This window comes from Sander vitreus, chromosome 17 (genome assembly GCF_031162955.1).
Source record: "Sander vitreus isolate 19-12246 chromosome 17, sanVit1, whole genome shotgun sequence".
In the NCBI taxonomy this organism is placed as follows: domain Eukaryota; kingdom Metazoa; phylum Chordata; class Actinopteri; order Perciformes; family Percidae; genus Sander; species Sander vitreus.
Genome location: NC_135871.1, coordinates 11,568,155 through 11,633,602, shown reverse-complemented (window position 1 = coordinate 11,633,602; position 65,448 = coordinate 11,568,155). Strand labels below are relative to the sequence as shown.

At 41.3% G+C, this 65,448-nt stretch overlaps 3 protein-coding genes across 8 annotated transcripts in view; 1 reads left to right on the top strand and 2 right to left on the bottom strand.

The window, feature by feature from the left end:
- Nucleotides 1-4,135, top strand: part of tasp1 (taspase, threonine aspartase, 1) — a 34,391-nt gene extending 30,256 nt beyond the window's left edge. For all 3 annotated transcript variants that reach the window (XM_078272974.1, XM_078272973.1, XM_078272971.1), the window contains one exon: nucleotides 2,755-4,135. In XM_078272974.1, the coding sequence (XP_078129100.1) occupies nucleotides 2,755-2,847 (93 nt within the window). In that variant the 3' untranslated portion in view covers nucleotides 2,848-4,135. The remainder of the gene's footprint in view (nucleotides 1-2,754) is intronic.
- Nucleotides 4,136-7,914: 3,779 nt separating this feature from the next.
- ism1 (isthmin 1) lies at nucleotides 7,915-20,405 on the bottom strand. Of its 2 annotated transcripts, none has more exons than XM_078273415.1 (6): nucleotides 19,473-20,405; nucleotides 12,764-12,982; nucleotides 11,663-11,930; nucleotides 10,011-10,154; nucleotides 9,777-9,866; nucleotides 7,915-9,452 (listed from the first exon to the last, which is right to left on the bottom strand). In XM_078273415.1, exons 1-6 carry the CDS (start codon nucleotides 19,608-19,610, stop codon nucleotides 8,935-8,937), a joined length of 1,377 nt encoding a protein of 458 aa, XP_078129541.1. In that variant the 5' UTR covers nucleotides 19,611-20,405; the 3' UTR covers nucleotides 7,915-8,934. The 2 variants fall into 2 exon arrangements, with proteins under 2 accessions (XP_078129541.1, XP_078129543.1); XM_078273417.1 differs by having other exon boundaries at nucleotides 12,764-12,979.
- A 3,520-nt stretch (nucleotides 20,406-23,925) lies between these two features.
- sptlc3 (serine palmitoyltransferase, long chain base subunit 3) lies at nucleotides 23,926-51,147 on the bottom strand. Of its 3 annotated transcripts, none has more exons than XM_078272536.1 (12): nucleotides 50,923-51,146; nucleotides 44,978-45,169; nucleotides 43,514-43,668; nucleotides 42,379-42,527; nucleotides 37,430-37,554; nucleotides 35,850-35,943; nucleotides 33,717-33,822; nucleotides 31,748-31,967; nucleotides 28,923-29,049; nucleotides 26,829-26,964; nucleotides 24,841-24,970; nucleotides 23,926-24,687 (listed from the first exon to the last, which is right to left on the bottom strand). In XM_078272536.1, exons 1-12 carry the CDS (start codon nucleotides 51,022-51,024, stop codon nucleotides 24,574-24,576), a joined length of 1,650 nt encoding a protein of 549 aa, XP_078128662.1. In that variant the 5' UTR covers nucleotides 51,025-51,146; the 3' UTR covers nucleotides 23,926-24,573. The 3 variants fall into 3 exon arrangements, with proteins under 3 accessions (XP_078128662.1, XP_078128663.1, XP_078128664.1); XM_078272537.1 differs by having other exon boundaries at nucleotides 44,978-45,198; nucleotides 50,923-51,003; XM_078272538.1 differs by lacking the exon at nucleotides 44,978-45,169 and having other exon boundaries at nucleotides 50,923-51,147.
- Nucleotides 51,148-65,448: the final 14,301 nt, after the last annotated feature.

Here is a 65,448-nt window from a genome sequence, read left to right as displayed (position 1 = left end):
CTGAATGTGTCCTGCCTTCAGTCTCCGGGTGAGCTGTTCAAAATCTGCACGGTTTTCTAAGTCACTAACCGAGACGAGGGGCCTGCTAGCATGCTAGCTTGTTCTCAATGGCAAAACACTGCTACAACAAACACAAATTCACCCTAATCTACAAAATAAATTGTATAGAACTACTTACATGTCCCTGTTCTGCAGGTATTCCACTCAAAGTTGGAAGTACGCCCTCGTTTAGAAGAAGTCTCCCAGCTAATCCTGCCTTGTACAGGCCGAAGTTGGAGAAACAGCTAGCTAGCTCATGTAATCCTTACCTAGCTATTGTGCATGTGCGACTGACAACAAAGATGTTACAGAAGTTGAGAGGTCTCACTCTGTAGCTAAAACAGAGACCTGACACAGGGTAAAAAGAGGAGCTGCAGCCATGTGCAGTACAACAAAAATATGGTGTTTTTTGAAAATTAAACCATGTAAACCTATTCTGATACAATCTCAAATTACAATTATGAACCTGAAAATTGGCATAATATGGCCACTTTAATGAGGAATTTAGTTTAGGTTTGTAAGTTTATTTGATTAGGACAATGCACATTAATCAACATTTCTGTAAATGCGCCAGTGTTGGCGCAATTGTTCGGCTAATTTTCAACCTAATTACCTAGCATGCATGTCTTTATGGTGGGAAGAAACTGGAGCACCCAGAGGAAACCCACGCAAACACGGGGAGAACATTGGCTGTCAAAGAAGTGTTCAGACATCTGTTGTGTGACCTCTGAGCCCGAAGCACTACTCATCCTCACTACTGTATCCCTGTAACCTTAGGCTGAATCTCATTTCTCTGTCTTACCCCTTCCCCTTACCCTACCCCTTCGTCTTACCCCTAGTCTATATCCTCGATGTTCCACTTCCGGGATTGCTCCGGTGCCGCAGGAAATTCCGCCAGATGCATGTATTTTCGCCGATGTCCGTTACCTTTTGCTTTCTTTGTGTTGTAATTTTAAACTCCGGTGGATTTATGAGGACTAGGGTTAACTGCTCCTCAGATCTCTGCAGGGTAAATCCAGACAGCTAGCTAGACTATCTGTCCAATCTGAGTTTTGTCTCGTGCGACTATATAGCTTAGTGCTACCCAAGACGATTGTAATTGGTTTAAAGAAATGCCAATAAACCAGAGCACGTTTTTCTCCCATCCCGGAATGCTGTGTGGACTAGCCAGACCCTCCTCCGCTCCGCAGAGTATGGATGGTCTGGCAAAGTGGGACTACTGTAACCTGGACTTCTGAACTAGTGCCGCAGCTTGTGAAAGGCACACAATGTTCTTAGCGATGTGCTGGTGTAATTACTCACTTGTTTGGTTTAGTAAGCCTTTTACTCTTCCTGCTTACTCACTCAAATTGTCCATTCTGTCAGATGGAAATAAAAAGTGAAGCTCTTAACAAATGCTGTAAGGTTGCGTGTAGGGGTGAGGGTTAGGGCACACAGTTTTCCTGCAAAAGCTAGGCGCTAATTGTGCCCAGTAGTGTTTTCAGCTGTGTATTCAATGTGGTTGGAATAATAAAAAAATAAAAAAAACATTGCAAATGTCTCTGCTATGGACCTTCAGTCAAAACAGTTTAAACAAGGCCTTTCTTTAACCTCATCTTTAGAAGATGAAGGGGAGAGGATGAACTCAGAAAGGGGTACTGGAGGCATAATAGCCCTTAAGAGTGTTGCCATGTGTGCATGGCCTTGTCTGGCTGTTGTCTCATTGTAGTGACAGTTGCCCTCGCGGTGCAAATGGGGCCATAGTCCAAGCTTACACAAGAAGAAAAATCCGAGAGAGAGAGAGAGAGAGACTTTATCCAATTACTCTGTCTCTAAAAATACTCACTTGGCATCTTCAGACTTCAGGGGTACATGCTCATGATGCAACAGTAGGAATCCTATGTGGGTTCTTGATCGCTGAAATTGCTGATTGCGTTGCATTTATCCCCCTCCTCTTTGATATTATTTTATTTAAATTGTTTTAACCCTAAACCTACGTGTATTAAGCAAGCAACTAAGGTTTGGGTTCCCCAATAACCCCCTCCATGTCCATTTCAATGAGACCACCATATTGGCATAGCAAGGGTCCCAATGCAGAGATCTGTAGCAGAACTAGAAAGCTAAACCTGGCTTGACTTAGGCTGCAATGTAATATCACGTCATAATTGAAGTCATGATAACTTTTCAGAGTTCTAAAATCCTTTTCTAAACCATTGTGCAATACATCTGATGCATGTATTTCTGAAACTGGACTTCCTGGGCCATATTTTATCTTTTCTTTGGTACCTGTAGCAACCATTGCTGCTCCGTTATACATATTGCTATGCTAACAAAGGTAATAATACTTAATAATAAAAACCACATTTCATCATCATCCATTTTTTTTGTTTTTTTTAAATGGTATACAGATCACACAGTCACATACTGACAGTACAAAAACATTAAACAAAAAATTAAAGACTTAAGTAATAAAGATGAAACAATGAAAATAAAAATGAATTACTAAGAATAAGTAAGACGATAATAAAAAAAAACTTCTATTGTATAGCTTTAATCACAACACTAGTATATAAAAGGCTGACATATTTTATAGAAAACATTGATCTTATTCTAGAGATATGCAACTGTTCACTTCTGAGAGCCACAGAGATGTTAGCGTTTCCTTTTCCCGATGTAGCCCTGCCTCTGCATGTACGTCTTTCTCATTGTGTGCGTGTCTTCTTTTGTTACCTGCAGACACACATATCCAGATTACCCCCTGGGACCGTTCCTGGACAGTGCTTGGCCATCGAAGGAGGTGTGTGTCGACTGATGAGCGTAGTGGAGTGAGCCACATTTGCCCTCCTTCTGGGCTTCTTCAGCAATACTCCAATACAAACCCTTACACACACACACACACACACACACACACACACACACACACACACACACACTTCCCCACCACCTTTGTGATGTAGTAATAAGCCTAGCTGTTTTAACAGGTGCCCAGGAAGGGAGGGAGAGATGTTAGCTTCTACTTAGTGCACTTACAGGACTTCCCTTTGCCACTGTCTGCCTCTAGCATGTCTCTATTCTATACCAATTTACCCCCCCAAGCTCTCCAGTGTCACCTGGATTAGACGTAATGCCTTGATGCACCATTTTTTCTTTGTTGCTCTTCCTCCTTTCCTACTCTTATCCTTTTGTATATAAGCTATGATTTAGGAAAACAGGGTGGATGCTCAGACGTGACTATTTTCAAGCATTTAGGAATTTCAAATGCAAGACATTATTTTGTTCTCAAAATACTTTTCAAGTTTAAAAAGATGTCCGATTGTCCCTTGTGGAATGCCTGCTACTCAAGATAATTGTTATGAGTGAAGCATTTACAGCTGTGAGAGTTGAACAGTAATGATGCAGTTTACAGTGTCAACACGTACAGATCAACTTCCACATACTCGTACACACATATTGTTATTAAACTTCCAGTTTACTGTATAATGTAGCATACTGTGCATCTTAGATCACGATGATGATTTTATAACCATTTCAGCCATACAATGCTTTGCTTTGATTGTTTTTGAAATGTGAATACATAGCTATTGCATGTGCAAAATCTACAGTAAGCCACTTTGTGTTCTCTGACAAGCATAGAGTTGATCAAGAAGCAGGAAGCTATGCACTTCCAGAGTGATGTTGATACATACATTTATATAGATATATATGTGTATATATATATAATGCTCAGGTAGCAGCATTTTACCCCACATGACTGTTAGTCATCATTTAAAAATCACAATTTATATTTGTATAGTGACATTGACAGAGACATGTATTTTCTTGCTTAAAAAAAGGGCCTCGGAAAACTAATTTATGTATCAAGCCCATGAATTGGTGCTGTTGAGCGTTGTACTTGAAAGAAGTAAGGGTCTAAATTTCTGTTGAGATAATCAGTTCCTCTGGTGTTGCTGTTTCATTCAGTTACTAAGAATTCCAGTCTCAACAAAACTATAATAGAGCTTGTTTATTCTTTACTTGAAAATGCAACTATTATAAAATGGTATAAGCTATGGAAATGGTAATAATGTGCACAGCTCTCTAAGGTGCTTTTAAAGTAAATAAAATCTATGTTGCTACATTTCTGCGTCTATCTTAAGTCTTTTAAACTTTATGACATGAGACACATTCTTCCAACTGTACTTTTTGTAGAAAAGAAAAGGAGTTTGTGTAAGCCCTAACAAACCGCATACATATCATGATCTAAACTGTGGACTGCCAAAAATGTATAGTCTGGGAATAAATTACATGCTGGACAGTAAGTGGAGTGGAAAAAGGAATTCTGCAGAAGGACTTGTGAGCATGCTGAAACATTTCAACTTGAAAGAGGAAAAATTGAAGTCTGTTTGTTGAGGAACCTTGTGACTGTTAAAATTGTGTGCTGTGCGTTTCTCTCACAGACGGACACACACACACACACACACACACACACACACACTAGATGTTCCTTGAGCCAGTTTTCTTTTCACATATAAGGGGTTTTTTTTTCACATTGAAAATTGTGGATTAAATGACCAAAATCTTCCATTCTACACAGTTTCTCAAAATGCTATTTTCTTCTGAGTTGTGTTGATTTAATTTGTCATAAAGGCTCTTATTAGAGAGGGCAGTTATTTATATCAATTGTTTCAGTCTCTAGCACAAGATTTTGTCCAGCTGCTGGCTTTGGATCGTGGCCACTGTAGTGTCTGAGAGGAATGTGCAATAGAGATGTTCAAGAAGATAAATATATGCAGCGTTTGAAGAGAGAGATGCCTCCCTGTCAGTGCACCATGCCAGGTTGTTGGATAGGACCATACATTGATGGTATTCAGCCGATTTTGCCTCTCAGGTGTAACATGTCACAGTCTGTTGACATCGCTGGCGTGCAAAATGTATATGACAGGTCAGGAGGAGCAGCAGAAGGTTGGTTTGGAAGCTGCTGTGAATGATTGTTTTTGTTCCACAGCCTCCTGACCCCGGGTTGATCTTGAGGGTCCATCTAAAAGGAGATGTATGTTACCTTGCCCCTCGCCCACACACATATCATTAGATCGTGTGTTATTATAGATCAACCTCTTTTCATCGGGGGGTAATCTGTGTTGCTGGGAGACCCTCTGCCCTATTCAGCACAGAACCTTCCACTTCAAACATCATCCCTCTCTGTCCTGGATCTCCTTAGCTTTGAAAAAGGATCCTGGGTCCTGAGCCATTCAAGGTGTATCCAATGCCTCGTGCTCAGCAAGGCTCTTAAATGCAAAACAGACGGTGGAGCAAATAAAGATCAAAGGCAGCAGCCTTGCCCGTCTGGCCTGCTGTCCTCACATGCCAGGCGGTGCTGTCACAGTGAATCACGGCCATGCCGCTTCCATGCTCATGCTGACCCCCCCTCCCTCACCACCTAAGGGCCACCAACAGCCCTCGACACGTTACAGCCCCACTGTGCCAGTGTCTAACATCAACACTCACACACAGGGTTATAAGCAGACAGTGTGTTAGGGGCTGTCTTTGTCAGACCAAGCCTGAATTTACCCTGAGGAATTGGAAGAGCCAGACATCTCTCACCTTTGTACACATCAGGATCACCCTTTTTCATTTGAGGGGAAACTGATTTTCACTCACTTCTACTAGCGCATGAGCATATAAAACGTGCTGGTTCATTTGTAATGTGTTTAGCTCAATGAAAAGCATGACTTAATATAATAACTCTTTATTTTTTTATAACGCGGCAAAGCAGATTTTTGCCCGTTTGTCTCATAAATTTATGAGTGGGTGCATGTCATTTTAGCCTTTGTTTCAACTGGTATAGAAGATGAGCCGGGGGCAGGTGCCAATCAAGCCACAACACCCATCTAACAAGATGATGTTCATTGTTTGGTGATACTATACAGTATGGCCAAGTGGATTAGAGTTATGTGCTCTGTCATTGTTCTCCCATAGATGGTGCAGCATGTCAGCAATGTCCTAGCAGCAGGGGTTAGGTAAGGCACCCTTCCCTCTCAGATGCTCCACAGCTACTTGACCTGTTTGTTCAGCTGTACACCCAGGCGCATGTTTGCACCCCACCACCCACTCCTCCGCTGACTTGCTGTGCCAAAGAAACAAGTCTATGGCAGGCAGGCAGAGTGCCAGCAGCTCCACTCCTGTTTTGGCGGTAGGATATTCAGGGTGAAGGTTGAGAGGGAGGGATAGAGCGGCTAGATAAGCAACCTCCTGGTCCAGGTCAGCTATTCCAGATTAGAAGACCAAAGAAAAAACCTTTTAATTAGGTTTGCCGTGCAGTTAGGGGCCTGCGGTATTGCGGCCCAGACACTTCCTGCATTGTGCTACACCACCCAAAAAGTAGCAGTGCGAGGGAGTGAAAGTGAGGGAGAGAGACTAAAAATGGCTTGGCCACATCTGCACCACACCACAAAACAAGAGATGCCTGATTGCCACCATGCTTCACGGTTACTGACCTACTAGAAGCCCCACAGTGAGCTCCAGCATGGACAACAAACCACCTGGACTTGTTTTAATGGGAGATATTTCTACAGAAAAGAGTTGGAGAACAGCTGAGCTTTTTCTTCATGTATTACAACATTGACCCATCCAAGTTTCTACTGCTTTCTTCTTCTTTTAACTCCTCTTGTTTTCTCATTCCCGCAGTTAGCTCTTGTGTGGAGATCTACTGAGAAATCTCAGAGCCAGTCCTGTCAAACTTGATCTAAAACAGTGCACGTTGGGACATAACTGTCTGCTCATAACAAAAATAGAGGCAAAATACCAACAATCATATCTTGGTGATGCTTAATGAGCCCTTTCGGATCCCTGACAATATACCACTAATATGGTGCTTTGCATCCTTTGAAACATACCAGAGTAGAGTCCTGGAAATAGTAACACAAAAGCGAGGCCTTGCTGACACCCCACAGCCAACGCAACAAGTTTTCTCTGCACTCGCTTGTCTGCATTATGTCTGCCCTCTCATACATTTTCACACCAATTGCACTCAGCTTCGAAATCTGTATTGTATCTGTATTCCTACCTACATTACGCCTTGGCACAGGAATCACCGTGCAAGTGTTTGTAGGGGAGGGGAGAAGAAATGAGAGCTCAAAAGTGAGGAAGGTGTACAAATACTTGCCTGCTCTTGAGGGGGGTGGTGGTGGAGGTATGTCATCAATTTTGCGCTTGCCCCTAATGTTTCAAAATAAAAATCTCCATGGCCTGTTCTGCAGACGGTCCGCTAAGATAACAATCCACGCCGGTCACTGTAATCTTAGCCTCAAACCATGCTTTTACTGAAGAGAGGGACAAAAGAGACCTTTACACACTATGAGTCTGATAGTACAGGGGGGAGAAGTATTTCTACGTTTTAAATGAATGTATCTGTGCGATTTACAGTGAGGATTTGAGGGTGGGTTGTTGATAAAAAAAAAAGTTGTGTTTGGGATAAATTGGTCGAAGGACTCGCGTGGAGGAATCTTGTATGAATAGTGAAGCAACTAGGCGGTTGCAAGTAGTGCCTTAGGGGTGTGGAACGTGCTGGGGCCTGCTGCATTATAAAGACAAGCCCTGCACCCGGCCAGCTGTGGCATACACAAGACTGCAGGAATGAGGGCACCATGAATGGCTTTCTCTGTGCGACAATGACTGCAGCACTCAGCGGAGAGGGAATGGTCAGAGGTCCTTGCTATGGACAGGCAACATTGTGTGTGTGTGTACGTACGTACATACGTGTGTACATGTACATGTGTATATGTGTGTGTGTACTGAGAAATTACTCAGGAATGTGAGGATACATGCCAAAGACAAAGAATTTGTGTCCCATTCACGGGAACCTTACCCTCTTCCCCCCTCCGAAGAAATATCACATAGCTGATGAAACTTTACTTGAAATTGTGTTAAGATTTATTTGCCATGAAGATCATACACACAAAGATAGTTTTTTTTTTTTTCTAGCAACACATTCATTAGCCTTTTAAAAATGTATTTATAGATTTATATCTCAAAAATCTTTCCGTATAGTTGAATTCACACATTCTTTATGCTCTATTATGGTTTAATCTTAACTTGAGACACAAATGCGCACATTGATGCCAAAGTTTCAGCTCGAGCATAATCTCAAGTTGGCATTCAGCCATATGTGAATCAGAATCATAGACACCCAACTCAGACACAGCTACAACTTAATAAATACTTTACAAAAATAATGCAGGCTTTTTACAATAAAGATCTGCCTCAGAGACACAAGGGACACGGTTGTAAATGTTTGGTGAAAAAAATGTGCATGCTAAATAAACTCACAAGTTTACATGAGAACCTGGATATTGTGAATGACAAAACGAGAGAAAATTTGAAAACCCTGTTCTCTGCCCCCCCACCCCCCACCCAAAACATTCCTGAAGGATCTCATTATTCTATTACCACAGGCCTCTCAGATTCACCAAACATAAACAATCTATGGAGACAAACATGGACACAATCTAAACGAACATTCCTAGAATAATAAATTTCCCTTTTTAAGAATACAAACTCAGTTCTCCCTTTAGTGACCAGAAGTGAAGAAGAAAAATACAATTGGTGACACAATTACTGGCAAAAATGTCATTATTTTTTTTTTTTTTTTTAAGAGGCATATTTTATAAAAAGAAAGTGTTCAAATGTTTTAAAAAAACAGCAACGTTGTGTGCCTGGTTTTGGTGAAGTCAAGAAAAATTCCTTGTGAGCAAGTACTGTAAGTGTTCTGATTTTTATTCCTCTTGGTTCATAACAGCAGTAAGTATGGTTCCTCAGAGCCTAAAAGTTCTTTTGTGATTTGATCTAAGACGGAATTAAAAAAAAAAGTTTTTTCATTTTTGAGGTTTAGCTTAACATTTACGCAGTGTTTGTTTTTTCTTCCTTTTACTTTACAGTCGGCTAGAATTCCCTTGCTTCTTCAAACTGTTTGTAGTAGTCCTCGTCCTGAGGGTTGTCGGGACACTTCTGTCCGTTGTTTGGCGGCCTGGCCTGGTTGTAGCGGCTCCAGTCTCCTTTGCAGATGATCCAGGGCAGGATGTCCACCTTATAGTGCAGGTCGGCTGAGAACTCTGTGCTGATGAGGTTGGGCGTGCCGGCCCCTTTGCCGCGAGTGATGAGCTTCATGTTGTCGTTGTAGCAACAGTGCTGTGCTGCCAGCGTGGTGGACTCCAGCGTCAGCATGGAGCGGATACAGTAACGGGCCGTGGGCTTGTAGATCTGCAGCTTCTCTTTCGGCCCGCTGGCGTCTTTCCAACGAAAATCTCGGCGTGTGGGAGCATCGTGTACATCTGCTGTGCTGTACGCCACCTCAGTTGGGTAAGAGCAAGGGCAGCTGGGAAGGTCGTTTGCCACCTTGGTCATGTACTTCTTCAAGAAGTCGCTCTTGCAGTTCATCCATCGCTCGCAGCTGTCTGTGTCTGCAATAAATCAAGACACTATTAAATGCTACATCTCCTTCCCAACATTAGAGAATGAAAGTGTGAGAAGGTGTTATATTTAATGAAGTTGTGTTTTCACCGGGTTAACAGACTATGAGAGTGTGGGCATGCAGCGGCATACTGTGCTCTTCCTGCCCTGCTGCAGATTTTCATCACTGCGCAGTAATGGAGCACAGCCCGAGCATGAGGAATGCTAAGTGTGTGCAGGAACACTGCTGCCAGATGGATAAACTGTCTTTGATAGTGTAAGAACATCTGAATGACGGATAGTCTGAAATAAAACAAGAGTAGGCAGAATCTTACCAACACCAAAGAGCTCCGTGGCATTGAACTCATCTGTTCCAGCTAACAGGCTCACTTCAGTAGCTGCTGTCTTGAAGGCATCTTCGATACCTTTAGAGAGATGAATGCACAGCGAAAGGTGGATAAAAAGATGAAAGACTACTAAATCAACTCATGCACTTACAAACTATCCTGTAATATCCATCGATGCCATTTTTACTGTTGGATTTCTTTTTAAAAAGAATCAAGACTTACCTGGGCAGTTGGGCATATCACAAGTTCTGGACTCAGTGGCTGTACAGGCGTAACCGCATGACCTGGTTCTCTTCTGGTTGCCATTTCCACAGGTGACACTGCACACTGTCCAGTTACTCCAGTCCCCCTCTCCGTCCATATAGTCTGGATCAGAGAGAGAGAGAGAGATCCTTAGCTCTAATGCAGGCCACATGCTGAACTTACTCAGGCCTGTTAGCATGCCTCACTAATAATAAGTGGGGGGAGGACATGAAAGGGGAAGTGGGGGGGCTCAAAGTTCTCTTTGACTTCGGCCCTCAAAGCAGATACCACGCAAGCCTGTCTACACACATGCACTATGTTGTATATGGCATAGGGCACAGTGTGTGTGTTGAGTTAGTGAGGTAACAGGGAAGTGTTTTGCTAATTCCAACAAAGTTGCAGGGGATCTGACAATAGACATGTTCTGCGCTGCCTGAGTATCCCTGGCACAGTGGCACTGGACACCATTCAGTTGCTCTATCTGTGATTCATTGGTTTGGAAATAGGAAGTGAAATGGCAAGAAATCTTCTTTAACTCCAATTATCATTGAGCAGATCACTGTAATGGGTATACATGGAAACAGTTACAATCGGCTATACGACTGCCTCACCCCACCACCACCCTCCCTACCGCACGCACGCACACACACGCACACACACGTACGTAACGCACGCACGCACACGCACTTCACACATCTTGAAAGCAGTATTCCATCAATGAGGAGAATTAATGTAGGCATGTTGAGATGGAAGTAATTGTGGCCGGGGTCCAAACCTTCCTATACACCCCCGCTGCCATCTGCCCCTCATTAAGAACATTTTGTATGAATACGGGCCAGATAGTCATCAAGCGCTGCTCCCCTCATCCTTCTATAACTTACTACGGCCAGCTAGTGGCAGCTCAGACAAAACTCAGAATTTAGAAAACTTAATAATAACCTGTCCTCAGCCCACAGATGAGACGACAGAAATGATGATAATGTATTTTCTTGTCCATTATGTGGTATGAAATGAAGGATGAATGAGCGCTGACCGCAGCGATAAGCCAGAAACATTAAACAAGGGCTATGGTTTGAAACAAAAAGATTATAAAATCGCCTCCCTAACCACTGTTGGGCAAGTGCAAGTGGATAAAATGACATATTCCACAGCATGCGCATTCCTGTTCGACCATGTTGGTTTGGGCATGCTACAACACAGGCCGGACGCTTACTGTATGACAGTGAGTGTAAATTCTTCCACGGCAGATTTATCAGTGGGGTTACTTTTGGAGAGTGTTGTGAGGATGCTGTGGCAGCCTAACAGTGCTTCTGGCCCCAGTCCTGCTGCTGAACTTTGATGTAGCGGAGGCGTTTAAACTGTCACGTAGCTAGCTCCGCACCACAGAGGAATCCATCTCATAAAAACGTGTTCAATCAGGGGCTCCCAAAGGCTCGCCTGGGATGACTGCACTTATTATGGTGACAGCTTAAATCAGCAAATCTGCAAATTACAGATTCCAAATCAGACCATGGCCATCTGTGGAACCCTGGAGACCAGTGCTCAAAAGAGAGTATGGACCCAGCTAAATATTCTGCCATGTGCATTTGTGCACTAATTTCTTTGCAAACACACCCTCTTGTCATTCTCACCATATTCAGTTTGAGCTTTGCTTCCTCCCCCGGTGCCTCCTCTTCTGTCCCAATCTGCCGGGGGCCTGAGGAAGTTGCTGTCCTTGCTGTTGCTCCCGTAGGTGCGATCGTGCTCCTCTGTCTGATGAGTGGTGGAAGAGGAGGAAGGTGAAGAAGAATGAGGCCACCAGTTTCTCCAGTTAGGAGAAGCCCAGCTGGGTTTGCTCTCCTTACGGAAGCCTTTTTCTGGCTCATGACCCTGTAGTCCATCCACCACTTCAATAGTCACCTGTATTAAAGAGCAGAAGTCAATATAAAGTCAATATTCAACATGAATTCATCAAAGAAGTAAATACTTGTATAGCATTTTGGGATAGAATGAGTAGATTGGGTGCCATGAGGTGACACTTTCTGATAGTCCCATGCACAATACTACCCCCACTCACATGTGCCTCCCAGATGAGGGGGGACCACCACCCCTGCCCCACAGTCACCCTCCCACCTCTTGGGCTCTCTCCACCTAAACACAAAGTTCAAAGGGCTACTCAGCCTCCTCCAGACCATGAAAGCCAGATGAATCCCAGGATCAAAGACACCCCCCTCCTCCTCCTCCTCCTCCCCGTTCTCCCACAGCCTCACGCCCTTGCTCAATTGGTTGCTCCGCTCTCTTCCCACATCTTGAGATGTTAATACACTTTGTTCGTGCTAGGATTTAGCAGTGATGTTCTCAGAAATGGAAAGACCCCCTCGCTGGATTAGACAGGAGAATGATTTAAACATGGCAGCAGTTACTTGGCCATCTGCACCACTAAGGGACACATTAACATAAGCTGCTGTCTGTCTTCCTGCACATGAGTTAGTAGGAGTGAGGCATTGCTGGTTGGTGTCTGCCATTCAGATGTCATGATGATGGACGTGAGACCTCAGTGTCTATCTAAAGCTTGACCACGAGTCAGGAAGTGTGACAGGGGGAGAAAAAAAGGGGTAGTGATGTGCACCAAACTATTCTCCTCCTTGCTGTTTGCTCTTCCTGTCCTATGTGGTTGAGTAGCCATGTCTTACAAGAGAGTGAAAGCATCAAAGCACACTGGCACTGGCAGGTGCACAGACACACATGATCACCTGTATGTTGGGATTCTGTCCATTGATATCGGCTTTGGAGAGGTCGGGGAAGTTGTGCAGATCGAGGAGGAAAGCTCCAGGGCCGTCCCTGTGTACGTTGCTGCCTTGTGCCCAGGGGAGGGTGGCAGGCCGGTGGGCCAACCGGTGTTCTGGACCAGACCTCCGGTCTTCAGGAGCCAGTTGGGCTGAGGAGCTGCTTTTTGCATTTATATTGTTCTGCTGAGGAGAGAAAGGAACATAATATTGATTTATCATTGTTTATGCATTAACAATATAAGATTAGTAAAATATTTGCCTGTCAGGGCCCTGTCACTTGGCATCTACAAAGTCTGCACACTCAGCAACATTAGATTGATGTTGACAGAGGTTCATGTGGCCATGACGTCTGTCATATATCCTGTGGACAGTGGACTCGGAGCCCAGAAAGAAGGAGCCCCTGAAACAGTGGGGGAAACACTGAGTGCTATGCGTCTGTCTGCTTCCACCAAAATATGCATTCAGAGCCAATGCTACAGCTACAGACTGTATATTTTCCATTTTTAACTGACAGAGTATGCTGCTGCTTTACGGTATTTATATGATGTGGACATTTTTAGCATGTTCTGGTTCTGGCTGGGAGAAAAGAGCATGTAAGACTTATGGGTTTCCTGCACTGGGGCTATACTGAAAGCCAGAAAGAAAACATTGCAAAATAATTACAGAAAAAACATTTGGTCTCCTGATGGAGTTGTAAATTCATCCCAAAACGACAGTTGAGGACATATGTCTTCTGTCAGGTATGCACAGAAGGAACAATTATTTCTCAATTGGACAGACAGCCATAAGTAGTCTGCAATCATCCTTTCTGGACTGGCAGAAAATAAGATCAAAGAAAACCATCAATCATGTTCCTTGTTTTCTTTTTTCATGTCCCATTTTTTTCCTCCCCAGTGCTTTTGTGGCCAGGCGGAGGCCTGAGAATATGGCAGCAGTGCTGTACTGTTGCGGTGGGCAGTCACAGACAAAGTGTCAGTTCAGCCACATTGTGGTGGGCATAAAAGCCCCCAGTGGAGCTGTTTGTGTCCAGCCAAGGTGCACTCTGGGACAATATAGACGCTGTAAATGGAGCTGCACAGCAAGGGAGAAAGGATTATAAATGTACATGTAACTTGAATTCAACCGCAGAGGGGACATCGGCTGCACAGAAAGATATTCTATTTAGCGTTACTTCACTTGATGGAGAGATTCTACATTCACAGATGGAGTTAATAGGATAATATGATGCAGTTCAAAGAATTAAAAAACGTTCACATCACATACTTAATGTGAGCTACTGTGATAATTACAATGATTATACTATTGCCCATAATTTTGAGGAGGAAGAGTAGATGGTTGTGCATTTTGCCTGTAGCCACCAATTAAAAAGAGATAAGAGGACGAGTTTTTATGAGAATTTATGTTCGAAATCATAAAATCTGAAGAATATGATTCTGAACAAGCAGATTTAAATTAAAACCACAAATGTCTTGTATCATAACCAAACAATTACGGCTGAGCGCTCAGTACAGAAAAAAGGTCATTTCAACAACATAGTTTGTGCATCTGCTATCAACCCTTTTATGTGAACATCACATGACCCTCTTTGGTTATATCACAAGTACTTGGGCTTTGAGATGCCCACGTGATAACCCTGTCTTTCAAGTTCCCAGGCTTCAGAAGTCACTGGCTGTAATTGAGCTCCGCTCAGGGAGCAGGCCCAACACAGCACTTACAGGTTCAATCCCAATGTAAAAACATACACACAACTGTAAATGGTTAATGCATTTAACTGCAGACCACACAAGTTGCTCTTCAGTCCAGACATTACTGTTTCATAATACTAATACTACAAACAGTCATTTCCTTGTCGCTGAAAACAAGACAATTCCCTTTGTTTTCCCACCATAAGACCGTGAGGTGCTTTCATTCACAACACATGCTGTCATTTAAGGAAATCCATCCAAAAATGCTCTGGCTACCTACTAACACACATAATTAAATGATAACTCTATTAAAAGAAAGCAGATGCCACCACAAATGTTTCAGAATACACAAACTGTTGGGTCGTAAAAACCCAGTCACAGTGTTTGCAGGGAAATTAATCCATTATCCAGTCTAATCCTGTCTGAATCTTCTGTTGTCATATTATGCCGTATTACACATGGCAGGCGGATTATCTAATCAAACTTTAAAAGCATTCGGATTAATCCCAGGGCAACACTTGTGATGTTTCACTCAGTATGTGAGGCCATTGAGCTGACGCCTGCTTGTAGTTTGTCAGTTTATACGAAAATATTATTACTATTTTTGTTTTGGCCATAGTTTATATTGCAGATAGTACAGTACTAAGAATGCTCCATATGGGAGAATTACTAATTGGTGTGCTGCAAGTTTAGATGAAACTATTGTTAATAATTTGCTACCAAACTACTACTGTAACCACCTAAAATTACCACCCAGTTTCATGTTTAAGTAATTTGTTAAACTGTTTTAATCACATGTCGCTGGACTCTGATATGGAAAGATATTTTCTGATGTGTTACATTGACAACGGGTTGGTTCATTGTACATGTCTGTTTTATGACCATGGACAGATTTGTAGTTTGTAGGGCATGTGTTATCTGTCAGCTGTAAAAAGCCACAACATTTACAAACCGTGCCATGGTGAGGCTAGGTAATGTCTGAAGACATGCATGAAGGTGTACAAAAAAAGACAATGCAATCACCAGCTGTCATTTCGTAATATGCTGTATTGCTCTTCCACCTTCATTTATACAGAAGCTACATCAGAAACACTTTAATGTGAGAGCTGCTCAGTATTGAACAGTCAAACCTAGATGCTACTGGAATGTGAACACAGGGTTGACATACAGTTTATTGTCTCTTTCTTTGGTGCCAACAGGACAGATGCTGATTTTCTCATTGTAAATAGTTGCCAAAACATAGAAAAGTATCAGCCTTAAAGCTATAGTGCGTAGTTTCTGTCGCCCCCATAAGGAATTCTAAGTAATGACAACAACACTGTTACAACATGATACAAGCCTTCCGTAATCGCGCACCGCCCCCACCCCTCCCCTACGCAGTTGCTAGTAGCCAAGGAGGACACGGAGGATTAAAAAAAACATGATGGACTCTTCAGATGAAGTAATTATCTTCACTCGAGTTTCTGCGCGCAAAAGTCACCGAACAACAACAATTTCTAAACACAGCCATGCTGAGAAATACAGAGAGTGTTTTGTGGAGCTGATAGTCTTAACTATCTTTGTATTAACTCATTTGGCAATGGCTTGAATGTAACGGACGTTCATTAAAGGTCCCATGACATGGTGCTCTTTGGATGCTTTTATATAGACCTTAGTGGTCCCCTAATACTGAATCTGAAGTCTCTTTCCTGAAATTCAGCCTTGGTGCAGAATTACAGCCACTAGAGCCAGTCCCACAATGAGCTTTACTTAGTATGTGCCATTTCTGTGTCTGTAGCTATTGAGGAGGAGAGAGGGGTGGGGGGGCAAGGTGGAGAGTGGGGGTGTGGCCTTGACCAACTGCCACTTTGCTCGTTTGAAAGCCATGATGTCTCTTTCTCATGGGTCGGCCAAATTCTCTGGGCGGGCAAAGCAGAGAAAGGGGCGGTAACCTTGCTCCTTATGACCTCATAAGGAGCAAGATTCCAGATTGGCCCATCTGAGCTGTCTTTTTCTCAAAGGCAGAGCAGGATACCCAGGGCTCGGTTTACACCTATCACCATTTCTAGCCACTGGGGGACCATAGGCAGGCTGGGGGAACGCATATTAATGTAAAAAAACCTTATAAAGTGAAATTTTCATGCCATGGGACCTTTAATATAAAAAAGTTACACTCTAAAGCTTTAAATATAATGCTGTTGATTAAAGCCTTGAGCTGAATTGGAAATTGGAAAATTGTGAGATTGTATTGAAAACAGTCCATCATTTGGACAGAAACGGAGAAATCTAAAGTGCTTTTCCCCATAAACTCTGAGATTTCACTTAATCTTCCATCTGGGAATTCAGCAGTGTGAAGGACAAACTATGAAATTGTATATACGCCCTAATAGATTTTTTTCAGTCTCAATCAGTATTTTAGCAGAATGATTGAGGGGAATTAGTAGAGTTGAAAATAATGGAAAGACTGCCCAACATGGAAATTAGTCATCTGAAAGGAATGGCAGTTGTGTATCAGTTGTGTGTAAAGTCGGTAAATTCCTGATAATGTCGACATAAACACCTCTCTCTGTCTTTTCCAAGTGGCGCTTTTTAACAAACATAATGAGAAAAACATGCTGTTTTCTCATGTTTCTCTAATACAGCCCAGGGTGTAACAGTGCACACAGGACTAACTCATTTAAATGTTAAAAAAAAAATCAGCAGTGTTGCCCTTTGATGGCGGAAAAGCTTTACAGTCCCTATCACTCATCTGAGATCTTCCTTAACGAGGAACATGCTTTAATTTGGAGATCAAAAGTGACACCACCATTCCTCAGTTCATCTGGGGCCTCCCAGGATGTCACCCCCCACTCTCAAAAGCTATGAATGAACATTTGCACACACAAGCCACCCCCTCTCCCTCCTCACAGTTATCTCCTCTTCTTTTCCCGCTTCCCCCTTTTTCACTTTGTGAGGGCTGCTTAAAGGGGCATGACTCAATTTTCAATTGGGAGCAACTCAGGGGTCCTTCCCCCAGGGAGGCTGGCAGGAAATGAAGGCAGTGCACATTGTGCCAGATGCTTTTCAGCACTACACTTACGTAGGTGGAAGAGGAACTATCCTTTCCCTGTCACACGCCTCATACTGGGCATACGTATGTGTTTATTTACAGGATCAAACTGAGTTGCTATGAAGGAGTGAACTGTTTAGAGATTACTTCTTGAAGAAATTAACAAACGATAATAAGCTCAATGGTAGAAAACCATGATTCATAATTTAGTACAATATTCATAGTTGTGTGTTCTTAGCTGACAAATAAGTTGTTTTTTTTAATTATAAAATCAGACACCAGAATCTTTACACCGCCACAGTGGATGAATCTGCCTTCCTGAGTCAGTGAAGATAAAGTGCCTTGGATAGAAGCGTTTTCTCTCTCCACTACAGGTGCATGGAGCCACATCCTGTCATTTGTGTTCCTGTGAATGGCATTTTAAATATGACACCTTGGAATCACAATACACCCCCTGGGCCGTGACAAGCCTGGCTGAAAGATGACATCACCGTCTTCAGTGGCGGACCAGTGAAGCATATCTGCACATAGTCTGAGCTTTCATGGGCAAAAGAAAAACAACACATTCAGCGCTTTTCTCTACATGTGGCATGAGTGGCAATGTTGGGCTCTTTCATCACAAGCCAGAATCTCTATGTAAATGTCAACTAGTGACAAAAGGGATATTGGAGTTGGAATGGGTGGCATGTGTTTAGTATTTTTGCTGCATGTCCTCAGGAGAAACTCCCTCCTGGTCCTCATCCTGTTCGTCCAATTCAACATTTGGCTGTGTGACAAATATTCGATAAATTCCTGGAATATTTCTTCGGCTTTGCATGCCCTAATATCCAACCGAACACAGGCTTGCTCTTGCATATACACAGGCAGGTCTGCAGTGATAGTGGAGATAAGAGAAATTACCCTCACCATCCTCTTGTTGAAGTACAAATTATTTCCGTTCATTTCCCCCAAAGCCCTTATAAAGAATTTATGAAGGGACACCATTCCAGTGGGCATAAATATCCATTTATCACTGGGACATGACAAAAATATTTCAGCAGCATGCTAAATATACATCAAAAAGCAGCTGAATGATGCTTAACACTCTCTAAAAAAGCCTGTTGATCCCAAACTTGTCTTAACCCTCGCGTCAGGATTTGAGGCGCTCCTGCAGTCAGTGTGCTTCATGCTGATGTTAAAATGGGCAGTTAAACTGTAAAACCTGTCTTAAGTGGTGTCATGTTGACAAATGTCTCCCTCTTGAAATGTTGTTGATCTATGTTCTAAACTGGACCACAACCCAAAAAGGTGTCATTAAAAACTGTATTTTGACCAGACATCAATGTCAAAAAGATTTCAAAAACTTCCTATTATTTTATTAGTTTATATTATTCGATTTCTTGTCTTTTCCACAACAAACAACACAACATTCATATCTGATCTTGGTGTCTATGTGGCCTTGCCTACACATGTGAGTAGGATCAAATAAAGCTACTTGGTAGACTTGATCTGGAGTAGTCTGATGCCAGACTCTTCTCCTAACATTGGGGGGGCTTCATGGGTTCAGCTCTGACCCTCTGCCTCATCAACTGAAAGCTTGGATGACAGTGATGAGCCCATGATGACAGAGAAGTGCCTGCAGCTAGCATTTAACCCCCAACAATAGGGTGGTGCGTCTGGTGCAGGGGGCTGATCTATGACCCTGCCTCATCTTCCATCCCTCTGCTGGCTCCCTGCCATTCCCGGGGGACACCCTGGGGAGACCCTGTCCCGGTGTATGTCAACAAACGCTAAAGACTGACAGAGTTCCTGGGGAATATAGGCTTTATTTTGCCTGGGCCATTGGCTGAAATCAGCATTTTTATCAAACCCATCTGTGACCAAATAAGATTAGATATCGCCTTTCGCATCAAATTTCCCCCAAGAAATCCCTTTCTCCCTTCTGGAAAGCACCTCGCTACTAATAGATTTCCCAACTCACCTCTGTAAGTGCTGTGTCCTGATCCAGGCTCAGAGTTTCATTTCCCTGGGGCAGCGGACTGCTCCGTAGTAGCGTGATGTGCAAGGTAAGGAGAAGGAGTCCCAGGAGCAGCAGCAGTTCCGCCGCCAGTCGCACCATCCTTTTGACGCGGCCGCTCTTGGGAGCCTGCGGTGTGGCCGGAGCTCCGACTCCGCCTCCTCCCGGTGCAGAGACTCCAATCTCCGGATCCGCCGGGGACGAGGAGCCGCAACACCACTTCGGAGCCACTTCGGGAATCAAAATTGCAAAAATGAAGGGAAGAAAAGGATCGGAGTCGAAAATTTGGACAAAGTGTTGTGAATTGATTTGGATCCAGTGGGGGTTCGTTGTAAACTGTGTGCTAAATTACGACTGGTCCTCTTTTACTGATTGTTCATATCTTCAGATTTTTGAGCAAAATATGATATGCGTTAGTGCGCAGATCTGCCAATTATTACAGTGTATTCAATACTGCAGGACTGATCCAGCGCGCAGCATTACCACTTTCCCCTGTTGTTGCGCCCTCGTCAAATCTCCAAGCTCAGGAAACTTGCAGCCCAGTTTCCCCTTGGTGTCATTCTCAGCCTCACACTTCACTTTTCCTCACTTCCACTTGAGCCCTTTTACGCATTTCTTGTTTTGTCCACATTCTGCACCAACCAACGTTATTCGACGAGACTACCTTTGGAGAAAAGAGTACAGGTAGTTAAAAAATAGACCTTCCTAGACTTCACGGTGGAGTTCTGTCTTCTTCAAAAACAGTTTTCATCCTTTAACTATAAAAAATAAATGAATGAAGACGTGGGCTGGCGTGCGTCTCTAACGAGTCCTGTTGCAAGAAAACAAGTGAAACCATATAAAACTACGGCTTTTACCAAAACTCACGCTGTTCTTGATGTGCGCTCTTGAGGTGGTTTTATACTATACGCCCCTGTGCAGGCTCCCTCCCCCTGGTTAACTCTTTCGTCCCTCCCAACCCTCCACAAACTGGTGTCCGGCCGGTTGCAGATCAGATACATTCTGATGATATAAGTCCTGTATAGTCACAGGACCAAAATGACAAATGCAATCTTTAAAAACTACTTAGATAATATTATGGCAGATTTCATGAAGTTTCCCAATTCCAATAGACATTCAATCACGGCTATGTATGCCGATCAAGTCATCTCAACACAGTTTAATATTGAAAGAAATGCCACTATACAGCACAATAAGGACTCCCTGAAACAACCTCAAGAAACCTTGGCGGTCCCCGGAGGCGCATTGGGCACACAGACGCGTCGTAGCGCAGAGGAAGACACCCGGCCGGAGGCTCTTTACAGGAGGTCTGCCTCTCCTGTTGGCATGTGTGCAGCAGCAGCCTTGTCTCAGTCTTTGATTAAAACGCTCCTACGGAAGGTGCTGTAACACTTCACTTCAGCGAGACAAATGGTGCGTAATGTGATTAGCCCTCGTGAGACTTTTTATTGTCCGCTTCAAAGGCCAGGTCGCTGTGTCAAATTATGCACCAAGCGGGGATGCTGCTGCTTCAGCATGGGTGACAGTTCACTGAGCCCCGAGGCATGGAGAAGAGCGCGCATCTTATAGCGTGTGTCACCTTTGAAGTCGATACATTCAGTTTGGCCACAAGTGGAACAATAATGTTACTGACAATGACAAACAAGATCTCATTGTTGTCATGGATTATTTGTCAGTGTCATAACAGCTCGCATAAAACCATTTGGTTGTGCGCATGCATAATCCTTGATGTGGTGGCCAAATGACCGCGTAAAGCACAGCTCCGGCAGGAGATGACAGTGGAACAGAAGCAGAGCCAAAGCATCAAATTAGACTACTGTAGCCTATTTACATTCGAAATAAATAAACTTTAAAATGTTTTTTTTCTGTATCACTTTCTATATCAGCCGACCAGTGTTTCAAATGTGTTGAATCCAAGCCAAAGAAAAACCCACAAAGGGTAATCAGTCATTTCATTTTACAGCTATGTATTTCATGAGTCCTGCGAGTAATGAGATGTTTGGTAAACTCAGGCCCTGACCTTAACTTCAATGTACCCATCTGATGCGCGTGTGCCAAAAAGCAGGGTGAGTAAATCTGGTCTGAGTGACAGCTTACTTATTATTCTAAAGAATGCCAGTAGAGTAACTGGCAGCAGACAGTGATGAGCAGGATGGAGTAATTCAACACCTTTGATGAACGATATAACCAATATCATATTTCATTCAGTCATTTATACCCCTTTATCCTGAACAAAGCTTCCCAAATGATCTCACAAATATCTGATAAGAGCATATGCCTCAATTAAAATATACAAGATAATGCTCCTCTTCTGTGCTTATGAAATACATCGCACTGGCCTACTTCATTATGCTCTCTGTTAACAAGTGGTTCCCAGTATACTGCAGTCTTCAGTTAAAGTCTTACTTACTCCAGGCACAGCCTAACTGTCTAAACCATGCAAATCTGGTCTTTGTCTGCTTCACTTCAAAAATCCCTCTCCAGAATAGAAAAATCTCTTGTCTAAATGGAAAACAGAGAGCCGAGAGAATGGTTTGCCTGCTTTGGACACAGTGGTGGACATCAAAGGCGTAGCAGAGGATCCCCCTTCAGAATTGCAGCTACATGCCATTCCAATAAGTGCAGTGTATTTGGATCTGCAGTTCAAAAGGGGCTGGTGGAGGCAGGCAGGCAGGCAGGTCTCTGGGGCCTTGCCACCAGTAGTCAGGCTGCACAGATGTTTTGAATGCCAGCACACACCATTTGCCACTTCTGCTGAAACTGAGGGCAGTTAGAAGTGACTGGAGGGAAGTTTGGCAAGACATGTGCTTCCCACCTTGAGTCAAAGTTTATTACCATACTTTGTCACTTTGCTACATAGGCCAGTTTGAAATAGATTGATGAAAACTGTATCTTTTGTGATTTCCTTTCCTAAAAAATAGCAGTTATACACACAGGTTAAGGAAAAGGCTTTCTATCCACACGTTAAGTCTGACTAAAGCAAAAAGCAGTTAATAAAAGCCACCAGTATGGTAATCTTCTTCAAATGTAATTTCATTCTCAAATACGAGATTTGTAGAACAAGCATTCTTTCTGCTGTGCATCTATACAAAAATGTTGCAAGTTCGAGTTTGCCTTCCTGCATAATCACAGTGGAGCTTAGTATTTGAGCACTCTGTGTCACATCTGAGTTATGTCTGAGAATGAATTCAAGCTTTCGAGGTTCTCTTTACCCACATCTGTCTTCTGCTGTAAACCCTGCAATGAATTTCAGAATGTTCACATTTAGACTAAAGGTGAAAGTAAACACAAATTAATAACAGACAACCCTGAGGACATCAATGCAACATTTGAGGCCACCTTTTCCCTTCTCCTCCAGATCTTCATGGAACAGTACATTGGTATGACATCACATATTAACAAAACTGTTTTCTATTGTTTCTGGCTATAGGAGCCAGATGTGAATATGCACTTACAGAACAAAATGATCAAGTATGGAGCATAGATTGTACAGTTTGCAGTCCATTCAGCATATGTTTTCCCTAGGATAGCTTATTTCATTTTAATTCCATCTTGTAAAATGTCAACACTATGCTGTTTAGGGGAGGAAAAAACCCACGTCCCGAGGGCAAACAAGTGTTGACTAGACCCAATCTGACACATTGTGAAAACACATTTATCATCAATCTATAATCCTTCCTGTGTTAATCAAATGATTACCCCATACCACGAGAATTTAGAGTTCAGCGCTAATTGCTAGGTTAGATTTGTGTTGGCTCAGGTGCTGCATACTCTGCATGCTTACCTTCACAACTGTTACGCAGTCTGTGTGTGAAAGAGAACAGCAGGTCTTTAAAACATCAACAATTAAGCCGTTAAGACTTGGTGAATATGAGCAGTCTCGCCACAAAACTTGCCATAACACCTTTTTTTGTTCTGCACAGAGGTTGTTGAGATTTAACTCGGTAGTTAAGTAATTGCAGTATGATCTGTTATTTACAGGAAGGTTATCATTTACTGTAGAGATGAAAGTGGTGTTAGACTGAGGAAAGTTTTATAAAAAACAGTTCACAATGGAATGCAACAAAAGGCATCTTCCTCATCTTTTGTCCACACGTACCAAAACAATATTTTTTTCCCCCCGTCTTGTCTGGCATTGTTTCAAGAATATTAGCGTCCAAACGATCCATTTGTAAATGATTCAACACGCTACTTCATATTCCAGGCCTATAGGTGGCGCCGTTTCTGCTACAGAAATTACAAAAAACGGAGACGAGGCGGAGCATGCACACATGTTCAGCCTTGAGTAGTGTAAATAAACGTGTGTCAGGAAATTAAACACAGTTCCAAAGAGAAGGTGTGGCACTTTAAGAAGCCTGTCATCTGGATAATTAATCTACCTTTCTATTCCAAAATGCTTTCAGGAAGTTTTCATGTGCAGTTTTTGTATTTTATTGGAAAAAAAATAAAAAACAACCTCAACATTTTAGCAATGCAGCAGTACACCACGGGGAACAACTTCAAAGTACAAATGCCTTTTCCATTACTTCTATCACTTAATGTTCAGGAAATAAATGGGACTCCTTGCATCAACTTCTTAGAGCGTGTGCATCATACACTAATAATAACCACAACCAGCATTTGTAATAAATGGTGGCTGATATTAAATTATGAGAAGCAAAAACCTCCTCCATAAAACATTTTCAATGTCCAATACATAGACATGAGTAAATAGAATACCTGTGTAAAAAAGGCCTCTCAACAACTGAACTAACAGTATGTGACTCAAGATATTTTACTGTACACCGTACTTGAGTTTCAGACAAATCCAGCATTGTTTGTGCAATAATTTGTGTTTTATATTTATATTCGCATATAAAATGTATTCAGAAGTAAAGCATTTAAATTGTTCATATAGGATCTCGTTAAGATGTACAGGTAATCACAATGTTTTACAAACGTATAAAAAGCAGCTGCTAAACATTTGGCCCCTCTTCTTGCTTTGAGTTGTGCATTTATGTGTCTGCTGTGGCATGGACACTAGACTTCATTTTGACACTGTGAGATGAAGGTGTCAAGGGTCATATCAACTGCCCAGCTCAAAGTCCATCTCATCATGGAGGTTTGGACAAGAGGAATATTTCAGTCGTGAGAACTTCAGACAGAGATGGTCCCCCACCTCGTTCATATGGTGCAGCACCTGAGGACAAAGGAAAAGTCTCAGAACACATGTTTATATGTTTGATTTAGGTGAAAAATACCCTTTAAAGCCTCAGAAAGGAATTCCATGTGGGTAAATCTTTGTGTGTGTGTGTGTGTGTGTGTGTGTGTGTGTGTGTGTGTGTGTGTGTACCTGATTTAGCATGGGTCTGGTGTGTGCCGCAGACAGACAGAAGCGAGCTCGGGCCTCTGTAATCGGCGTTGCTGGAAAGCCGACTACCACTACACCAATTTTCCTCTCCAGCATTTCTCGAGCGAAAGCCCTGGTCAGCAACACAAAAAGAAACAACTATCAGTTTTTATTTATTCTAGTACACCAGACTGATCTCATGAAGTGGCGTATGTATGACACGCCAATTCGTATGGCATTATTGGCGTGTTATCAAGACGCATACTCGCTTTTTAGCGTGTTTCTAAACGCCGTTTGGCCTCCGTTGACTTACATTACATTGCGATTGCGTGTGAATTTACGCCGTAGCGAGTAGTATGAAAGGGTGAAAATCCGCGTAGGGGAGGTTGGTTGGGGTGGTGGATGGGTCAAACACAGGACTTTCACCCAGGACAGCGGGGATCGTGTCCCGCGTGTGACGTTTCCTTCGTGTTCCGCGTGTGACGTTTCCTTTGTGTCCCACGTGTGACGTTTCCACGTTTGTTCTTTTCCCATCTCCGTTCTTTTCCTAAACCCAACCCGCGTGTGACATTTCCTAAACTCAACCGTAACCTCACGATAACAAGTAGCCTCGCGATAACACGCCACGTGGCGTGTATGTGTACGCTGTGGCGTTGCAGACTGCCGTCCGCTGTATACAGCGTAGACATACACGTGGATAGCTCAAAATGCGTACAGATAACACGCCACTTGGCTTTAGGAAAGTGGCGTGTATGTTTACGCAAAGTCATGATGTCATGTTGAATACACAGATGACTGCAGAGAAAAAGTACACCACACCTAAACTGATTGTTTACAAGGTGTAAGTAAGAAAATAAAACTTCTGCATTCATCATTTTCTGAACATCACATTTCACTTTACTAATGCTAAACATACAGCACAACAACCTATTTCACATTTTTCAGGTCTGAAGTCTCCAAAATGTGCAGTGACCCCACAAGCCACCTCAGAATGAGGAAGCATTTGCCGCTTTGCCTCATCACATTCAAAGTCATGAGGAATGTTGCTCCTTCTAGGCCCTCCAAATCCTCAATTATGTAGTTGGGATGTGTGGTATCAATAAATTAAAAAGAACACATACTTAACAATTTTGAAGGGCTAGAACTTGACTTTAATAACTCCAACAGTGAATACCTCTTTATTTTGTGGCAAAGTGGACAGTTTGGAGAATTCAAACCTTAAAATGTGCTCTGAAAATGGTTACGTGAATCTGACACCGCAAACTTTGACAGTCCTGTATATTTTAGATGATCGTTGATGTGTATGCAGTGCTTTGTATGGATGCTAGAGCAGAACCGCAATCAAACACCAGCATCTTTAGGATGTACTATATGTCATTAGGACAATGGCAATCCAAAAAGGATATCAAATAAATGGCCAGAAGTAAATTTAATATGTAGTAGAGTAGCTACAGATACATTATTTTTATAAAAATGCCTAAGAAATGCAATTCGTGATCTTGAAAACTCTTTAGCGCAAAAAAACATTGTTATTGTTTTAAAGTTTCAAAAATATTATTTAAGGACAATAATGTATTTATTTTCCCAATCATCATTAATGCCCATGACAACAGAGCAATGTAAAATCAGAAGCTACTGATTATAGCAGTTACTGGGTGGGATCGGCCTTTTCATCTATATTAATGGTGACTGGCATTGAAAGACACTTTATACCCAATTGATTATACCAGAGTGGCTCAAACTATCCTGGGTTATACCTAATCAATACCTGATGTTGCCTCTTATGTGGTAACAGAAACCCAGTCTACACAGAAACAGTGTACACTACTGCTGCTTCATGGAAACTCTGTGTGAAATATGGCAGCCATCCAAACCACTTAGAGATGATACACACTGAGCTGACCTGAAAATGCTGGTGACAACAAGGGATAGTGAAGGTGAAATTTATTGTTTGAAAATAAGTGTTTTTCTGAGAGTTCAAGTGTACTTACACCACTTTGCCTGGCATGTAGAGCAGGATTGGAACCACAGGTGAGTCATCATTCCCGTAGATGATGAAGCCCATCTCCTTCAGTCTGGCCCTGAAGTATCTGGTGTTCTCTGCCAGTTTGTGGATCCGTCTAATGCCTACAATTAAAACAAGGACACCACCAGATGCACATGAGTAAAACGACAACTCATTGCTTTTTTTATGCATATTTCTCCTGTCCCATGCAGGGAGGGACAATACCTGTCAGTAGTAGCTAATGTAGTAGGAGTTCTCTTTCCAAGTCCTGCACCTCCAGCTGGGCCATTGCAGGCTCCATTATGAACTTCCTCATGATTACAACTCAGCTGTGGCAGCAGATGGTTCAGTTTTGTCTGTCTGACGGCATGGTATACGCACTTGCACGTTGCCAAAATGAGGGTTTGTAAATTGGATACGATGGATTTCGCACAAAATAAGTGACTGTGGACTGCCACTGGAGCGTAGCCATAACTGAAACGGAATACAAATAATGCTTAAGTATCATCATGTATTTCAGATAAATGTATTAGAAAACAAATCAAAGACAGAAGAGGCGGCCTGCCCTGCTAACCCCCTGTGTTTCCCAAGTGATGTGAGTCACTGGGGAGCCTGGTGCTCTGTGGCTGAAGCAGAGTTTGGCATGGCTCAGCCTTGGAACAGGGCTCTGTTTCCCGCTGATTACCTGGGAACAGATTGGCAGTTCGTTTATGGGGATGTAAGAGAGCACGTTAAATCCCCTTATCTCAGCAGAGAAAGAGAAAGGGAGGAAAAAACATAACATTCAGGCATCTGCCAAAAAGCACGGGCCCCATTTAGTAAATTGTTCCTCTCTGCTAAGATAGAGGGCATAGAGGTCAAAAACCTGCTGCCAGACTCAGAAATCATATGAGTAGGTGAGAATGTGTGGATGTTGCTGTCTGTCAGAGTTTCCCTGTTTCAGAGCTGTTGCCACCAGTTTGCTTTAAAGTGCGAAATTCAACATCGACGAGAAAGATGAGGGGGCAGAGGAGGATTGGGATAAGGAAGGAATAAGAACCTACCAGGCATTTAAAGCAAAGAATATATGACGTTTCTTGTCACAGTGGGCTTTTCTAGAGATAGATTTTAGAAATGTTGTTTTGAAAGACTGCGCTGTTTGCTGTGTTACCTGCCCTCTATAAGACAGGTCAAAACTAATTTTTTAACAGCTATTTTGCTGGGCTACGTCTGATGCAAAGCGCGCCTGGTTCAGGGCCAGATGAGGAAGTTACTCATCTCTGCATGAAACTGCAATACAGTACAGGAGTGATTAACCCATTACAGCACCCTACCACAGACATGTTGTGTATTTTTCCCCTATGGTGAACACTTCTGTTATCGCGAGGTTACGGTTGGGTTTAGGAAACGTCACACACGGGTTGGGTTTAGGAAAAGAACAAACGTGGAAAGGAAACGTCACACGCGTGACATGATCCCCGCTGTCCTGGGTGAAAGTCCTGTATTTTACCCATCCTCCAACCAACCTCCTGTCCTGTAGGTTTGGGTATAACTATCTAGCATTTACTTACCACTACCACATGTACTAACTCCCACTTATACTCCTTCTATTACAACTACTACTACAATGACTCAAGAAGAACTGCTGTGGAAGTATTGCAACTGGTCTGGTAATGACTACTTCCCTGCCCGAGTGTCTGATGCTATTAAAGCAAACTTTTCAGAGGTACAGTGTTCCTCACAACACACACATGAAAATGATTTCCTCCACATTAGGGTCACGTGTGCTCAGGGACTGCACGTCCCCCCCTCTTCCTACCACTGCAGACCCCTGTAATTGTTACCACATTTTCTGACCAAGCAGCTGTTTGTCTTTTCCTGCAGGTCTGGATTTACTCTTAATGTTAACGTTGGTACTGTCCTCTGGATTTGGTTTGCTATTGTTTCCATAAAAAAGGATATTAAGGTGTAAAAATCTTTACAAGCCAGACATAATATTTGTCCGTGTAAAGAACATCAGGATTGACGAGCATTTGGCTAATAAGACTGAAATTGAGGGTGACGTTCACTGGAGGGAGCCGCAATGAGCTCAGACACTCACCCTCTGTGCTCCCGTCTTTTCCCATGATGCACTTCATGGCACGTATGATCTGCTCGGTGACAGGAGGGGACATGGCCGTGGCGTATACTGCACTGTGAGAATGACTGCGCAGGTAGTCCACCAGCTCCTGCAACATAGGACACAGCGTCACACAGACCATCAGCAGAGATACCATACAGTTGGTTTATAATACATTTTTGTTAGAAAATCTGATTGTATATTATTTACGGATATTCATTTCAGATATTCTATAAAACACAAGTGTGGCCCTGCACTTTTATTAAAGCACCACTAGAGCATGCTCATGTATAGTCAACACCTGAGAATCAATTAAAATACCTCAAGTCATGTCTCTGTCATTATGACTATCTTGGCATTGACTGTAAAGTAGCTCTGGAGCCTTTCCTGCTCTCCACTGTGAGGTAGCCAGCGCACTAATTTGAGAAAGAACCGATGCTGAAATGAGCCAGAATGAGGACTGCCATGCTCATTATTCCTAAATGTCAGCAGGAGATTCATTCTGCTAGTGGTTGTCAAGAGAAGAGCAGGATTTCAGGAAACTCATTTGGTCATGGGTCCCAAGAGCACTTGTGTGTAAGTGGTCTGAGGTTGGGAGCCTGGCCTGGAGCTGTGATGGGCTGCTGCTCAGTGGCTGCGCGGTGGCCAGCGGGTGCGGGGTGATGACACGTTGCCGGAGATGCCGCCTGGCCACCATTTCCACTCACCGCCATCTGTCCCCGTTGGGCGGCGACTGTGGCTTACACACACACACACACACACACACACGGAGGGGATTTCAGGGGAAATGCTCAAATGTAGGATGAGAACCCTGAAACAACCTGACATCTGTTTTCATTCAAGGCAGGGGCTTTTCACTGCTTTAGGGCCCCCGCAGGATTTTGGTGTAACCAAGATAAACCAGTTAAGAGAACATGTCCGAAATCCATCTCACGTCTGCGGCGTGGAGTGACAGCTCAGAGTGTTTCCTCAGCCACAAGGTGGCCTCAATACTGATGTGGTGATACATGTCCACAATGCCACAGGGTAGGAGTGGTGCCAGAAAAATACACACACACACACACACACTATCTTTGTGGGGACCTGTCATTGACATAATGCATTCCCTAGCCCCTTACCCTAACCATCACAACTAAATGCCTAACCTTACCCTAACCTAATTCTAACCCTAAAACCAAGTCTTAACCCTCAAACAGCCCTTTAAAGTTGTGGGGTTGAGCATTTTGGCCCCCACAAAGCTGTCCAGACCCCACAAGTATACTGTATTCCCGGTTTACACACACACACACACACACACACACACACACACACACACACACACACACCTTTTAACGGATGTATTTAATAAGTACAATCCAGGTTTTGAGTAAAGGGTTAATGAATAAAGCCTTGTATGTATGCAAGGTTGAAGTGAATTAGAAGGAGCATGAAGGGTATTTATTTTTGGTACTCTCATAAAATAGCTATAGCATGACTGTTTTCCAGAACACGTCTGCAGTCTTTGGTCGGTCAACCCGAATCCACTTAATGTAGGATTTGAGGGATTTCACCACAACAACAAATACGTCAAATCTAAAGGATTTCTCTCTCTTTTCCTGCCTGTTTCTTTCAGGAGTTTACTACAGCCAGCTGTCAAACCAGGCAGAGTGTGCTTACTTCAAACATTATCATGCTTGTTAAAAGTCATCCTGTTAAATCTGGAGCACAGTTCCGACGCCTGCCACAAGAAGGGGCTGGCACTCGGCCAGCTTTACCTTCTTATTATGGCAGAGAAGGGCTGAACCAACATAAAGGCAACGGCAGGAAGGGTCCCTCTCTGAATACCTAATTCAAGCAACATGGTCGTTTCCTCTGTTGCTATCTAATCAACTGCCCCAAAACCAGTGTGGTTATGTACTAAAGTGTACTTTTTAAATGGAGTAAAACAGAATTACAAAGGCCTGGAGTAACAGCCTGGGGAACATTTGTTGGACACATGAGAGCTACGAGAAAGGGGGGCGTGTGATGGAGTGTGTATGATTGAGTCCCACACGTCTTAAAAAAACCCGGATCTGGGTAAAATAATATTAGAAAATATTGTGTATGATGTGTTTTAACCTGCTTTGTAGCCAAATGGGTTAATGTTGTTACTGTACAGAGATAATTGTACCAACCTGCGGTTGCCAGGTTGTTAAAAACAATGTCAGGAAAGTATCCGCACGTCAGCTCAGTTATTTGGTTTTCTAAGAATGGCAACTTACTTAAGGCTATTGGAACTTTGATAAATCTCACCTACGCACATATATTCTGAAATGTATCTTGATCCTGTTTGGGCCCAGGAGGATTATTTTTGCATAGCAACCAGACTAGTTTCTGCCTGACTGGAGAATCAGCAGGTCTACTGCAGTGTTTACAGGTGTGCTATGGACTAGCGATAAGGATATCACTGAAAACAGTGATGATAAATATATATATATATATATATATATATATATATATATATATATATATATATATATATATATATATATATATATATATATATATATAAAAAACATTGGCTTCCCTTGCTTCTCTCTCCTCATGTTGTCATTTTCAGAAAATGAAGAATAGAATGAAATTCTGTGAACAAAAATTCTCAGGTATGAAATTATCAAATGTATACACATAATAGATCAAATTAAAACAATAATTGTTTTTATAAAAAGAAAATATTTTTTATAAAAGAAAATTACATTCATAATGACTGTGATACAAGTATATACACATATTGACAACAAATGATGAAATGAAAGCAGGGAAAGCTGAAACAGAAAACCCACAGTTACCTTTTTCCCTGCGATATAGCCTCCAGCAGCTCCAAAGCTCTTGGTGAAGGTGCCCATCATCACGTCCACATCGGACGGGTTCACATTAAACAGCTCGGTCACGCCCCTCCCTGTTGGTCCCACTGCTCCGATACTGTGGGCCTCGTCCAGGTACAGATACGCTTTATACTTCTTCTTCAGAGCGACGATCTCAGGAAGTCGCACCAACGAGCCCTCCATGCTAATGACATGAGAATCACATCAGTTACAAAAGGTACGACATGGGGCCCACACATTTGATCAATTATAAACAAAACTCTTAAAAAAGTGCCCTGCCACACGTATTTCATTACTTTGTGGTAACGTCTGAAGTTCTACCATGGACTCTAACATTTGTTATGAAAAAAAATGCCTTGGTTATCTTGTTTCAAGCCATTCTAGCGTGGTATAGAAAGCCTGCAGGAAGACTTGATTTGTGCCAGTTAAGTTCTCATTAATATTCAACGAGCTAAGCTGCTTGACTCTGATTGGCTAACAGCTAGCCAATGAGAGCGTGGCTATCAGCATCCTTTACCCAGCGCAACTGGGCGAGCTCATGAATAGTAATGAGCTCAGACAACACCACGTCAGACTGACCAGCTTTTCTAACTGGCCTGATTTCTCCGCTTATTTCTTTTCAGTGGCTAGAGCTGACAGAGGTGGTAGCAGTTCATTTTCACATTCACGACCTAACGTATTTCAAAAAATGCAAGTAAAAACGGTTTTGTGTGGGAGGGCACCTTTAAAGTGATTAGGTTTTAAAAGGGAAAGAATCTGACCCCAACCTCACTTTATCACCTGCAGAGCATCTGTAAATGCATATTACATAATTTGACATGCTCCAATCTTCCAAGAATCTTTCTGCTGGCCTCTTTCACGTTGCTCCCACCTCTCTCCCATATCTTCTTCCCCTTGGATGCAAGCCTTTTAAGGCTACACACAGACAGCATGAGTGAGTATATGGCTGGTAAAAAATAGAGCAATCCCAGACCTGCTATCCTTTCTATGGCTGAGAACGTCTGCAGCCCAAATGACACAAGACAGGGTTTCACCAGGGCCGATGTGGACATCAAAGGCGGGTCCAGGATATAGCTAAGCATGCTTACTCTTTATCTGAGCCTTTTGATGTTACAGGGAGGCGATAGATGGAGCATTAGTTCTTTCAGTGCCATACCGAAAGGCGCCATTATTTTAATGTATGAGCCTGACATGAGACATTATTGTCAGATAAAGCCAGTCTGATTACATGCAATTAAGTTGTCTCTTAAATTACCAGGATTGTTGGAACTAATAGTTATATTGATACCAACTGATGGCCATGTTCAAAATGTTCCTCTTTATTTCAAAAGAGGATTGTCATAAAAGTAAACTTCACAGCTGACTGACTGAGTAATGCGTTGTGTAAATGCGTTGAGGAAAAAGTAACATCTTGCGTGTTTTTGTTCAGAAGGGCTGCAAAGGGTAAAAAGAGGAAAGAAAGGAGAAAAGAAAATGGCCATGATAAACAGTTGGAGCTGGGGGTGTAGCCAAGTCAATCTCTGTGGCTCCATTTGGCCTTGATTTTGAGCTAATGAGCAGATGGAGAGGGTCACTAAGATTCAGGATTGCTTACTGCCGGGAGAGAGACACGCACACACACCACCTTTCTCTTCAGTAATGAATCGGTACCCAACCGTACACACACACACACACACACACACACACACACACACACACACACACACACACAATTATTCAAGGGTAGAGAGGGAAGCAATTGGAAAAGAGACCATTTCAGGGACTGCTAAACACAGGCTGAAAGCTCTCCTCAGGTTACAATTTAAGACTTCGCAAAAGACCCCCTGGAAGCCTATACTTACAAAGATTGATACAACAGCTCAACTGACCCAAAATATGCATCTGTGAGAGAGCGACTACACTAATGTGTGTGCGCGGTATAAAAAAGGCTGACCTATAGATGCCTTCCACCATGATGAGGATCTTCTTCCAAGGCCTGTGGGTCCGTGGCTGCCCTGAGGAAACTGCCTCTCTTAGCATCTTCTCCAGACTGTGCATGTCTGACACACACACACACACACACACACACACACACACAAAATTTAAATCCAAAGGGGAAAAAACACATACATAACACATAATAGTATAGTTTAGGCTTGTACTATGAAATCACATACACATCATAGCTTACAAATAACTACAACTAAAAGCAAACAGTAAGTAGAATGGCATGGCAGTTCACAGAGTACTTATGGAACTACTTTATCTGCCAGAAACACCTTCCACAAACTACACACAGCAAGTGTGCAGTCTGATGTGAATGAACACCTGCAATGTATGTATCAGGGAGGATTACTAACTGAGCTAAATATGGGTTTTACCAAAGGTCTTTTCACTGCAGTCTGCAGGGTTGCTTAAAATTCAGATGGGAATTTTGGCTCCATCTAAATAACTTCCCAGTGGCATTTAGAGTTTATAACAGGTAATGTTTACACTATTAATGATCCTCTGCTGCAAACCAGCAGATGGCAGTATTGAATAGCTGTGGTTTATAAAGCAGCATTATTCAAAGTATGACCACAATCCAACCATTTCCACCAGAGCAGCAAGTACACCTGTCATAGCTAATTATTTGACATACGTAGATGATCGATATCACTCCCTCAGCACAAAAACAGCTTTACTGAAGAGGCAGCAGATGCTCTTCTGATAAAAAAAATCACGCCCTGAAGCTTAACAAAACACAGTACATCTCAAGTTACAAATATCAACATTGAGGAAACCAGACAGGCAGCGAATATGATTCCACACTAACTTGCTGTGTGCTCAGACAAGAATGAGGAAATGATTATTTCACAGTTAAGCACTGATTTGAGATAAGTCATGGTCTGATATGAGATACAAGAAACGTGCATACAGTTGTGGATATCCACAAAATGTTTTCTTGTCTTTGCACTGACCCTCGGGGTGCCCAAATGCTTAACTAGCTTAATAAACAAACCACAACCTTCCATTAAATACATGTAATTATTTAAAATAATAAGAATGCCAACCTTCAAAATGAGGGCCCTTTATCTTTAACTTTTTTAAAGTATTTTAAAACACACAAAGCCTCACAATGCCAGACTGGACAAACCAGTTCATCTACTCTCTGGTAGGAAATTCCATCATTCCATGTTAAAAATACACACCACTGAAACATTTCAAATACCCTAAACAGGGGATCTCAGACATTTTAGACAGAGATTGCACCAATAACATATTATTGTTTATGTGGCTGAGTTGACTGGTACAACCCTCTTAGTAAATGTTGGCCTTGTACTAATAAAAGAGTGTCTGGTGGTGGAGGCATAAAGGCAGGGAGGGGTCAGCTACCCAGGTGCCTGAGGGCTCTTTGCCTTTAGACAGGCCTCTGGGATCTGCTTGGAGGACCCATAACTGACTCGGCTTGTACCTGTCAGGACACATTTGCTGCCAGAGGACTGTCTCATTTGTCCAGTCTCCTGAAAGAAGCAGTGGATGTTTCCATTGCAAGCACGGTGAATGTTGTATCATGCATCCTTCATAATTCCCTCTTATCATCTATTGACAATATTTAATTTGGCAATATAATAGAAAGCATTTAGTTTAAGTACGATGACATTTTCATAAAAATAAACTTGTATAATAAAACATAGTTGTGACTGTATACTGAACCCATTTCATTAAAGCTTTTACATTTGCTGCTCTAAACACAGAATGTTAAGTAGGTCTTTCCTAAGGCAAATCCTGTACCGCACAAGAAAGTAATGTGTTTCTCACAGCAGGAACAGTGTTGAATGAATAGAAGAGATAAAAACTAGATAAGGTGGTAGCTGCACAAACAGAAATTCAAACTTCATCAACAGATAATCTATTGCAAAATACATTATAGTGCTATCAACAACGTTTGTTTGCCAGGAGCAATGAATATTAAGCACCAAAGATGTTGGCAAACTGAAACAACACAGACTTCATAACTTACAGTAAATAATGCTGCGCATAGTGCTTCATAGGCAGAAGCACTATGACTTGCTGTATGTTCAAGCGAAAGAGTTACTGGACTTACTGTTGTGTTTGAAAACCCGGATTAAAGCCCCCGACAGTCTGGCACCTAAGATGAGAGATGTGTGATTGAGCTCATCACTCAGTATCAAACAACCCTGGAAATGAGCAGAGAGAAAATATTTTATTTAAAAGCTTTTTAATTCCAGTGTAATCGCTGAATCACATTTCTGCATCTTTAAAATAAAAAATGTCGTACGAACGCCACGATATTCCTGTTTATATTCATATTCCTGATTATTTGGTAGTAATCCTTGATTATTTATAATATGATGACATTTGCATAGACTGTGTATGATGTTTCAGATTTAGTGGTCTATGTGTAGTGAGAGGGCCAATTAGATTCTCCCTTGGGTACAGAATAAATGAATTAGCTTGCAAACACTATCATCAGTATAACCGTATACAGATGATAATCATAGCAGTGTGTGCTACCCACCCATACAATTCTATCCTTTTTCTGAGAGATTGCTTGTTTTTCTATGTATTTCAACAGATGTATGTTTTGTTGCTTTGTACTGTGTCGTCGTAGAAGGTGCTGTATAGTAGTTGTTGCTCTAAAAGGATCCAGCAGGCCAGTTACATGTCAGCCCACTCGTCTTGCTCAATCATAATCCACTATGTCTAGGTCTTCTGTGTATGATGATAATAGCTGTATGCACTCCACACGTTAGTAATTTCTTTCATGTCTGATGAAGTTTTGACCCCCAGACATATCACAATTTTCATAATGGAGAATATGGTACATCATATTCCATAAAAATCAGCATGCAAATTAATTCAGCTGTTCCACGAAATTCTCCCCAGAACATTATCATATTTAACACTGAAGCTCTGAGCATTTCACTGCATTAGTTTGAATTAACTCTTGTAGAGGGTATGTTGACACCGTCTCAGAGTGATGGATACCCTGGCTTCGGCCTGGGGTCCAGCTGGCCTGGCCCCGAGTCTACCAGCAGCTGTCACTCTAATGTAGCTCTGCCTGCACAGCGAGGCCTGTCCTGACACGGCCTGTCCCTGTAGGATAGAGTTGGCAGTGTGGGTTGACCCCCAGCCCCTGCAGGGTTACTGCAGGGACTGCAGCCTAAAGGGCTGCTACACCTCTTGAGCTGCATAAACGACCCTGTTCTCATCACTTAAACAGTCAACCTCCCCTTCCTCCTGTCTAGTCCAATCACAGATATTCATGCTGCCGTGTTGCCCCTGGTAACCCATGGCTGTGTGTGTGAGCCAGGCTGGTGGGCCAACAGGCCAGAGTATGGGTAATCATACCCTTAAGTTAGGTTCTTAACAAAAGCTGCCCTTCCTTGTCTATGTGACTGAAAGCAGCTATGCATGCCCAGGGCCTTGTCCTCCTGGCTACTGTAATGTGTAATTATGATTTTAATTAAAGAGGGTGGGTCGGGAGTTGATCACAGCTGAGTTTAGTTGACTGTTATTCATTAATTTAGGCCATATGCGAGAAAGGCACAAAAGCTAGGCTAATTAGATTAATTTCTGCTGCGCTGTAAAAAATGACACCCATTTATACTGTAGTAGGATTTCCTATATACAGTGTGGCATTTAGTGTGTAAAATAACAAACCTTGCCAACAAGTGCTGGAATGTTCATCGAGTTGGTGGCGAAACCCATTCCAAAGGTCATGGAGGACTCTACTCGGAGGAAATTGGCCACAAGTTGCTCCAGCTCTTCATGGATGCCCAGGTTACCTACAAGACAGAAATCACAAAAGGATAACTCACCCTGACAAATCACTGTACTTGTTGGTTAGTCTTCTAGTTTTTGTCATCCAACCACACAAGCAAGCTTTGACAGAGATGAATGCCTCCTGATAGCAAGAGACCCACATTCAACAGCAAGGACTACCAGCATACACAGCATCAGCCCCTCTCACTCTCACATATTTGAAGAGATTTATAAAGATTCAAGATGTGGTAAATTTGTAATTTAGTTCAACTACCATTTTTCATTCCAGGTACTATCAAGGCAAAGTCTAAAATTGTTCTGCAGCACATTTAGGGACTGAGGCAGTTGATTATAACCCATTGTGACAGGCAGGGGACCAGAATTCATTCAGAACATTGATCAGACTAATCGGTCACCCAACATGGTGTTTTCTATTTTCTGCAATAAAAGTGGGATTTTTGGGTGTCTCTGGGGGTGCTTTCAGTACTGCCCTTGTGGTCAGCTGATAAAAACGAATTACGGTTATAATTGTGATCTACAGTTAGAGAGGTAGGCAGTGAAAGTTTCATATATACTGTATTGTATTTCTGCTGGCTCTGGGGATTGTTGTGTGTGTGTGTGTGTGTGTGTGTGTGTGTGTGTGTGTGTATGTGTATATATATATATATATATAGTATACTATGACATATAGGTTCCATACATTTTAACACACTCTTTACTTACTATACCATAGTAGTTACTCGAGTTAAAGTTACTTTATACATATTTATAACTCATTAGTAATGTAACTAATAACGGTTATTGAGTATGACGGAACCAAAAAGAAACAACACCAGTCTTCAAAAATATATTTTGTGATGCAACACAGTGAACAAGCATCTCAAATAAGAAGCATCATTAAATGCAATTGGAAGTCTTTAGAGCAAGGTAATCCTTCCAACCACTGTTCACAGAACCACCTACTGTATGTTCTCATTCAGACGTCTACCGGCCCTGAGAGACAAGGTGGTACGGAGCTACCTTCCCCCTCCCACACTAACAACCTTGCTAAAAAAGACCCATGGGAATTTGAGAGATGCAATCATTGCGATAAGGTTATGAAAATCAATCATTTTCAAGATGTGAGCACATAGCGCATATATCAAAAAAAGACTCTGCCAACTGGAATACCACACGTTGTTTATAGACTGGAGTGCCCCTGTGGTTGTTTCTATGTAGGACGATAAAAAAAGAAGACTAATCGACCTAGTCGCAGAACATAAAAATGCCATCCGCACAAGAAATGTTGATTATGCTACGACAATACATTATGTGCAAACGGGACATGGCAACCCTAACACACTGAAAGTCATGGTGTTCGAAGCAGTTGAAAAGGACAGCAGAGGAGGCCACCGCCTAAAAAGACTACTTCAATGCGAGACTTTTTGGATTGTACAACTGAAAGCAACAAAATAACCCGGTCTCAATAATGAGATCAGACTTTATTTTTGTGAGATAGATCTGTGAAATATCACTTCAGGAATAATGTGAAAAGAATCGTATGTAAATATACGGAACTATTGATGGGTAAGGTGTAGTATATAGTAGTAGTAGCAGCAGGTGTATTTTGTAGTAAATGTGTTTGTAGTCATGAACAGGAATATATGGGCCAGGTTACAGATTGAAGAATTTATCATGTGTGCATAAGAAAAGGATTTGGTCCACCTTGACTTGGTAGCCACATTTTTAAACATTAGGTTTACCCCTGCCCTCATCTATCTCTCTCTCTCCTTTACTCCCTCCCCTCTCCTCTTATCCCCTTGGATTGTTTTTGAAGGTGGCTTAATTTTTAATTTTCTGGGACCAGATTCTACCCATGCAATGAGCCCTTCATAAGATGTAATAAGCACAATCCGCCTGAACCATCTGAGCACCTTTAGTGAGACCCAGCAGGGCTTCTACCCCATTATCTTAACTGTCAATGAATGTTTTAGTACTACAGTATGTCACTACTGTAAAGATAACATTGCCAACATCAGAACACCTGTAAAAAGACTATTAAACATTTATATCTAGCTCTTCAAAAAGCTACAAGATGAAATCAGTTACCAAAGTAAATAATCAAATCAAAGTCAATACCAATGAAGTCCTCGTTTTAAGGTATTGTGATGTCATTGAGGCAATTTCTATAAGAAAACTCAATCAATTTTAATATATATGTGATACTAATCATTGTAGTCATAATCAATAACAATCAGTAACCACATAGAGCAATCATATACAACAGTTCAAACAGATTGGAAATGGAAAATGAGTATTGAGTGATGTATAAAACCATAATACAGTGAAGCAGCTCTGTCTTTATGGTAATCCCTGTCAAATCGATTTCCTTGACCACTCAGGCGTACAGGTTCTGCTGGCATGCACAGCATTTATGATCAAACTGCATCGGCATTTGCTCTCTTATTTAAATGCTAACCTCATAAGGCTGCTCAAGGTCTGGATATTCTACAGATAAGGGAGAGCGGAGTCCTTATTAGATCTCACTACTTTGCTGACTTGAGTTAGCTCTTGAGTCACATGCATCTCATTAAGCAGGGTCCCCTCCCCTGCCCTCTGAATTAACCAAGGTTACTTTCTGTCATCACATTCCTCAAAGCTTGTTGACAATATAAACAATATAGCAATTGCCAAGGATAGAAAGCATTATAAGCTAAATCTGTCGCTTTCATTGTAAACCTGTGAATTACGTTTATTGCTTCAAAGGCTTTACAACAAGATGAGAAAAAACAAGCCTGATTTCTTGGTGATAGAAATGATTAACTCTTTATTCCTTTCTATCACCAACCCCTATCACTGGAGTCCTAGCAGATGAGTGTAGCATTTATGGCTTAGTTCTAACACATACACAACAGCAATATTACATTAGTATATTTGTGTACACATTATGGTGAAATACTTACTGTATGCTTGGTAGCTGCATTTATGTCTTGGTAATTTGTCATTCATTTGAATGGATGACATCATTATCCAATATACTGTATGTTAATGATTGAAGAAAAAACAGGAACAGTGAGCTACCCATTAATACAAATCCATGAATGTTTGACTTCTCGGTTTATTAACAGGGTGTGCTTTGCAATTTGTATCTACTTACAAATGATTTTTCAATAAAAAAAAATAAAAAAAACTCATATTGCACTCTTTGCACTTACAATACATATACAGTGTGTGTTTGAATTATTTAGAGTTTTTTGGTAACTTTTTAACTGAAACTTGACTGAACAGAACTTGGCATTGTGTACAACTAATGTCCCAAAAGCCTAAACTATCCTATTGAACTGCAGTTTCTAAAATAATTTAATATCAGAATGTAGATGGAGAGATGAAACATTAAGAACCTTGAATCAAAATCATTTGACCATAAATATTTAAGAGGATGTGACAACCACAGACACAAATGAAGTGTGCATTAAATCATCATCATTTTTGTTTGGAATAAATGGAGTGCTGGTAAATTCAATAAAAACAAATCCTGTGTATCAGCCATACAAATAGCTGCATGTGAACTAAAACACTGGTGATGGTGTCACTGCTACTATAGAGATGCTTGGGTCTTTGAAAATGGATGCTTAATAAGGTCTCATGGGAGAAAGTCTTGTTATTCCTTAACCCTCTCAGTGAGCCAGCTGAAACACAGATTACAAACCCAGGGAAAAACAGTCCCATTTTAAAAGAAAAATAAACATATAAATAAATCACATAAATGAATAATAGATGGTGCAGGAGGAGTGCGTTTGTTTGAGTGTGTGTGTGTGTGTGTGTGTGTGTGTGTGTGTGTGGTAGGGGGTCCTTGCACTCTGACAAACGAAAGACAAACAAACGTATAACTAACGATGACATGGCCTTAAACTCCTCTGGTTTTCTCTGTTCTTGTCAAACTGCTGATATCATGAAACTTTACACAGCCACTCAACACCGCTTTGAGCTTGTATGTCAGCTCACGTTCCGCTAGCCTGCTCTCAGTAGATATACAGCACGGTGGTGTCAGAAGTGCCATAAACTAAACAGCATTGACGGAGAGAAAAGGACCTACTTTTCTCAAGTAAACTCAGAGAGGCTCGTTCAGTGAGCTCAATATTGTTTCCCATTGGCGGTTTTTGACCAATAAACACACTGGCTGATTGCCAATCATCATATTTCACTGCCTCAACGTTGCCGGAACATGAGATCCTGGAACACACAGGCACTTTAACACCATCAGAAGGCAGTTAAAAGTTCAGAGGATAAAACACCATTCAAAATGAATCTGAAGCTACAGATCCCACTTTCTGATCCTTGCTGTTCTAAATTTTCCATCACATATATTCCTTTTGCATCCTGCCATATGCGCGGTAGAATGTTACATACCAGTATGATATAATTTCTCCCACTCCTCCTCAGTGTGGACCAGTACGTAATGATCTCAGCTTATGCTGAAACGGTACATAATTCAACAAAGGCTAAATAATTCATATTACACTGGAGCCAGTGAAAGATAATTAAACATGCGGGCAGTATAACTCATAAGAAAGATAATAAATGATAGCATATGTGATGAGGGAGATGTAGTTTTATTTCCTTAATGGTAATAAGGATCCGATACAGTCTCACCAGGGTCTGCCAGAGACTTTTAAAATAAATGCACATGTAAGAAATGTGAAGCAGATGAAGCAAAAGAGACAACACAATATGCTCTTTTAACTTGAGTTAGGAAGTGGACCTTTTTTGCTCAAGATAAAATGAAGGCCCCTGTTGAAAACTGCTTAAGAGGACAAGTGCCACACTTTTTTTGTACCCGTATAACTGCACATTGACCACAAACGTACCTATTTCCTTCCGTGTGCTGCCAACCCCAACCCCATACTGGCGCGTTTTGTCTGCCACAGTTTTCAGGAAATCAGCGTTGTTCTCAGCAAAACCGAGGTAGTTATAGGAGCCCATGTTGATGGCATTGTGTATTGTCCCCCCGGTTAACCTGCAAGTGTAAACATTAGGAGTCACTTAGCCTTTATACTTCATTTTCTTCTACACATACTCAAGAGAATGATTTACATACTATAAAAGCAATCAAGATTCAATAAAATACAATTGCTAATCATAAACTTGTTTCTTTGTCAGTGGAGTTCAGTTCATAAGGAGCAATTTTAACAATGTTTATATTAGGTAAACAGCAGTGACTGTGTGTTAGCGGCATTTATTATCCCTAATTTCTTGGACTTTTTTAGAATGCAATATTCACAACTCATTATGCCATCCTATATTATGCAAGTACACACAGTAAGTCCACAGAGAATAGACTGGGTAAAGATGGATGGTATGAGTGTCATAACTTCTTGCAATAAGGCAAGTTCACATGGTCAGTCAAGAGTACAGCCTCACAGTACATCAGCATCAGAGTTTTAAAAGTATTCGCTCCATTTCATCAACTGGCCTACTACTTCTCGTTGCGCACGGAAACCTGCACACACTACAAAACCCTTCCTTGTGTTTCTTTACCCTATCACCACAGAAGACAAGCTGACTGCGCATCTCTACATTTGCCAGTCACATTAAAGCTCTTAAAACATGATTACATTAACATTACATTAACATACATAAACCTAATCCATGCCTACCCCTCTTTCCCGATTTATAATGTCATATCCCCTCCCTGACCATTCTGTGCAACACAGAGACATCTTAACTGCATCCAAAAATTCAGGGCTGACAAATCCTTGCTGATGACATTTACCCATGTGCTTTAGTTTATATCCCTCCCCATAAGCTCACAGAGCAGGAGCTTGATTTAAACTTGGTTGTATAGTTCTTAGCTCCAGAGATGGCTGTGTTCAAAATACTTGCTGGCCTCTCTTAAGCTGGAAAAACATTTGTAAATTCTTAAATTGAGCAGTAAATGTTGTTATGAGCCTACAGTATGTCTAATCTGCAGTATGTCTATCCAAGATGACTGGAGTACAGTACCTAAATGTCCAGTTGTAGTCATCAGACACCCTCTCCATCAGGTCAAAGACAGGTCCAGGGAGGCTGCATATGGGACGGTTCCAGTTGTCTCGTACCCTCATGTACAGGTTTCGAGTGTAAAAGTTCTCAAAATCTTGATAAAGCGGTACAAAATCCTGAAAGCAAATATAAACATGTTAAACAACTTCCCGGTAACCCAGTACGAGGAAGTCAGAGTGTTGGAACAATAGGAGCAGGTAACTTCTCAAATTCTGATCAAACTAAAACAGGACTACAACAGGACAAACAATCCACGTCCAAACTAAATATTATAAAAAGATTGCCATTGTTAAAATGGATTATAGCAACTTCTTAAAATCGTTCTTAAAAAAAACAAATATTCTTTATAGTTATAGTTTTACTCAGTGGCTTCTGCATTAACAAGAAAAACAAATCTTTGCTATGTTAAACTTGAAGTTATAGAAATTAAGATTAAAGTATTATTTGCTTTAGTTTTGTGACCAGATACATGTCCTTGTCTATCCTCTTAAAGTAGTTTGCCATGTGAGTAGGGGCTCTACCATTTAGTACATGATTAACTCTCTAGAACCATACTAGGTGTTCATTTTATTGTGTCTACCCTTGTACTACATCAAGGCAGAGGACTGTTGTAATTATCTTATAATTATCCAAACCACCTTTTTAGATTATACCTTGGTACGAGTTAGATCTACACTACTATAGCCTTTACAGGTACTGTATGTTTTCATACACAATGATCCCCTTTGAGCCTTTGTCTTCATTTTCACTTTGCCCTCTGTATGTCTGATCCAATGAAGCCACCATGACGACAGAGCCCACGTGCAGTTAAGCTCTTCTTCACTTTAGCTTACCTCATACTGTAAATGATTGTTGTCAAACTCAGGGAACAAACTGCATGACTATTCCTCCTAGATACTGCTATAATTTGTCTCTGGCTATGGACTTACTGCCTTATCAAATAATAACAAAACATGGCCACAGCATTTGCTTTTATAAAAAGGTTATAGCTGTTAATATGAGCCACACAAAACAAATCATTATACTACCAAATATTACAGTGACTGCAATTTTTGGATAAAAAAAATTGATGGGAATACTTTGGCTTTTACGTGGCAGTGCTCAGGCGTTATCTTGGATCTAAAGCACAGTTACGAAGAAAGAACTTGTATCCTCAGAGATTTAATTAGGTCTACAACAGATATTCTCTGCGGTGTCCTGTCTCACCCATGGCAACATTATAGTGCAGAGGAACATGAAGGAAGGCAGCAGAGAGAAAGCTTTAGGCCAAAAATTTGAATTAATTTGGGGGAAACAAAATGCGTTGACACCTTAGGCATGTATGCTTTTCTACTGCAACTGTCTGGGTGCATGCGTTTGTCTACAGTATGTGTACACACATACTGCAATATGTCCATGTTTGTGCTGATTGCATGTTTTACCTACCTTCTGTTCCTCTCTTTCTTGGGCAAGGTGGCACTTCTCTAAGCCCACAGCTCTGAGGAAATCTCTGAGGTAGCCAAACAGAGTGACAATGCCAAAGCCCAGGTACGTCATGACAGCCACGTACATCGGGGCCTGTTCAAAAGACTCCTGCCTGGGCTGCCTGGAGGCGACACCAGTCCCTGGGCCATTTTTCTATACAACGAGAGGCCCACATAAGCTGTCTTACATTGCAGATACGAAAAGAGAGAACACACCGTTATTCCGTAAAACGTGGCTTGATTTCAAATAAAGGGTTGTAGTTAAACACACAACTAACCTAAATAAAAAAAGGAGACAGACAGTGGCCCACTTACAGAAGTCACTAACACTTATTCAACACTGAAGAAAACCGGAAGACTATCCAACGTAATGTTACACAATAAATATTGTCACTTTGCATTAGAACATTAAAAGAGCAGACAATAAATGTACACTACATAGGTGTGATTGGCAAAGGACAAAAAAGCAGGAAAATATACGCCGCACAACCATAAACCAACCAAGGTTAAGAGCCTATACTTTGCATTATTTTAGTATCAACAGGTATTAGGGCATTTAGCATTTACATTACTGTTAATCAGTCATCACTTGATTACACTGCATTACCTTGTTATAATATAAATAATGTGCCACATGAAGACACAGTGCAGCATATGACAGTAGCAACAGCTGAGAAGATTTGGATCTGTGGTGACCAGGTCCACCTCATTTCCTTCTCCCATTCTCTCTCTTCACACACACACACACACACACCCACACACACCCACACCCACACACGCCCATGCAGCCCCACCCACATTTGTGTACAGATGGTGAAATAATATAAGCAGTACCTTATGTAACAGATTTTTAAACATTTAATGTAAGTAACTGGCAAACAATGCTTACTACTTTTTAAAGAGCACACGTTTATAACAAATTTTTATTCATGCCGTTTGTATGCGGTTACTGTCATTCTCTACAGTATGTTGTTCTTTGTTGTCACTGTCTGTTCGATTGTCCATGTTTCTCTCTGTTGACAGGAAATCACAAAATTCTGGTGGCAGGTAACAATTCAAAATACAAAATATAAAGTAATATTATTATATTCAGTAGTCCAGTAAGGGGGCTTTCACATCCGGGACATGGGCCGGATACGACAACACTTGACCCTAAAGTCCAGTTGTTTAATTAGCATGAACAGGGCTTTATGGTCACTTTTTTTCCCCCAAGGAGCATGTTTTGCTCCCAAGTTGTAAAATGTAGGATTGACTTAAGCTACTTAATAAGTGATGTTGAATATAGCCTACAGTGTAATGGACCACCACAGTTCACTTATACATGTGAACCGTGGATTAATTGCAGAGTTTAACCTACATAGTGGAAAACTACTACGTGAATGGGGCACAGCAGAAAGGCGGAGCAGAGCGACGCTGCTTGTTCAGGGTTGTCATGTGTACTCCTATAGGTCTACACTTCGCATCAGGCGTTAAAACCAACTATACCGAATTTGACTACTATTTAACGCGATAACGAGACGTTTTTAACCGGTAATTAAACTGTCTCAATTTAATACTGATGCCGTCAGACAGCAGTCGGAGTTCCGGCAGAGCTCTGCGCCTGTCAGCTGCGGCTTCTCACTGCGCAGCCGGTCCCCCAGAGCAGCATGATCACCGGGAGGGTCTGGTACAGCATGAACCCTGCAAACGGAGATCCCGTTTGAAGGTGACGTGCTTGATTTTGACTGAACCTCCCAATTTAAGTAACCTCTGATTGGGTCGTAGTAAATTAAGTACCCTAAGTTTAAGATTAGGGGTTAGTCCTGCCGGACTCTTTCAAATACATGTACTCCCTGTCTCCGCCGATCACTTGGTAGCGTTGGTCAGCTGTCAGTTTACGGCAGCTAGCTTCTGTTAACTTCCACCGACTGACGCTCGCCCAGCTGTATGTTTCCTGGCGGTTTCAGTTAGTGTGGGCCACTACCTCTCTGCACTGCCGAAAATGGTGCTCCTAAAATATTCCTCACTGGAACTTCTCAACGTCATCTGCTACGTCGCTTCAGCTTGCATTGCCAACATAAAATAAAAATATTGTCCCGTTGTCAGCTAAGAAGATAGTTCGCCCCCACACGTCCAAAATTCTTATTCAAATAACCTTCCGCGACGATTGCCCCCCCCAAAAAATTTTTTTTGCATGATTTACAAGCATAGACAGTATATAAGAGTGGACCAACAGATCCCGTTGCTCTGGACGGAGACCAGTGAAGGCCATTAGAAGCACTTTTCCGGTGATGGCTGAGCATCACTGCGCAGCCTCCAACTGAGAGGGACGACGTAAATGTGACGTGAGCAACCTGTCTGAAAGTTGTAAGTCTTCTGGTAGCTGTGCCAAGAGAAATCTCAATCATTCCGAATATTGCAGAGATGGAGAGCATAGGTATATATGTAAGGAGATAACATAGGCGCAGGCTAATTATTGCTAACTAAAATGCTAGTTAACATTAGTAATTACACTTAAACAGCTAATGTGAGACGAAACTGCCTGCGCACTTCTCCTGTACTGTACTCCTCTACTATGCGACAGTATGTTGCGTGGCTATGACACAATCGTTAGCCTATTTTTACAAAAACGTCTGCTACGGAGCCATAACGTAAGGTACAAGATAATGGAGCCTTTTATACATTGTCGTGTTTCTTTAGAAATAAACAATGGACAAATAGAGTCTTTAAACGCTTCAGATGTAAAGTTATTCGCTGTCAAAGTGACGTCAAAATGAATGGCAGTCAATGGAATGCTAACGGGAGGTGATGGCTTATTAGCATGAAAATGGCGCCAAAGGAGGTTCGCGGTCCGGGGAGAAGCTTCCCCGTTGTTTACAAGAGCTTCATTTTCAGGTCGGAAAAGCTGGATATCCGGTTTATCCGGAAGAATCACACCCTTGACACTATTTTGTAAACACACTGATTTTGTTTATATAAAGCAGCATAACTGATACCTCTGTTAACTGATGGAGTGCAAATTTGGGCTCAAAATTCTGAATTAATAAAGTCAACATGTATGTTGGGAAGCAAAAACATGGCATAAGCTAGATGTTAAAATGCAAACTTATTACCATTAAGTTACAGAGATTTCACTGTAAACTTAATTTTTACACGGACCACAATCAGTTTTTGGTGGATGATCACTTTTTGGCACGAGTTTGCTTGTTGTTGTGAGTTTCCTCCCACCAGAAAGATGTGCATGCAGGGTAACGAAGCTACTTAAAGTCACAATCCCTCCAGAAAAACGTGATTATGCGATCGCATAATTCAATGCATAATCAGCCAAAGTCTGCATATTTAGGCGGGGGCCGCATTTTTTCAAATACGTCGCACTTTAGCCGCATAAATTGCAGATCTCCACCCAAAATATGCGGGGCTTGCATGATTTCATAATCCCCGCATTTTTGTTGCAAAAAAGTCACATATATCTTAGCAGAAAGTTGAAAAATGTTGCGCTTACTTCACACAAGAGCAGCCATTTTCCCCTGTTGCCATGGGAACGTTATGAAGTGACGTAATTATGCGACGTGAACATCATCGAAAAGCTGCAAACCCCGCGATGAAGCCATGATGAAACCGCAGTTTTTGCAAGTTCCCGCAATTTCATTGCATAAAATTGCATAAATATCTCGCATATTCCATCACATTTTTTAAGAAAACGTGCCGCATAATCAAGGATTTTTGCGCGCAACAATCACAAAAAAACTCCACATTTTTCTGGAAGGACTGTAAAGAGGTAAGATTCCTGGCTGTTATTATAATTTAAGCCAGCTGTTGACAGGATGCAACTTGCACAAGTAACCAAAGATGGTAGCCTGGAAGTGACATTTTGTCTTGAGTTTTTTATTTTACCTTTAATTATTCAGGTAAAATCGATTGAGAACAAATTCTCATTTGCAACGACGACCTGTCACATTCACACAGTCATACTTGGAAGCTGCCCAGTACAACCACTGATCTGATCTGCTGGCCACTGAGCAGCTCCACTGGAGCAGTTGGGGTTAAGGGCCTTGCTCAAGGGCACCTCAGTGGAGGGAGGGACAATGAGGACTGAACCTGCGACCTCCGGTCACAAGCTCACTTCTTTAACCTTTAGGCCACCACTGCCACCAATGACAAACTTGGATATCGAATTAAATTATATGTGCAACAGACGGAATATACCTTCTGTAAGGTTTAATGCCCCGTTTACAGGTCAATTGCCAAAGAACATTTACTTAATCTAAATGCTCATGCGTTTTGCAATCAAAGTTTTACTGTTTCTCTGGTTAACACCTGAGGGTTTGACTCAATAATTCTTATTCCAAGAGGTTCTTATACAATGGAAACGTTGTTCACGGCTCCAGTAAATAGGACGGGCCTTTGATAGACCTGGCACCAGGAGATATTTCTAGTCCGCTCAGCTGGGTCAGCTATGAGCCAGACATTAGCCAGCTAAGCTAACATAATGCTAGTAAGATTTAAATTCAGTTACATTGTGCGCGGTTGATCAGTAAATACAATTTGGCAGTATGTTTACCAAGACAAGCTAACGTTAGCTATCCAGCCATGCCATTGTCCCCAGGTCAATGTCAAGACGCCACGTGTAACGTTACATGTCGACTGCAGCCTGAAGTAACGTTAGCGAGCTGAACAGCGAACTTTTTAAAGAGCTAAATGTCAAACAAATTCATGGGGGCATAGCAACTTACTTCTTGCAGTTTTTGTGTTAGCGCCATCATGTGGTGTTCAGAGAGGCACTGAATGATTACACTCAGTATTGTAAATAAAAATATTCTGATTTTTTTTTATATTTTAGTGTAGCGCATTAATTTGGAACGGTAAACAGTCCAGTTTCACCTGAACTACTTATCACTTTTTAATGGACACCCTGCAGCCGAATCAAGAATTCACCCAGACCGTGGTATAACATTTAACCATGTGTAAGTTACAGAATATTCTTAGAGGATTGTGGATATATCTCTAAGCAGCGGTAAGTGTTAGGGTTTTGGAAAAGTCATCAGTTAATGCTAACGTTAGTTAGCTTTCACAAAAACTGATGCTATGATGCTAGCGGTCATAGCAGCCTTTAGCTGACGTTAGCCATCACTTGAGTGTCACTCAGTATTTAAAAAAAAAAAACTAAAAAAACGTTATAAGTAAAAACTCAAGTTGTAGTAACAAGTGGAAGCAGTAACAAGTGGTGTTATACTAGCTACATGTTTAATCATAGCTAATTAGTAATATGGAAATTGCATGATACATAGTAACTTAACATACAGAAAAACAGAATAGCCCCAACAAGGGGACTTAACTTGCTAAGACAAACCACCTGCAGCTAACTCACCAAAGTGAAATGTAAACTGAAGCACAGCGACTGCACCCACACCTAAGTTACCCAACCTGAAGGCAGGAAGGAAGAATTTCAGGGCGGGGTCGACTAGCTAGTTCGTTCATTTATTGGCGTTTGTATACGTTGTTTTTCGTGGGAACTAACCAGTCCCTTGTAAAAAATAAAATAAAATAAAAAATATGAACGACAACAGGCAAATAACATAGTTAGTTTTAAAATGTAACTGTAACTTCAGTAATATGGCGATGAAATACACAGTGGCATGCTGTCATGGTCTTTTAAGTGCATATTGCCGGCGTATTAATGTTTTTTTTCTTCTTTTTTTGCGGTTTAACATTATGTAATTGGTGATCAGACTCTATGGGTTACAAAGTTTGCCTACGTCACATAGGTCATTTAAGGTAACGAGCCCCAATAAACAACATTTGCTCAGATTCAAGACTAAAGAAATTGTAATATACCTGACTCCATGCAGGAAACGTAAAGCAGATAGCACGAAATAATTTGGTGGACAAATCATTTTTGTAAACAAACCCAGCCGCTGACATGCGTACCTGTCTCCTGTTGTGATAGCCGTTTCTCTTGATATTTTCGCATATCAGTCCATTCTGGTTCAAATGTAGTTTTAAGTTGCCGTTAGCCGTAGTCCTTGCCATAATCCTTAAAGCACAGCAGCGACTGTCTGCTCTGTTTGACTGTCAGGTAATATCACCGGTGTGCCCTTTACTGAACTTCCAAAGGTGACTTCCTCCTTTTGTTGCTTCGGTTCAGCCTCCTATGCATTGTTGGTGTGTTCGAACATCGCTTGTGTTTTTTTTAAGGGCTTCTCCAAAAGTCCCACTTCAGTTATTGCTGTGTTTCAATATCCTGTAAACCTGCCAACACTCTTCTCCTTTTATGCAGAAATGAAACGTGCGAAACGTACCATCTAGTTTGAGGTTTAAAATATTATTTGGATTGTGATTTTTTACATTTACGTTTTCCCCACAGTTTGTCACGTTACATTATATTTACCTTTCCAATAATCGAAAGAAACTTGGCACATTTGACCTAATTACTGTACTAAAGAGTTTTGAGTGCTATATTTTGAGTGTCTCCATTTAATGTAATGCTACTAAAAAATAATACATTTTGGAGAAAATTGCACTCTTTACCACATTTCTTAGAAAGCTTGTTAATTCTCAGATTTAAGTTTTTGTACATACAAAACATATCGTGATCTTATAAAATAGTATATCTTGTACAACTTCTAAACATGGTATCCTTTAACTATGCATCAGTCCAATAATATAAGATACAGAACTCGCAGGGCGCATTTTCCTGCATAACGAGTACTTTTGATACATTTTGTGGATGTAATACTTGTACTTACTTTAGTAAGACTCTGAAAACAGTACTTTTACATGTAAATGAGTATGTTTACACTAAGATATCTGTACTTTAACTTGATTAAAAGTTTGTATTGTTATTTGTTCACCTAATTTTAGGTCAGGCAACAAAATAATACATGGGTTCGGAGAGTGTAGAATACGTATTGCAATCATGATTTGTTTACAAATGTCTTTTTTTTTGTAGCCCTATCTTATCTTTAAGAACGTTCAGTCCGGTGGTGATACAGTAGCAGGACACACCAAAATTCATCATCAGCATTGTGTGCAGGGTTTGATGCTCACAGTAATATGATCACATAGTAATACTAATCCTTACAGTTCAACAGGTTCAGATACATCTGGAGCTGAGAGGGTGTCTCAATACAAGCACTCCTCAGGACAGGAAGGCCGATCTTACTACCATGGGGGCTTGAACTCATGCTCACTGTGCTGGACTGCTGTCCCCAGTGTACAGTAAGTAATAAGAACATTTCATCGACTACATGCAGCCAATAGATTATTTTTGAGGTTACAGCTTTAAGCAGTAATGTGCAACAGTCCAGCCCAGCCTTATGATACATTTTTACACTCCCTACAGCTGGCATTGTTTTTGCAGAGCGCAGAGACGTTTATAGCAGTAAGGTGTTGTACAATTTGCAGTCATTGCAGTTAGTCTTTCTGGTTGATGATTTACTGAAGTGTCATAAATCAGACCTGTTAAATGTATAAAATAGCGTTGTAAACTTACTTCTGTATGCAGGCTGTTGACAATTTCTTGTCCGTCTGCATTGTTGAGATTTTCCCTTCAGGGCAAGCACAAAGAGATTGTTTGTCAGTAAAAGGTCAATGCCTACTCTGTGGTCTTGTGGTGCACTTAGTTTGTGGGTAAACAGTAAATCGGAATATGCACAGTATTGTGACAATAAGTGTAATGATTATTTTTTTTTTCTTTCCTTATTGAGATTGACCTGTTGCTGTTTTGGAGCTTGTCTTTCGGTGGGCGTGCACAAGCAGAATATGAGAAGCGGACAGTCCAAGTGATGATGTTAAAAGTGGTGAGGTGACACACCAGGCAGACGGCCAAGAACTAGTGGTGGTGGTGGTATTAGCAACTTTATAAGATAGCTAGCTTACTAGGGGGCTCAGGTCTAATTCTAGCACCAACCACGGTGCCGAAGAAGAAAGGAAGCAAGATCTACAGTCTTTAAATTAGTGTAGGACATTATTTCATCAGTTTATTTTGTAATGTGTAGGTATGTAGCTCTTTTAAAAGACATGTTTATGTTGAAATAAATATACCTAAACAAGCAGTCATGTATCTACATTTGCCCACTTATGGCCATAATGTGCAAAAATAAATATTCCAATTGTTCAAACCTATTTTTAACTTTTCTTTTTTTTTTTAGAAGGAACATTCAGATGTAATTTTTGGCCAGTCTTAATAGCCCTATGTGTATTGGATTGATCAGATAAGATGAAGATTAAAAATAAGAAAGGCTTTTAACTTTAGTCATTTGCTTGCTTTCCTCATTTTCATTTTCATACTCGTACACTAACTTGCTTAAGCTGAATAGCCAATCGGAGGGAATCCTCTCGCTGACGTCTCAGATGCACGTTGAACCGGCCGAAAAGAAGCAGATGAGGTATGACGAGAAGGGACGATGTGTAACACAGATACTTAGGGGCGACAGACGCCAACCATCTCCTTGACGCGTCAGCACCTTAAGGTGAACTTGGAGTTTGGAATGCAAGTGCATGTCTGAACATCATGATGTGAGATTAGACAATGTTTAAGATGATAGTATCTGCTGTACACTCTCTATGTACCTTCTGTTGGACTATTCGGCTGGTGTGTGTTTGGACAGGGAGCACATTTAATTGAAGAACTGCCATGTGGGACATTTAACAGCCTGTCTAATAATCACCACCTCCATGTTATTTTTTACAAAAATCTTTTCACACTATAGGTACGAGACTCTGTGCTTCACAACCATTTACCATTTGACAGACATCAGGTCCTCCTTTCCCAGCCCATCACAATTTGCTGTCTCTGTGACATGTGTCTACAGTTCTTAAGTCTTCATTTGAATTGCAGAGTTGGTAGAGTCAGGCCTTCTTTGAATGCATTGTTTGATGTTTTGGCTGAAAACACTCAGGCCCTGTGGGAGGACATGTGTCATCTGCCATCACTTCAGAGCTACCCTGACTTCACACTAACTGATGAGGGTTGGTGTTGTCTAATAACTCAAGACCCTTCTCAGAGAGGGAGGGGGGACCACAGGGTGACACTTGCATGAGGGTAAACTAGGAAGGCTCACAGAAGAGTGCTGGGAGATTGTGGATATTTATATTGCAGTTTGAGTGAAGCAGAGAGAAAAGTACATATCGTGAATCCGGAGTTGTCGGCTTGCATTCAACTGTTACAGAGAGAATGATTGAATGGAGGCTAGCATTCTGCAGTCTCAGTGAATTAAAGGTATCTGCAGCTCTCACCTCCTCTTAGCTCAGCTTGGAGTCTTGAATGGAGCTGTCACAGTGGCTGGCGCCTCCCTGCCTTCACTACAGGATTGCTTTCTACCAGTGGGACCAGATGTAACCTACATCCGTCATGCTTCGTTAATTATGTCAATCGGCATGGCACTGTTCATTTTGGCTTCACAAATATGTTTTTTTTTGTTTGTGTTAATTCTTGTATTTAGTTTGCACATTTTAGGTAGTTATAATTTGCAATTTGAAGTTTCCCAGCATTTAACTTTTAGTCGTACCAAAGTACGACTAATATTCTTGCTGTTTAACATACTGTCGATGTGACTTTAACTAAAGTTGATCAGTCTTTAAGGGGGATCACAGAATTAGGCTCATCTCCACAGGGAAATTCTTAATTTTCCACTTCAGCAAGCATCTTTCATGTTTTTCAGCGTGACTGAAGATTGGACTTTATTTCTTTGCTTCCTGTTTGATATTGATTGATGTTTTAATTTCCTAACAGGATTGATCCTTGTGTGTCTCACCCTGACTTCTCTTCTCTGCATTTAGGATTATTATTAGATGCAGTTTCCCTTTTCAAGATGTGATGGGGAAAATTATTTTGAAGCCTCCATGAAAGAGATTTCCCACTTAGAATACAGATGAATGGTACAATTTTGTATAAAGGGAATAAGCTGCCCATCACGCCCAGTGGGATGTCTACATCTAAATTGCTTTCATGTGAATGTTATGTAAAATGGGCTTTCCTTAAATACATGATCAATACTAATCCATATTTGATCTGCTTGCATGTTTCGTATTGACTTATATTCACAATTTTGATAGCTTGGCTAATTATTTACTTTTCTTATGAATGCATGTGCCTCATGGGTTTATGTCTGTGTCTGGATGTTCATTAAATTAAAAACAAGGTTATGTGTGTTCATAAAATACTTTGTAGAGTCCAGAATGCTCACACTAATCAAAGGGTTTTGAGGCGTAGCCTACAGGAGATATGGGTTGTCCCTCCACCTAGTGGCAGTGCAGGGGACAGCATCTCAGCCTCCAATTACATAGTACACTGTCCTATTGCCACTTCCTACACCCCTATAATGAAATATTTAATTATAAGCAAATATGTTTGCTTAAGCAGATGGACAGGTCTTCACTGACATGCAGTATTTGTAATACATCTGTAATACCATCCAGTATTTAAGTGTTTATGGATTAACTCATGTCATGCTGTGCTGTTGGAAGCCAGTTGTAATGCAGAGCTATATTTAAACTTCCCCTGGGGTGCCATTAAATCATGTAATTTCTTCGTCAGGCCTGGCTGACCTCATTTTAATATCCACATCAGACAGTGTTAAGAAAAAAACATTAAAAAGAAGAATATTGAATTTTGTATCTACCGTGCTATCTTACATTTGCATTTTATATTTAACCCCTTTGCTGACATTCTTATCAAGTGAGACTTACAAGCAGAAGAAGCTGAAATTCCTTACATCCGCATGTTGTAATGGCAGGGGAATGATATTATGTGCTGTGACACTGTTGTGTGTTTTTTTGTGTCGGCTGTCAGGAGGGAGAGTTGAAAGTGAGTCTACCTAAAGTTCTGCAAAGTGCGCAATCCATTTGGACCACAAATGACAATATCATAAAAGGTTGATGCATAAAATGGCTGCATTGTTGTTTTTTTGCTTTGCCGGGGATAAGAATGCATAATGAGTTTTTCACTCAGCTAAATAGGATATAAAACTTTGTGTTTCGCTGTATTATTTTTGGGAAAAAAAGGGGACAGACTGAGATATCACGTTGTGTATATAAACCTTATAGACTGTAACATTCAATTTGGCTTTAGTTTTATTAGCAGACAAATGAATTTGTGTTTGACAGCATGGGCTGTTAATGCTGTGGACTGTACAAATGTCTTCAATTAGTCCTGTATGCCAGTAGAAACCCTGGTCTGTTAGCTCCTGCAGCTGCAGTACTACTAACCTTGAGTGGGTGTTCACATCTACAGGGGATGCAAGGTTCCCCTGTTCTCTTCAAAAGCAAGCGGGAGAGTGGGGGAAAGACAGACTCAGAGACAGATATTTATAGAGAGTGGGAGAAAGTGAGATTGTGGCTTGAAAGGTTAAAGTAAGAGGGTGCAGCAGGATGACAGAGACGGAGAATGACAGAGTTGTCAGGTGAAACATGGAGATGGGAAAAAATAAAGACGAAGCAAGAAGACTTAGAAATGGATGATGCTGCAGACATCACCAGAGGCTGTGTGGACCCTGCTGTTAATGTCTGTGTCTCTGTAGGTCAGGTTGGCACTTTATTGTCTGTGCTGACCCTAATTAATTCCTGCAGATATTGTAAATGACTCACTGAAGGGCTAGAGGAAATATCTTCTTAGGGCATGTCCTGCATTTATGCATGGCCATTATTTCCCCCCTGCGTCATCCACTCCTCAGCCTATAAACATTACTTTACTGTGCTGATCCTAAAAGCAGATTGTTCATACCATGAGCGAATTTTAAATATGTATATGCTGCAGAAATAATATAGGTACTTGAGTTTATTAGCATAGTCAGTTGAAGTTGAAAATTGACTTTGCTGAAGTGTTATTAATGTTGAATAGCTCATACATAAGTCAGAATGTGAACTCAAAGTCATAATATTCCCGTAGAATTATTTCACTAAGGAGACAGCTAAAACAGTAAATCACCTCCTCTAAAGTCAAACATGCCCAAATCTCTAGTTCTTTTTTCTGCTCTGACAACTGAGGCAACCATTTGTTCCAGGCACCCAGGAATCTATTGGCCTTATGACATCAAATCTCTGCAAGGCTCCAGACTCCCGGCGAGCCTCCCACCCAGCTGTAATTACATTTTCCTATCTACCGGGATTGTACCGACCAGGGCTACTGAGACTCTGCACTAAATCTCCTTGATGTCGTCAGTCAGACTTCCAGATAGGTAGCTGGACAGCCGGGGAAAAGGCTGGGCCTCATGGAAGCCAGCTCCTCTCCAGGGTGGTTGATGTATGGACCGTCACGGGCTGATTTTAACGGATGGTCTCTCCTGCCACACTGGGCCATTCTGAAGTCATTGTCACACTGGGCAAATGTGTCTGGGAGGATAGATGGGAGGTTGCCGTGTTCAGGATAGGGTGGAGAAAATGTTGTCTTGTGGACACACCCTGATGAGGTTGCGCAGACAGCCATTCTCCTTCTGTTGAAGGAAGGAGTTTTGTAGGAGCTGGGCTGTCAAGAAAAGGAATAAATGAGGATATGTGAGGGAGGTGTTCAGCGTTGTACTTGTACACTGCATGTGTTTTGTGAGTGCAGGTACCGTACATAATTTGTTTGATCAATGATTTTTTTGCAAGGAAGACATGCTTAATACAGCAACAAAACGTAGTTTCAGACAATCTTGGGAAAGTAAGAAATCGGAACAAAAGAGTTTAGAGAACTTAGAGTATCAACAATGTCCATGATGACGGGGTATGTGGATGTTTCATTTCCCATTTGATCCAGTTGTTTAAAAAATAACAAGTCTGCAGACAATTTGTTTTTGATGTAGAAGGCTGATTAACTGAGAGCGCTGTTGAATTTTAGTGGTATACGTTACAATTTATTGTTACAAGGATGTTTGGGGCTTTGTGCTTCCTTTATGTTGAAAAGGTCTTTTTAAAGGACATGAATTAGACTGAGATGTAAAACATTTGCAGGCTGAGAGGGGCTGGTGATCGTCTCAGTGCCTTTAGTTTGAAGTATCGATTGGTTTTTGTGTTGTCCAAAAGTAGATTAAACACTTTTCAAATCGATGCATGGCTTTTGAAACTAAGATGAAATAATCTGACTTTCTCAGTGGAACATGTTGGAGGATGGCTTTTCATTTTGCAACACACTACTATTTTTATTCAACAAAAGTTGATTAAAACATGAAAATAAAGTGACACTGTACACAATATGCAAAGAAAAGTGAACTGGTTGTGCTTTGAGCTGGTCTGCCATGCAATCAAATTTGCATTAGTACGAAAAATGAAAGAGAAATAAAAAGAGCAAGGCAGATAGCTGAAGGGGCTTCTTTTTTTTTAAAGCCTGCTTAGTTGAGCACAGTTATTATGAGAGTATCAATCCACATTACAACACACTGCTGTTCCACTCATTTACAACACACAGTCCTCAAATGGGAATATCACAGTTACTGTATTTAAAAGTCATGTTCAATATTTGTTATTCTTCGAGCGTCAGTTGGGGAGGAATGTTAATAAGCCTTATAAGCCATGCAGAGCTGTGACTCCCTGTTACTTCACTGCAGGTTTTATCCTGGCTTGTGTGAGGCAACACATGGTGAGAGCTTGACACTCATGCCTCTTATTTTCCTGGTCGTAAATGCAACCCTATTGCAAACTGGGGGTGCAAGCTTGCAGACAGACAAGCAATTTTTGAAATGTGGAGAGGGGGTTGGAGCTGGATGAATGTAATTTCATTAGGATGAAGACAGTATCAGCAGGTGAAGTTCCTCAATAAAAGCTAATCACATCAGCTCCTCTCATTTCCTTCAAAAGCAGCAGATATTCCTTTAGACCTATATTTAGATGGTTTTTGGTTTAACAGACATGCAATAAAAAATTTTTTTGACGCTTCTGCTTATCTATAGCCTGGTTGACACCAGACCCTTCTCAGTTGTAACTGAGGGTGGGTCTGGGCAAGCTTCATTAACAGGTCATTTCCAAAGGGGCGTCACCAACGGACGCCACTCAAATGCTCTGGGCGCAATCGGATAGTCCTTCAACCAATCAGACCAACGATCGTAGCAGCGACAGCGGCATCAACGGGTTGCTGCGATTCGGTGGCCGTCATGTTGAATGTAAACAAAAAGCTGCTCGCCGTCGCTGCGCTATCGTCTTCGTGTAAAGCCCGCCTCAACAGTTGTGATTGGTGCCTCGATTTGGAAAAATTGGAAATGGGCTTGAATGGGCTCTTGGCCAGACGGACTTGCAGAGCAAATCTCACATTTGCCGGAAGTTTGTCAGGGTTTTCCCAGGCTAGCTTATCTATGGACTTTACAGTGTTTCAATTCACTTTACTCTCAGTACTCTCACTTTGGAAGAGTCCCAGAGAAGAACGGGTCAATACAGGAAACTCTCAGAGCAAAGTAAGGAAGTTAATGGGTTCACAAAGGAGATGATGAGTGATTAAAATTTTTTTTTTTTTAACAAGATTAAAAAAACAAAAGTAAAATAAAAGTAATATGCACTATATAACCTTTTACTTACTGTATACTGATCACATTCACCTCCTTCTGATCACATGAGTCCCCACAGTCCATGTCTCAGCTACAGTAAAACAAACTCCCACCATTAAGTGATATTTTTTTGAAAACCACGCCTTTGATTTGGTGCTAAAAGCTGAAGTGCTAAAACCTCACCATTTTATTCAGTAACGCTCTGCTTGTGCTCAGACCGGGGAAATTGCATTCCTGCAGTGTGTCTGTTCATGTTACCATCACCATGGGTATCCAGCCGACTGCCACATACATATCTTGTGGTTGAAGCTGTGACATATTGTGTATGAATACTTCTGGTACTAAAGTTAACTATTTTCATGCCACTAACTGAGGTTTTCTCAGTCTGTCCGGGAGAGCAGGATACCATAGAAATGAAATCCCTATTTAGAACCACACTCACCTATTCATTGGTAAGGGAAGATTGCTTTAATTCTGCAAAGATATGTGTAAACAACATGATGAATGTTGATAAGTGCTGGTTGGACTTGCTGTTCTGAGTCTCAGTCTGCAGTTGAAAAGGGGGAAATGGACATTGAGAATGATGGCAGCTGGCTGTGACACCGGTGGCAACATGCCTGTGAGCCTGGAAGCAAAGGGGGGAGGGTTGCATGCAGGCAGAGAGAGAGGGGAAAATGGAGAGGTGAGTGACTGATGGGCATGTGTCAACCCTCCTCCTACAGTAAAAGTTGAGAGGGAAGAAGGGTGGCTCGCTAATTAGGGCGAGATGTAAAAGTCGCTGTCACTCATCATCATCTTCACTAATATGTTTGTAGGCAAAAGCCAGCTGAAGCATAGAGCTGAGGGTTAGTTAGAGTTGGGGCAGAATGAAGAATGCATTTCCACTCAAAACATCTTTTTTGGGCATAGCGCTTATACTAATAAGATTGGTACCACACAGTGCTGCTGAACACATAGCTTCTGCTTTAATTATTGAACATATGTACACTTAATTTGCAAGGCAATTTCAAAAAGCAACCCTGTGAGACCAAGCCTTGTACTGATATTTTTTCTCTTTTGCACAACCCGTCCAACAGTGAATCCCTCCAGCAATAACGGCAATGTCTTGGATTGTCATAATGGTCATGATAGAGTACTGGTCTTAACCTTCTAGCATCTACATCTCTCATTCTCTGACCTTGATTTGCTCCCTTCTTTCAGGACCCTTCATGCAATGTCCTGGAGGAAATAATGGCAAAGAGAAGGAGAGCGCTATGCAGCCTCTGGAATTGACTGTGAAATTAACGGGAGAAACATTATTCCAGCGCGCTACACTAACCCGTGTGAAAAACAAATAGTGACAGCGATAACGAAGCAGGTAATGAAATAGTAAGTGCTCTTCCTACGGTTGTATGTGTTTATCATTTTCTTTACTGTTTTGCAGTCTTCCCTGACTAGAACAATGGAATAACAATGTAACTGTTTCCGTTGATGATTGTAGTCACACAAATGAAACATTGATTCCAAATACGGTAAAACTAAGCTGCAAAACTAAGTTTCAACAGGTATAATTAAGGCCATTTTACCATATAATTAGATTAATATGCTACCAAAAATTCCCTGACTCTTTTTTTAATGGCTGTTTAAAACTAGTACTTGGCAGTGGCTCTAATTCCTGCTCCTAAATCTAACGATCCAAACAAAGTTGACCAGTTATATGATCTAATTTGAGTGGCTTTTAAAACCTGCTAAGATCGCATTTCCATAACTCTCTAACTGGGAAAACAACAGCAATTATGGGATTGGTATTTGCATGAAATGACACCCCTGAGCTGCAGTCATGCAGCAGGTGGGTAATTGGCCCTGAGCTGTACAGTGGGCACTCTGTGGGACTGTCCTTGTCTTGTGATGGGGACACCGGCTGCTCCACAGGGTGGACTTATCAGCCTGCTGCCCTCTGAGCCAGATGCAGCATTTCATAATTAACCTAGTGAGACGGCCGGGGTCAGAGAGAGACGCCGCAGTTCTGTACTGTAACTAGCTTGGCTCAAGCTGCGATCATACATGTGCAGTAAATGTGTCTCTCCTTTGCTCTCACTTCATCAGATGTACAGTATGTAGATTATTTGCATGCAGACAATGTGTTAGTGAGAGAGACAGAGAGTTTTATTGCTGAGAATGAAACTGGACTCCAGAGGCCTCCCTGGTGTTAATTGAGGTGTTATGTGATTTGTTTAGCTGGCCCTTCAAGCAGCCCTTCCCAGTCCATTGAATCAGATCCCCTGTGATTACTCTCTAATGGCCTGAGTTACGTCTGTGTGCTTTAAACAACCCACAACTGCAGAAGATAAAATGATAAGGTTAATGCTGCAAAGACACTATGCAAAGTAAATTACTATTTAAACAGACTGTCCTTACTGCACCACTGCAGTGTACTTAAGAGAACTGTCCTTAAAAACAAAGCCTCTTTTCCAGCAGATTCAAAGCCAAAGGGCTGATACTGGCACAATACCATTTGTCTCTGGTGCACATCCATATTCTTGTGCTTACATAATTACCTAGCCCACTAAGTCTGGCAGGTGAGGTAGTGTGAACAAAAGAGGCAACCAACAAAGAGCTTTAGTTGGGAGAAGTAGACACAGACCTTTCCTTGTAGGTCATGCACTGTAAAAGTCCTCTCTTTCAGGTCATTAAATGCCTGTAGCTGTCGTTCACCATCATCCGCTGAACATAATTGCGCACTTCAGCAATGTGACTTGGAGGAGTCTGGTGATATCAGTAGTACTTCATCCCTATGTAATGTGCACTTTTTGGCCCTCAAAGCACCAAAGAATTAAATGAGAAAAAATCGACATGCATGCTTCTTTTCAAATACAATGACATGGTGATTTATAGTAATCCACAGACCACATTGTGATCTTTTTATTGAGAACTTCTTTTTTACCAAATCACGTCTGCAAGCTGTTTAGTCTGTTTAGAGTAGAAGGAATCAATCACATCAATTATGTGACTTATTTTTTTACTGATTGTGTTATTACGTTTGAAAAAACATGTTGATATTGAAATTTACAAATGCATATTTTTGGATCTTTGATTGCCACAAAACACTGAGTCTTTTTAAAACCGAGTGAGCTATGGTTAATAGTATCTCCAAAACCTCAGCAAATAAAAGCAGATCACACTCTTCCTAAGAGAAAAAATAAATTCTGTTTTGCTTTGGATGAACTGCCCCTTTTTTTTAATGGAACAATCATTGACTTCATCATTCAAAGACAAATGTGTTGGATGGGAGTTACTGGCTTGTACAGTATGTTGCTGTGTCACATCATTTGCTTCAATGCCATATTCAGTAGGGACAACATGCAACAATGGGATTTTTTTTCTATTTATGAAAGGAACGGGCTACCAGATGCAGGTCTGTGGGGAATGTATTTATGAGGTGTGTTGATGCGCAGAGCTATACCCGACTGAACCGATCATTCTTGAGTGACCTTTCTGCATTGGTGCCACTGCACTGCAATTCATGAATGTTTAATGGGAAGGCTGGCTGTTTTGGGCCTGCCAAGCTGGGTTTGCTGTCTGACAGAAACATGCTAACTCAGAGGCAGAATAGAGGTTAAAAACAGTGAGTGCTACAAACAAAGGACACCAGACACAACCTCTGACAACTAAACACCCCTCAGACCCAAAGGAAGCAGATGAGTATCAGGCACTAACAGGCACTGTGACTCATTATATATTAATTAATGCTATTAGATATCACTCAAGAACATGGATACATGGCTAGAATGACAAATAACAAGCACAGGCAGTGTGAAAAAGCATGGTGGAGGACTAAGTAGAGAATGAGAGAAGGACCTTTTAAAGAGAGCAGGAACAACAGGATGCACTGCTGGTGAGGTGTCGTTGCAACAATGTCTTCTTTACAGTCTGGCCCACAACGTTCATCCCTAACACCTTTTCTGTCTCCTTGTTTTTCTTAACTACAGTCATGTGAAAAAATTAGGACACCCATGCTAAAGTTGAATAAAAAGAGGAATAAAAAAAATATCTTTTGGAATTAATTATTTTATTTTAAGTTAATTGTATTAAAATAAACGTAATGCCTTAATTACAAAAATGAGGAAAAATCCAATCTTTAAGGACACCAATTTTCTTTGTGAATGAATAATGTATCGTACATAAATAAATGTTCTTCCTTAAAATACAGGGGGCATAAGTAAGTACACCCCTATGTTAAATTCCCATAGAGGCAGGCAGATTATTATTTTTAAAGGCCAGTTATTTCATGGATCCAGGATACTATGCATCCTGATAAAGTTCCCTTGGCCTTTGGAATTAAAATAGCCCCACATCATCACATCCCCTTCACCATACCTAGAGATTGGCATGGGGTACTTTCCATAAAATCATCTCTCAATGCGAATCAAACCAGCTATTAGGCTAACTGAAATAAAACCATGCCAGTCTCTAGGTATGGTGAAGGGGATGTGATGATGCGGGGATATTTCAATTCCAAAGGCCAAGGGAACTTTATCAGGATGCATAGTATCCTGGATCCATGAAATAACTGGCCTTTAAAAATAAACATCTGCCTGCCTCTATGGGAATTTAACATAGGGGTGTACTTACTTATGCCTCCTGTATTTTAAGGAAGAACATTTATTTATTTACGATACATTATTAATTCACAAAGAAAATTGGTGTTCTCAAAGGTTGGATTTTTCCTCATTTTTTTAATTAAGGCATTAAGATCAATTTCCTAAAGATGATTTTTATTATTATATTATTATATTATATATTATATTATTCCTCTTTTTAGTCAACTTTAGCATGGGTGTCCTAATTTGTTCACATGACTGTACCACCATATACTCTATAGTCACCAAACAACTCAAAATAAGGACAAAAGAAGGCAATAGCAACAAGCAGTGTGCAGAAAGAAATGCTAATTTTAAAAGAAGATGGGAAAGATAATTGGGTTTGAGAGTGAACTGAGATTATTCATGAAATAGTGAGAAAATGTGTGGAGGAGAGGTGCTGGTTTGGCAGGCAGACAGTAATGCAGATGATAATTACCTCATTTATATATATTTTTTAAACATATTCCTGAAAATAAAACCTCCATCGGTTTGTTGATGCCATGTTTGACTATAAAGGCACAAACAACATAAAATCAAATCAAACTCTTGTACTCTCTGTTTGCAGGATGAACACAATCAGCTTTTCATATCTGTCTGACAGCATCCCACTCATCTAGTTTTATTGAGGAGACAGCACAAAGGGAGTACTAGTCAACTGTGTCACGAGTGTGAGAGAGACTAAGGCTACCTTCAACACCATCTAAGTGTAGGGAAACTTTCACTCCGGTGAAGTCTTACAGTTTACTTCCAGGGTGGCATGACAGGATATAACCTTCAACTCTGAGTTGAAATCTGAGGGAGAGAACAAGCAGATGAGTCAGCTGCACCAACAGAGTGGACGGCATATGAATATGATTTTAGAACTCCTACATATTCAGTAAGTCCAACTTAGTTTGACAACTTTAGCATTATATAATATATGTCTAAAGAAGGGGAAACAATTAAAAGAGATTTGAAAGGTCAGATGCAACTTCAATCAGTTGTACTTGATGATGTGCTGTATTGTGCACATGATTAGAAGCGGCAGAAATTGTTTCTAATTATTATTTGCACCGTTCAATTTTGCAAAACATACAACACCTTCAATGACGCCTCACTGCACCTTGAGGTGTCTCTTTAAATATCCGTCGGTTTCTTAGTGGAGAGAAGCACTGAAGAGGGAAATAAATGATAGAGCCCTTTCTGTCTGGGCTGGGGCTGTGATGCAGAGAGCAGGTCTCATTGATAATGCATCAGGAGAAAAAATCCATCAGGACCACATCCATTTAATGCATGAAGCAGACATTTATGCGTGACAGTGCACGTGGCCTCTTGCTTCAAACCTGTGGCCAGGCTAAGAAGGGCTGTCCTCTCCGGGTTGTCACTGAGTACAGTAGCTC

Coding starts and splice junctions, on each gene's coding strand:
- sptlc3 (XM_078272536.1), bottom strand. CDS start 51,024: ATGGCAAGGACTACGGCTAACGGCAACTTAAAACTACATTTGAACCAG. Junction 45,170..50,922: donor GCTATCACAACAGGAGACAG/GTACGCATGTCA, acceptor CTCGTTGTATAG/AAAAATGGCCCAGGGACTGG. Junction 24,971..26,828: donor TACATGCCAGGCAAAGTGGT/GTAAGTACACTT, acceptor GTTGCTGACCAG/GGCTTTCGCTCGAGAAATGC.
- ism1 (XM_078273415.1), bottom strand. CDS start 19,610: ATGGTGCGACTGGCGGCGGAACTGCTGCTGCTCCTGGGACTCCTTCTC. Junction 11,931..12,763: donor GACAGAATCCCAACATACAG/GTGATCATGTGT, acceptor TCTTTAATACAG/GTGACTATTGAAGTGGTGGA. Junction 9,453..9,776: donor CACGGAGCTCTTTGGTGTTG/GTAAGATTCTGC, acceptor GATTTATTGCAG/ACACAGACAGCTGCGAGCGA.